The 70,889-nt window shown below is 44.8% G+C and overlaps 7 protein-coding genes and 1 pseudogene across 8 annotated transcripts; 5 read left to right on the top strand and 3 right to left on the bottom strand.

Annotated features, from left to right (window-relative positions):
* The first annotated feature begins 15,526 nt into the window (after positions 1-15,526).
* Positions 15,527-24,283, top strand: LOC103640683 (trigger factor-like protein TIG, Chloroplastic). Of its 2 annotated transcripts, XR_002265533.1 has the most exons (14): positions 15,527-15,879; positions 15,963-16,046; positions 16,631-16,759; positions 17,539-17,627; positions 17,769-17,952; positions 18,618-18,708; positions 19,047-19,201; positions 19,386-19,478; positions 19,861-19,953; positions 20,108-20,188; positions 20,271-20,420; positions 20,511-20,606; positions 20,707-20,919; positions 23,856-24,283. XR_002265533.1 is itself a non-coding variant. In XM_008664166.3 (13 exons), exons 1-13 carry the CDS (start codon positions 15,616-15,618, stop codon positions 20,782-20,784), a joined length of 1,587 nt encoding a protein of 528 aa, XP_008662388.1. In that variant the 5' UTR covers positions 15,527-15,615; the 3' UTR covers positions 20,785-21,139. The 2 variants fall into 2 exon arrangements, 1 of the variants encoding a protein (XP_008662388.1); XM_008664166.3 differs by lacking the exon at positions 23,856-24,283 and having other exon boundaries at positions 20,707-21,139.
* On the bottom strand, positions 21,109-21,905 carry LOC100284613 (40S ribosomal protein S16). The gene has a single exon (NM_001157508.2). The coding sequence runs from the start codon at positions 21,821-21,823 to the stop codon at positions 21,374-21,376; it is 450 nt and encodes a 149-aa protein (NP_001150980.1). The 5' UTR covers positions 21,824-21,905; the 3' UTR covers positions 21,109-21,373.
* LOC111590381 (uncharacterized) lies at positions 23,374-23,479 on the top strand (annotated as a pseudogene).
* A 642-nt stretch (positions 24,284-24,925) lies between the features above and the next one.
* Positions 24,926-28,241, bottom strand: LOC100285531 (uncharacterized). Its single transcript, NM_001372302.1, has 2 exons — positions 27,179-28,241; positions 24,926-25,744 (listed from the first exon to the last, which is right to left on the bottom strand). The coding sequence occupies exons 1-2, from the start codon at positions 28,118-28,120 to the stop codon at positions 25,232-25,234; spliced, it is 1,455 nt and encodes a 484-aa protein (NP_001359231.1). The 5' UTR covers positions 28,121-28,241; the 3' UTR covers positions 24,926-25,231.
* A 2,022-nt stretch (positions 28,242-30,263) lies between these two features.
* On the top strand, positions 30,264-31,498 carry LOC100282736 (GAST1 protein). The gene is given in 4 exon segments (NM_001369187.1): positions 30,264-30,498; positions 30,666-30,752; positions 30,874-30,916; positions 31,062-31,498. Coding segments are annotated over 4 exon segments (390 nt in total). The 5' UTR covers positions 30,264-30,420; the 3' UTR covers positions 31,244-31,498.
* A 9,655-nt stretch (positions 31,499-41,153) lies between these two features.
* LOC118473535 (mini zinc finger protein 1-like) lies at positions 41,154-42,323 on the top strand. Its single transcript, XM_035963286.1, has one exon. It carries the CDS (start codon positions 41,491-41,493, stop codon positions 41,785-41,787), a length of 297 nt encoding a protein of 98 aa, XP_035819179.1. The 5' UTR covers positions 41,154-41,490; the 3' UTR covers positions 41,788-42,323.
* A 1,965-nt stretch (positions 42,324-44,288) lies between these two features.
* On the bottom strand, positions 44,289-45,399 carry LOC103640681 (transcription factor MYB60). Its single transcript, XM_008664164.2, has one exon. The coding sequence runs from the start codon at positions 45,380-45,382 to the stop codon at positions 44,483-44,485; it is 900 nt and encodes a 299-aa protein (XP_008662386.1). The 5' UTR covers positions 45,383-45,399; the 3' UTR covers positions 44,289-44,482.
* A 2,077-nt stretch (positions 45,400-47,476) lies between these two features.
* LOC118473534 (mini zinc finger protein 1-like) lies at positions 47,477-48,656 on the top strand. Its single transcript, XM_035963285.1, has one exon. It carries the CDS (start codon positions 47,833-47,835, stop codon positions 48,127-48,129), a length of 297 nt encoding a protein of 98 aa, XP_035819178.1. The 5' UTR covers positions 47,477-47,832; the 3' UTR covers positions 48,130-48,656.
* The last annotated feature ends 22,233 nt before the right edge of the window (positions 48,657-70,889 follow it).

Raw genomic sequence — 70,889 nt, 5'->3', positions numbered from 1 at the left:
AACTCAACTTTGATCTCCCCGAGAAGTCCAACCAAATGACGACGGGCCATTAATCGTCGGCTACTACTAGCTTGTTCATAAATTCAACGTTGACAGACAGACGCGGGCCTGCCGAATTAGCTGAACCACGCGCGCGCTGGTACGGTGGACCAATGCCACGGCAAAACGTCGTCACCGGCCGGAGGAGCTTCATATCTACTGGCTGCAGGACACCGGAAAGACAACGACGGCGGCGGCGGCGGCGGGGGCCCACGCGCTGGCCGGCCGGTCGAATATGTCTACACCACTTGCTGGTTGCTTGTTTATTCTTGTGTTTGTAATATAAATATATGTATAGGATATAAGCATGCGTGCATGGTTGGTGGTGATATAGATGCATGGTCGTCGTCCACATGTGACGTGCACGTTTCATCAGTAGTGAGATAAGCACGCTTATTAGTTTGGTTGATCCTACTAGCTAGCTAGCTACCCCATTTGGTTAAGGAAGTCTCCTCATTGGAGACATCGGGTTTGTTTATGCCCAGCACTATAGCTAGCTAGCCTTTGTTCGAGCTCAGCTACATCTTTCAAACCATGCATCGTACCATGCGCCAAGAAGATAATGCTAGCTAGCTCTCTAATCCTCTAGACGAACCAAGAGCATGATAGCTTCTGAAGCGATCACACACACACACACACATGCGCCAAATTAAAGACATTATTTAAATAACTAAAGCATATGATGTCACATGCTGCATTCATTTATGTTAAGCCTAATTATGTACGTACGATTGGTACTTATTCCCTGCATTAGATCATGTGCCGGAGAGGATATCACTAGCTTAGTCTATGTATAAAATATATATACAAATTAATTAAGAGGTGATGACCGATGATATAGAGCTAGCTAGTAGATAAGAGAGGGATCAGAGCAAGTACGGATAAGAATAAGGGAGGAGCGTGGTAGAGGTCCGAATCCGTTTGCTTAAGTCACGCCTTAAGCATATCATAGATTATCTCTAATGATCGAGCATGCTTACGAAAAGCTATATTAAACTTATTTTTTATTTATTTTGGAGCTTACTAGGATCTCTCTGGAACGACCTAGCTACTAAATGTCAAAAGGCTAAATGCCTTTACGTTATCCACGATGACATGCACGGGCAGTTACGTTGATTCCTTTTTCTAGAAGATACACACCAGCTAATACTCCCTCCGTTTCTTTTTAGTTATCGCTGGATAGTTCAATTTTGCACTATCCAGCGACAACTAAAACGAAACGGAGGGAGTAATAAATACTATCTGCATTCTTTTTTATTGGTCGCGTTTAGTTCAAAAATAAACAAGTAGACGACAAATATTCGAGAACAGAGTAGTAGACAATACTTGTGCATTGCGTCAGCACATAAGAATAAATGTTACACTTTATCTTAGCTAAAAACTTTAAAAAGGTACTCCCTCCGTTTTTTTTATTTGTCGCTGGATAGTGTAAAATTACACTATCCAGCGACAAATAAAAAGAAACGGAGGAAGTATAAGTTAGCCTGGCCCATTTTATAACTCGCTCGGTCGCTCGTTCTTCTTCAACTAGCGGTGTCATATTATGTGAGAATGTTGCGCTGTGTGTAGCTTCATGTCGTATTGGGCTTGAGTGATTTCTCACGGCCCATCTGTGGGGTAACGACCCACTAATAAGGGTTTGGCTGATTTTTTCATGGCCTATATATATAGGTAACGGTCCAGTGATAGGGAAAGAGAAATAAGCATACCCTCTTCGCGCGTGACAAAGAATGACCGTCAAAACTGTAGAGCCAGGAAAACTGGTGGTTTAATATAGCAGAGAATTGCATCCAACGACGCATGGGCAACCTCTCAAGCAAGAATTGCGAATAAGGGGAAAAGGCTAAACCAGACACCTCGGAGAGGAGGCGCTCTCCACCGTGTCCAGTGTCGAGTCAGATTGAATCGGATCATGTCTCTTTGTTGGACATGTCAGGATGGATTTTTCGGATTGGATCGTTTTTTGGCTTTAGGTCAGGGTGGATCGGGTTTTGGGTCAATCCGTGTCTAGACCGTGTATTACTATGGGTCAAAAGCTACGACCCATGTCCACCCATTGCATTGGTCGGATCGGGTTGGACCAGTTTTTTTTTCATGCGGGTCAGGTAAGGTGTCTGTGCTCAGGTTTACCGACGAGCCAGATGTCGAAAATGCCCGTGAGGGAGTGTATGACGCCACCGTGGATCCATAGCTTTCTCCCTGAAAAGGGCCCACATGTCAATCTCTCATGGAGATAATGGAGACGTGGAGGGCCAATGGTGTAATAGGTGGCACCGTTTTGGCCATTGAAGGAGCGGAATCGGGTTTGTTGCGAGAGGAGGGATAGATCCAGAGGGATACATCAAGAATTAGGAATCCGCGTGAGAAAGATGACGAAATCCAAAACTACGGGGGATACCCATGGTCCATCTCTTACAAATATAAATCACGTGGGGCTCGGTTCCAGCAAAGGGAGAGAGAGAGTTCATTTTGGATTGTAAAGACCTGTTGAAGACGAATTCATTCGAGGCAGTTGTCTGCTATCTCATCAAAGAGAGGGACACATGATCTACGTCCGAGTTGTAAAATAGGCGATGGAGGGGAGTGGGAGGGGACCAACTATATATATGTGTTTAATTAGTATCACACGATCCATCCACAAAATGATCCAAAGTAATATTTGTGATGGCACATAGGACAAAACATATAATATTTAGACATATTTTGGTCGCCAAATAGTTGCACTTGTACCCTATGTTAAGCATGGGGTGGTTGATGCTTATATCGTGTATGTGTGAGTCTGTTTACCCAATCAAAGTAGATCAAGTTGAATGCTCTATGCTTAAATATTATTGGACCTGATCAGATTTGATGGGCCTCGATCTGATGCCTCTACAGACGGTCCCTAGCTACATTTATATATGTAGGGGATATAGTTACAAGTTGTTTATGAGCTATAAATATAATCGACTTATAATTGAGTAGTATCCTACTAGAGACCTTAGTCTATTGAAACTCTATTCTTTGCTTGTAAGGAATACAACATCTTACAATGTATCCCCTCTAGGATGTGAGGTGGTCCTCTAGTGATATGTTATCTTCCTGTACTTGTGGGATCTTGTGGTATATACTTCCTACATTCAATATGTGTAATACTCAAAATTGTATAAAAGGATCATATAGTGATATCCTTGTTTTATGTGTCATATTCGCATCATGAAAAGAGCATACATGTAATTAAGATGGATTAATCAAAACAAATGATTCTAAAATAAAATAAAGTGCATCTTGTTGGAGTTTTATGTGTTTGTGCATTACATAAATTAATAAGGATAAATCCAACACAAATCTTTGGACTAACTAGTTTGCCCAAGTGTATAGATTATACAGGTGTAAAAGGTTCACACTCAGCCAATAAAAAGACCAAGTTTTGGATTCAATAAAGGAGCAAAGGGGCAACCGAGGGCACCCCTGGTCTGGCGCACCGGACTGTCCGGTGTGCCACCGGACAGTGAACAGTACCTGTCCGGTGCACCAGGGGACTCAGACTCAAACTCTTCACCCTCGGGATTTCTCGGAAGCCGGCGCGCTATAATTCACCGGACTGTCCGGTGTGCACCGGACATGTCCGGTGCTCCAAGGAAGCGCGGCCTCCGGAACTCGCCAGCCTCGGTTTCGCGTGGCAGCCGCTCCGCTAAAATTCACCGGACTGTCCGGTGTGCACCGGACTGTCCGGTGTGCCAGCGGAGCAACGGCTCTCTTCGGCGCCAACGGCTCTCTGCGGTGCATTTAATGCGCGCGCAGCGCGCGCAGACGTCAGACTTGCCCATACCGGTGCACCGGACATCAAACAGTACATGTCCGGTGTGCACCGGACACCCAGGCGGGCCCACAAGTCAGAAGCTCCAACGGTCAGAATCCAACGGCAGTGATGACGTGGCAGGGGCACCGGACTGTCCGGTGTGCACCGGACTGTCCGGTGCGCCATCGAGCAGACGCCTCCAGCCAACGGTCAAGTTTGGTGGTTGGGGCTATAAATACCCCAACCACCCCACCATTCATTGCATCCAAGTTTTCCACTTCTCAACCACTTACAAGAGCTAGGCATTCAATTCTAGACACATTCAAAGAGATCAAATCCTCTCCAATTCCACACAAAACCCTAGTGACTAGTGAGAGTGATTTGCCGTGTTCATTTGAGCTCTTGCGCTTGGATTGCTTCTTTTCTTTCTCACTTGTTCTTGTGATCAAAACTCCATTGTAATCAAGGCAAGAGGCACCAATTGTGTGGTGGCCCTAGCGGGGAAGTTTTGTTCCCGGCTTTGATTTGAGAAGAGAAGCTCACTCGGTCCGAGGGACCGTTTGAGAGAGGGAAGGGTTGAAAGAGACCCGGCCTTTGTGGCCTCCTCAACGGGGAGTAGGTTTGAGAGAACCGAACCTCGGTAAAACAAATCCGTGTGTCACACTTCATTATTTGCTTGCGATTTGTTTTGCGCCCTCTCTCGCGGACTCGTTTATATTTCTAACGCTAACCCGGCTTGTAGTTGTGTTTGTATTTGTAAATTTCAGTTTCGCCCTATTCACCCCCCCCCTCTAGGCGACTTTCAATTGGTATCAGAGCCCGGTGCTTCATTAGAGCCTAACCGCTCGAAGTGATGTCGGGAGATCACGCCAAGAAGGAGATGGAGACCGGCGAAAAGCCCACTACAAGCCACGGGAGCACTTCATCGGAAGAGTCCCACACCAAAAGGAGGGAGAAGAAGAAGAGCTCCTCCAACAAAGGGAAGGAGAAGAAATCTTCTTCTCACCACAAAGAGAAGAAGGAAAAATCTTCTTCCCACAAGCCGCATCAGAAAGGCGACAAGCACAAGAGGATGAGGAAGGTGGTCTACTACGAGACCGACACTTCATCAACATCGACCTCCGACTCCGATGCGCCCTCCGTCACTTCTAAGCGCCAAGAGCGCAAGAAGTATAGTAAGATCCCCCTACGCTACCCTCGCATTTCCAAACATACACCTTTACTTTCCGTCCCATTAGGCAAACCACCAACTTTTGATGGTGAAGATTACGCTAGGTGGAGCGATTTAATGCGATTTCATCTAATCTCGCTCCACAAAAGCATATGGGATGTTGTTGAGTTTGGTGCGCAGGTACCATCCGTAGGGGATGAGAACTATGATGAGGATGAGGTAGCCCAAATCGAGCACTTCAACTCACAAGCCACAACAATTCTCCTCGCCTCACTAAGTAAAGAGGAATATAACAAAGTACAAGGGTTGAAGAACGCCAAGGAGGTTTGGGATGTACTCAAAACCGCGCACGAGGGAGACGAGCTCACCAAGATCACCAAGCGGGAAACGATCGAGGGGGAGCTCGGTCGGTTTCGGCTTCACAAAGGGGAGGAGCCACAACACATGTACAACTGGCTCAAGACTTTGGTGAACCAAGTGCGCAACCTCGGGAGCAAGAAGTGGGACGATCACGAAGTGGTAAATGTTATTTTGAGATCTCTCATTTTTCTAAATCCCACTCAAGTTCAATTAATTCGTGGTAATCCTAGATATACTAAAATGACCCCCGAGGAAGTTATCGGGCATTTTGTAAGTTTTGAGTGCATGATAGAAGGCTCGAGGAAAATCAACGAGCTTGGCGACACATCCGAAGCTCAACCCGTTGCATTCAAGGCGACGGAAGAAAAGAAGGAGGAGTCTACACCAAGTCGACAACCAATAGACGCCTCCAAGCTTGACAATGAGGAGATGGCGCTCGTCATCAAGAACTTCCGCCAAATCCTCAAACAAAGGAGGGGGAAAGACTACAAGTCCCGCTCCAAGAAGGTTTGCTACAAATGTGGTAAGCCCGGTCATTTTATTGCTAAATGTCCTATGTCTAGTGACAGTGACCGAGGCGACGACAAGAAGGGGAGAAGAAAGGAGAAGAAGAGGTACTACAGGAAGAAGGGCGGCGATGCCCATGTTTGTCGCGAGTGGGACTCCGACGAGAGCTCAAGCGACTCCTCCGACGACGAGGACGCCGCCAACATCGCCGTCACCAAGGGACTTCTCTTCCCCAACGTCGGCCACAAGTGCCTCATGGCAAAGGACGGCAAAAAGAAGAAGGTTAAATCCAACTCCTCCACTAAATATGAATCATCTAGTGATGATAATGCTAGTGATGAGGAGGATAATTTGCGTATTCTCTTTGCCAATCTTAACATGGAGCAAAAAGAAAAACTAAATGAATTGATTAGTGCTATTCATGAAAAGGATGACCTTTTGGACTCCCAAGAGGATTGTCTAATTAAAGAAAACAAGAAACATGTTAAGGTTAAAAAGGCTTATGCTCTAGAAATAGAAAAATGTGAAAAATTGTCTAGTGAGCTAAGCGCATGCCGTGAGATGATTGACAACCTTAGAAATGAAAGTGCTATTTTAAATGCTAAGGTTGATTCACATGTTTGTAATGTTTCAATTCCCAATCTTAGAGATGATAATATTGACTTGCTTGCTAAGATTGATGAATTGAATGTATCTCTTGCTTGCCTTAGATTAGAGAATGAAAATTTAATTGCTAAGGCTAAAGATCTTGATGTTTGCAAAGTTACAATTTCCAATCTTAAAGATAAAAATGATATTCTTCATGCTAAGATTGTGGAACTTGATTCTTGCAAATCCTCTACATCTACCATTGAGCATGTCACTATTTGTGCTAGATGTAGAGATATTGATGTTAATGCTATTCATGATCACATGACCTTAATTAAGCAACAAAATGATCATATAGCTAAACTTGATGCTAAAATTGCCGAGCACAACTTAGAAAATGAGAAATTTAAATTTGCTCGTAGCATGCTCTATAATGGGAGACGCCCGGGCATTAAGGATGGCATTGGCTTCCAAAGGGGAGACAATGTCAAAATTAGTGCCCCTCCTAAGAGATTGTCCAACTTTGTTAAGGGCAAGGCTCCCATGCCTCAGGATAACGAGGGTTACATTTTATACCCTGCCGGCTATCCTGAGAGCAAAATTAGGAAGATTCATTCTAGGAAGTCTCACTCTGGTCCTAATCATGCCTTTATGTATAAGGGTGAGACATCTAGTTCTAGGCAACCAACCCATGCTAAGTTGCCTAAGAAGAAAATTCCTAATGCATCAAATGATCATGCCATTTCATTTAAAACTTTTGATGCATCTTATGTGCTTACTAGCAAATCCGGCAAGGTAGTTGCCAAATTTGTTGGGGGCAAACACAAGGGTTCCAAAACTTGTGTTTGGGTACCCAAAGTTCTTGTGTCTAATGCCAAAGGACCCAAAACCGTTTGGGTACCTAAAGTCAAGAACTAAAATTGTTTTGTAGGTTTATGCATCCGGGGGCTCAAATTGGATACTCGACAGCGGGTGCACAAACCATATGACTGGGGAGAAAAGAATGTTCTCCTCATATGAGAAAAACCAAGATCCCCAACGAGCTATCACATTCGGGGATGGAAATCAAGGTTTGGTCAAAGGTCTTGGTAAAATTGCTATATCTCCTGACCATTCCATTTCCAATGTTTTTCTTGTAGATTCTTTAGATTACAACTTGCTTTCTGTTTCTCAATTATGTCAAATGGGCTACAACTGTCTTTTTACTGATGTAGGTGTCACTGTCTTTAGAAGAAGTGATGATTCAATAGCATTTAAGGGAGTGTTGGAGGGTCAGCTATACCTGGTAGATTTTGATAGAGCTGAACTCGACACTTGCTTAATTGCTAAGACTAACATGGGTTGGCTCTGGCACCGCCGACTAGCCCATGTTGGGATGAAGAATCTTCATAAGCTTCTAAAGGGAGAACACATTTTAGGATTAACAAATGTTCATTTTGAGAAAGACAGGATTTGTAGTGCATGTCAGGCGGGGAAGCAAGTTGGAGTCCATCATCCACACAAGAACATCATGACGACCGACAGGCCGCTTGAGCTACTCCACATGGATCTATTCGGCCCGATTGCTTACATAAGCATCGGCGGGAGTAAGTATTGTCTTGTAATAGTGGATGATTATTCTCGCTTCACTTGGGTATTCTTTTTGCAGGAAAAATCTCAAACCCAAGAGACCTTAAAGGGATTCTTGAGACGGGCTCAAAATGAGTTCGGCTTGAGGATCAAGAAAATTAGAAGCGACAACGGGACGGAGTTCAAGAACTCTCAAATTGAAGGCTTCCTTGAGGAGGAGGGCATCAAGCATGAGTTCTCTTCTCCCTACACTCCACAACAAAATGGTGTAGTGGAGAGGAAGAATCGAACTCTATTGGACATGGCAAGAACCATGCTTGATGAGTACAAGACACCGGACCGGTTTTGGGCCGAAGCAGTCAACACCGCCTGTTACGCCATCAACCGGTTATATCTTCACCGAATCCTCAAGAAGACATCATATGAACTCCTAACCGGTAAAAAGCCCAACATTTCATATTTTAGAGTTTTTGGTAGCAAATGCTTTATTCTTGTTAAAAGAGGTAGAAAATCTAAATTTGCTCCTAAAACTGTAGAAGGCTTTTTACTTGGTTATGACTCAAACACAAGGGCATATAGGGTCTTTAACAAGTCCACTGGACTAGTTGAAGTCTCATGTGACGTTGTGTTTGATGAAACTAACGGCTCTCAAGTAGAGCAAGTTGATCTTGATGAGATAGGTAATGAAGAGGCTCCATGCATCGCGCTAAGGAACATGTCCATTGGGGATGTGTGCCCTAAGGAATCCGAAGAGCCTCCAAATGCACAAGATCAACCATCCTCCTCCACGCAAGCATCTCCACCAACTCAAAATGAGGATGAGGCTCAAGTTGATGAAAGGCAAAATCAAGAAGATGAGCCACCTCAAGATGACGGCAATGATCAAGGGGGAGATGCAAATGATCAAGAAAAGGAGGATGAGGAAGAACCAAGACCGCCACACCCAAGAGTCCACCAAGCAATCCAACGAGATCACCCCGTCGACACCATCCTCGGCGATATTCATAAGGGGGTAACCACTAGATCTCGGGTTGCTCATTTTTGTGAACATTACTCTTTTGTTTCCTCTATTGAGCCACACAGGGTAGAGGAAGCACTTCAAGATTCGGATTGGGTGGTGGCAATGCAAGAAGAGCTCAACAATTTCACGAGGAACGAGGTATGGCATTTAGTTCCACGTCCTAACCAAAATGTTGTAGGAACCAAATGGGTCTTCCGCAACAAGCAAGATGAGCATGGTGTGGTGACAAGGAACAAAGCTCGACTCGTGGCCAAAGGGTATTCACAAGTCGAAGGTTTGGATTTCGGTGAAACCTATGCACCCGTAGCTAGGCTTGAGTCAATTCGCATATTATTGGCCTATGCTACTTACCATGGCTTTAAGCTCTATCAAATGGACGTGAAAAGTGCCTTCCTCAATGGACCAATCAAGGAAGAGGTCTATGTTGAGCAACCTCCCGGCTTTGAAGACAGTGAGTATCCTAACCATGTTTATAGGCTCTCTAAGGCGCTTTATGGGCTCAAGCAAGCCCCAAGAGCATGGTATGAATGCCTAAGAGATTTCCTTATTGCTAATGGCTTCAAAGTCGGCAAGGCCGATCCTACACTCTTTACTAAAACTCTTGAAAATGACTTGTTTGTATGCCAAATTTATGTTGATGATGTTATATTTGGGTCTACTAACGAGTCTACATGTGAAGAGTTTAGTAGGATCATGACACAGAAATTCGAGATGTCGATGATGGGGGAGTTGAAGTATTTTCTAGGATTCCAAGTCAAGCAACTCCAAGAGGGCACCTTCATTAGCCAAACGAAGTACACTCAAGACATTCTTGCTAAGTTTGGGATGAAGGATGCCAAACCCATCAAGACACCCATGGGAACTAATGGGCATCTCGACCTCGACACGGGAGGTAAGTCCGTGGATCAAAAGGTATACCGGTCGATGATTGGTTCATTGCTTTATTTATGTGCATCTCGACCGGACATTATGCTTTCCGTTTGCATGTGTGCAAGATTCCAATCCGACCCTAAGGAATCCCACCTTACGGCCGTAAAACGAATCTTGAGATATTTGGCTTATACACCTAAGTTTGGGCTTTGGTACCCTCGGGGATCCACATTTGATTTACTTGGTTATTCGGATGCCGATTGGGCGGGGTGCAAAATCAATAGGAAGAGCACATCGGGGACTTGCCAGTTCTTGGGAAGATCCTTGGTGTCTTGGGCTTCAAAGAAGCAAAATTCGGTCGCTCTTTCCACCGCCGAAGCCGAGTACATTGCCGCAGGACATTGTTGCGCGCAATTGCTTTGGATGAGGCAAACCCTGCGGGACTACGGTTACAAATTAACCAAAGTCCCTTTGCTATGTGATAATGAGAGTGCAATTAAAATGGCCGACAATCCCGTCGAGCATAGCCGCACTAAGCACATAGCCATTCGGTATCATTTTCTTAGGGATCACCAACAAAAGGGGGATATCGAGATTTCTTACATTAATACTAAAGATCAATTAGCCGATATCTTTACCAAGCCACTTGATGAACAATCTTTTACCAGACTTAGGCATGAGCTCAATATTCTTGATTCTAGAAATTTCTCTTGCTAAGCTTGCACACATAGCTCATTTGAATACCTTTGATCATATCTCTTCTATATGCTATGACTAATGTGTTTTCAAGTCTATTTCAAACCAAGTCATAGGTATATCGAAAGGGAATTGGAGTCTTCGGCGAAGAAAAAGGCTTCCACTCCGTAACTCATACTTCGCCACCACTCCGAGCAACTCTCTCTTCTTTGGGGGAGAAATGAGCATCAAGGAAAAGGACTTCATCCTTGGGGGAGAGAGTAAAAGCTCAAACGCAAAAGGACCGGATTTCGTCTTTGGTATAATCTTAACTCATTCATTTATGACCAAAGAGGAGGAACTTACTTCAAGGGCTCTAATGATTCCGTTTTTGGCGATTCATGCCAAAAAGGGGGAGAAATGAGCCCAAAGCAAAAGGACAGCACCACCACCACCAAATTCAAAAACTTAGTGCTTTCCAAAAGTCTTTATCATTTGGTATCCTATTGTGTTCAAAAGGGGGAGAAAGTAGTATTTCAAAAATGGTATATCAAAACCCTCTTGAACACTAAGAGGTGGATATCTTTTAGGGGGAGTTTTGTTTAGTCAAAGGAAAAGCATTTGATTCAGGGGGAGAAAATTTCAAATCCTAAAAATGCTTTGCAAACTCTTATTCATTTACCTTTGACTATTTGCAAAAGATCTTTGAAATGGATTTACAAAAGGACTTGCAAAAACAAAACATGTGGTGCAAACGTGGTCCAAAATGTTATATAAGAAAGAAACATTCCTTGCATATCTTGTAAGTAGTTATATTGGCTTAATTCCAAGTAACCTTTTCACTTACCTTTTACAAACTAGTTCAATTATGCACTTCTCTATTTGCTTTGGTTTGTGTTGGCATCAATCACCAAAAAGGGGGAGATTGAAAGGGAATTAGGCTTACACCTAGTTCCTAAATAATTTTGGTGGTTGAATTGCCCAACACAAATCTTTGGACTAACTAGTTTGCCCAAGTGTATAGATTATACAGGTGTAAAAGGTTCACACTCAGCCAATAAAAAGACCAAGTTTTGGATTCAATAAAGGAGCAAAGGGGCAACCGAGGGCACCCCTGGTCTGGCGCACCGGACTGTCCGGTGTGCCACCGGACAGTGAACAGTACCTGTCCGGTGCACCAGGGGACTCAGACTCAAACTCTTCACCCTCGGGATTTCTCGGAAGCCGGCGCGCTATAATTCACCGGACTGTCCGGTGTGCACCGGACATGTCCGGTGCTCCAAGGAAGCGCGGCCTCCGGAACTCGCCAGCCTCGGTTTCGCGTGGCAGCCGCTCCGCTAAAATTCACCGGACTGTCCGGTGTGCACCGGACTGTCCGGTGTGCACCGGACTGTCCGGTGTGCCAGCGGAGCAACGGCTCTCTTCGGCGCCAACGGCTCTCTGCGGTGCATTTAATGCGCGCGCAGCGCGCGCAGACGTCAGACTTGCCCATACCGGTGCACCGGACATCAAACAGTACATGTCCGGTGTGCACCGGACACCCAGGCGGGCCCACAAGTCAGAAGCTCCAACGGTCAGAATCCAACGGCAGTGATGACGTGGCAGGGGCACCGGACTGTCCGGTGTGCACCGGACTGTCCGGTGCGCCATCGAGCAGACGCCTCCAGCCAACGGTCAAGTTTGGTGGTTGGGGCTATAAATACCCCAACCACCCCACCATTCATTGCATCCAAGTTTTCCACTTCTCAACCACTTACAAGAGCTAGGCATTCAATTCTAGACACATTCAAAGAGATCAAATCCTCTCCAATTCCACACAAAACCCTAGTGACTAGTGAGAGTGATTTGCCGTGTTCATTTGAGCTCTTGCGCTTGGATTGCTTCTTTTCTTTCTCACTTGTTCTTGTGATCAAAACTCCATTGTAATCAAGGCAAGAGGCACCAATTGTGTGGTGGCCCTAGCGGGGAAGTTTTGTTCCCGGCTTTGATTTGAGAAGAGAAGCTCACTCGGTCCGAGGGACCGTTTGAGAGAGGGAAGGGTTGAAAGAGACCCGGCCTTTGTGGCCTCCTCAACGGGGAGTAGGTTTGAGAGAACCGAACCTCGGTAAAACAAATCCGTGTGTCACACTTCATTATTTGCTTGCGATTTGTTTTGCGCCCTCTCTCGCGGACTCGTTTATATTTCTAACGCTAACCCGGCTTGTAGTTGTGTTTGTATTTGTAAATTTCAGTTTCGCCCTATTCACCCCCCCCCCCCTCTAGGCGACTTTCATCCATCCATTGCATTGGTCGGATCGGGTTGGACCAGAATTTTTTTTCATGCGGATTGGGTAAGGTGCCTATGATCAGATTTATCGACGAGCCAGGTGTCGAAGACGCCCATGGGGGAGTGTACGACGCCACCGTGGATCCATAACATTCTCCCTGAAAAGGGTCCACATGTCAATCTCTCATGGAGATAATGGAGACGTGGAGAGCCAATGGTGTAATAGGTGGCACCGTTTTGGCCATTGAAGGAGCGGAATCGGGTTTGTTGCGAGAGGAGGGATAGATCCTGAGGGATACATCAAGAACTAGGAATCCGCATGAGAAAGATGACGAAATCCAAAACTACGGGGGACACCCATGGTCCATCTCTCCAAATCTAAATCACGTGGGGCTCAGTTCCAGCGAAGGGGAGAGAGAGAGAGAAAGAGAGTTCATTTTGGATTGTAAAGACCTGTTGAAGACCAATTCATTCGAGGAAGTTGTCTGCTAGCTATCCCATCAAAGAGAGGGACACATGATCTACGTCCGAGTTGTAAAATAGGCGATGGAGGGGAGTGGGAGGGGGGCAACTATATATATGTGTTTAATTAGTATCACACGATCCATCCACAAAATGATCCAAAGTATGATTTGTGATGGCACATAGGACAAAACATATAATATTTAGACATATTTTGGTCACCAAATAATTGCACTTGTACCCTATGTTAAGCATGGGGTGATTGATGCTTATATCGTGTATGTGTGAGTCTGTTTACTCAATCAAAGTAGATCAAGTTGAATGCTCGATGCTTAAATATTATTGGACCTGATCAGATTTGATGGGCCTCGATCTGATGCCTCTACAGACGGTCCCTAGCTACATTTATATATGTAGGGGATATAGTTACAAGTTATTTATGAGCTATAAATATAATCTACTTATAATTGAGTAGTATCCTACCAGAGACCTTAGTCTATTGAAACTCTATTCTTTGCTTGTAAGGAATACAACATCTTACAATGTATCCCCTGTAGGATGTGAGGTGGTCCTCTAGTGATATGTTATCTTCCTGTACTTGTGGGATCTTGTGGTATATACTTCCTACATTCAATAGGTATCTAACATGAGTTAGCATGTTTATAAATATTTTTCAAAGGGTTTTCACTTGCTTCTCACAATGGCACTATGTCTAATTCATATGCAATATATATACCTAGTCGAACTTACTTAACCAATTAGGTTGTACAGTTTCTCCCTCTTAGTATGACTATCCATCATAAACCTAATCAAGCACTATATTTGTTTTGACCAGCAAAGAAACAGCACTAACAAAACCAAACATAGGGCTTTCTCTCTATAGGGTTTTGTTTCTCTTTTTTTCAAAGTGTGAGATTGTTCTGATCTGATTGATCGTTCTTCATCTATCTCCAAATATTGTTCTTTCATCTTGGTGTGGACCTAACTTAGCTTAATCATAAACTTAGCAAAAGGTTAGTCCATGGATTATTTCAATTAAGAAAACCAAACATAGGACTTTGTATCAAAAGTTGTAATGGTAAATCTCACTCAAGAACAATATATTTCCATTTAGAGCATCTTCAACAAGGAGCTCTAAAATAGAGCCCTAAAATTTAAAATATGATCGTGTTTAGTACTTCAAGAAAAAATGTACTCCAACAATTAGACCTTAAATAATGCTATTTAGTAAAAAATTCATGTTTTTAGGAAATAAATAGTTGTAGATTAAGAAGAAAGGAGGATGGTGCTTTAACATATGGGGTACTATATTTAGGACACGAAAGACCAAGCTCTATACTCGTTTGATGATTTTTATAAAATAGGGCCACTATTGAGGGTGGTTTATGGTCTCAAGCCCTATATTTTAAAATACAGTCTTGGTTTGTTTAGCGTCTCTTTTGGAGATGGAGATGCTCTTAGGACTTAGATAATACTGGCATTTTCTTGTTAACTACATGTATTATAATATAGTGTTTCCTTCTACATGGAAAATTAAGGTATCACTGGAAATTAAAATCTTTCTCGGGTACCTTAAAAATGGATCACTGTTGGACCCACAATCTGATATTTGTGAAATTGCCATAGTCTAAACCTTGACTATTCCAATGATTATTATTTGGAACAATTGGATCTATACCATTAAAAGATCCAAACTTTAGATATATATACTATGGACCTCACATGTCATTGACTCATGTGGACCCACATGTAAGTGAGATATTAATGGTATGGATCCAAAGTGGTGATCTTTTAATGGTATGGATCCAAATTTCCCTTAGGTCCCGTTTGTTTCCTTTCATTTTGAGGAATTGGAATCTTACTAATGGAATAAGCTATTTCTTTTAGAATGTGACATTCCACCACTTTCCAAAGTTATCATATTAGCCTATCTCAAATTCATAAGGTGGGAGATAGAAATTGATTCTATAGATTTACATACTATTTTTCCGATGCACAACTTATAGCACACTCTTTTACTTGCTTCGATATAACATAAATATAGTATATAACTATCTCTCTCATATAATTTAGGATAATATTAAAATATATTACATATATAAATATATGAACTTAATTAGTTTTGTCTAAACTATAATTATTAAAATGGAATTCAATTCCAACGAAACAAACGGGCCCTTATTATTTTTGGATGACTATGAATTTCCAAAACGATTAGGTATGTCTCTTGTCTTATCCGCCACACACGACACGACACGCGCCGGCCACAGAAACAGCGCTTCACTCCCCTCCGCGCCGCGGCGACCATGGAGCTCGCCACCGTCGCCGCTGCAGTCGCCTCCGCCGCTGCGCGCCCGCACGGGCCTTTCTCCTCTCCCCGCGCAGTCTCTGCCTCCGTCTCGTGGACCAGTCTCTCGCTCGCCTACACCTCCCGCTGTCTCTCCTCCACGTCCTCGCGACGGCGGCTGCGCTGGCTCCCCGTCACCTCGGCCGCCGTGGAGCTCCGCGAGGCCACTGCCGGGGGCGGAGACTCGCTCCGTGTCACCAAGACGCCGCAGCCTGGATCCAGTGTGAGCCCCCGCCACCTCCGGCCTCCCCTTCCTTGTCTCGCTTTGATTTTTTACGGCCACCTCTGTGTGTCATTTCTTCGTAGGTTAAGTTCAGCGTGGAGGTGCCTACTTCCATCATTCACGAGTGCTACCAATCCACGCTACAGGAGTACGCCAAACGTGTTAAGGTATCAGTTTCTGCGCAAACTGGCTGCAAACACGTGGACGAGCACACCCATATGAAATTTCGAAACGCATTATTGGTTCCTTTATATGATAACGAGGTTGGGTATGTTGCAAACAATTTCCTGGCACAGCAATGCATTTTAAGCTGTCACTTCAAATCTAATGAGTGCATGCTTCTGTGATCATGTACCTATGAGGCTATCAGTGGGTCATGCTCTATGCATTGCTTAGCACACTGATAGTTTTGTGGGTGTGTGGCCAAGTGCCCAAGTGTATGCCCAACATTCTCATGAAAATTGGGCCTCATCCTTTTCGTGTATAATATAGCGCTTTGAAATTGGAGACAGTCAGCCGTGCTTGCAATTCCTGATTTTGCCTACTCGCACAGAAGTCAGTATCAATTTATCGTAGCCGTAAGTAGCTACACTAGACATCATTTAAAGAAATCAGAGTTCCAAAGTTGGGGCAGAGATATGCCTATACGATGTTTCTTCAAAGAAGGGTGCTGTCTGTCAGTTGTCACTTACCATGCGAGGCTGTATATTCTACAGTCTGTTCTGATGTCCGTGCTGTTTCTTCTTGTCAGGTTCCTGGATTTCGGCCTGGGAAGACCATTCCAGAAAACGTTCTTATAAACTATGTAGGACCGCAACATGTACAGGATGCCACGATTGAAGCTATCTTAAAACATACGCTTCCTCAAGCACTGTCCTCGGTAATGAACTCTTAGTACTATTTGGGGATGCATCTCTGACGTCTATCATGATAAGCTGTTGGTTTCAAAGCGCTCATGGAAACCAAAATGTAGTTTTGGTGGTCTATATTTTTGTTACATCATCACTCGTTCGAGTGATGGTGAAGATTATATGATGAATCTAGCAATTATTATATGATGTAGCCATGTCATCATGCTCGTACTGAACAGACAACATGGCAAGGTGATGTACAGGCAAAACTATCTACTAACAGCTATGCAGAAATTCCATGTGCACCCTCCAGATATCTCCAGTGATGGAATAAGTCTTGAGCATCTAGAGGACAACAGTCGCTTTTGACTGTCCTCTGTAGTCCTTTAGCATCTAGAGGACAGCTTGATTGTCCTCTGTAGTCTCTTTAGCATCTAGAGGACAGCAGTCGCTTTTGACTGTCCTCTGTAGTCTCTTTAGCATCTAGAGGACAATCCTGTTGTGTAGTGTGTGTGAGAAGGTATGGTAGTGCAACCTCTAGGGCTATAAATATGGGTCTCCAACCCTTAGATGGGTATGACATTGTGTAGTGTTTGAGGAAATAAACAGAAAATTGCCCCAACTCATAGTGTCATCCTCTTGATGAGAGTTAGAGTCCCTCTACTTACATCCAGATCACTTCAGCAGTCTGAAACTCTGAATCTTTTGTTGAACCAAGACTTCTCCTTCCTCCCTATTGACATATATTTTATGATATGCACTTACTACTACATGTATCCAGCTAATTCTTCTCTTTTTTTGGTGTAAGGTAGAGGAGAGGGCATTAGAAGATTCTGTTCGCATTCTGACTCAATTTGATGATATGAGAAATTCTTTCTCACTCGACAATGTGTTTAGGTAGACAGTTATGCCATATATATGACCTACTCATTTCTTTTTTTTAAGAAATTTGCCTGTTCTTAACAAATAAGTTCAATGCTAATATACTACTATGTGATCTTGAGGTCATATACTTTGTTGATGTCAAATTTTGGTCAGATATGATGTTGCTGTGGATGTTGCCCCTGAAGTCCGATGGTTATCTGAAGACAAATATAGGAACCTCAAAGTTGTCGTTGAAATAGATGAAGCTGTTGATGCGGAAAAGGCGGCAGAGAAAGAGCTTCAGCGTCGTCATAAAGCTCTAGGCTTACTTAGAATTGTGGCTGACAGAGGCCTCCAGGTAATTCTATAGTTACTCTAGTATGTAACAAACTAATGACAGCTTTAGTATCTGTTAGCTATTCTTGTAACGAAGCATGTCTGTTTTGAAGCAAATCCTGGGCCCACTGGTTTTACTTGAAATTAGGCACTTTCAACAACTATTGCATTATTCCCATATTGTTTGTGCTCATCCCATACATTTATATTCATTATTGCTTATTTTGTCTCAGCTCTGTTGAATTGACCTTAAATACGCATAGTACCCACCAGTGTAGGGCTGTAGGCAATACTGTTCACAACTGGTAGCCCTGGTTGCTCTGCCTCTAAGAAACAGATACTACCCCTCCCTGGCAATTCTCCATTGAATTGCTTCTATCTACAGTCAAATTTGCATTGTTACAGTACAGTCCTGATCTGATATTGGTGTCAGTACTCGTTTTATGGCATAATTCCATATGCTCAACAAATGGTTGTAACATTTATCTGTGCGAGATGCAACTGGAGTCTAGCTATTTGTTCCCTTTGCTCTTCAAATGTTTCTTTGTAATCAGCAAGCTTTATTTTTGAAAAGCCACTAGCTTTAACAAAGGTGGAATATTTAATTAAATATACTTTGATGGTTAGCATCAACCAAATATTGTGTATGTGTTATCTAACTGCATTCATTTTCTTGGACATACGTAGATTGGTGATCTGGTGGTGCTGGATATATTTGCGGAAAGCATTAACAATGATGGCTCTAGAGGTGAAAAAATTTCATCGGCTGAGAGTACAGGTTTGTCAATTTTCCACACATCTGGCTTACATGTTATTTTCATAGCTTCGCCTTTAAAATTTATTATGAGTTACCCCCTTATTATAAAAAAGGGATTCTAATGCTTTATATAAAAACTATTGCGCCTAAAAGAAATGCTGTCATGCTCATGCCACACGTTTATGTTTGGTGCATTTGTTTCGCTGCAATTGATGTGGTGACATAAGTATCTATTAAATATACTTGTCTGCTGAGTTTTCTTTGTGCACCAGTTAGTATGCTGACTAAGACAACTGCCTTGCATCTCTGGTTGTTTGGAATCACAGTGCTATACTATATACCCTACTATGATTTTCCAGGTTTCCACTTGGACACTGAGGAAAATAGTAACCTTGTTCCTGGATTTCTTGGTTCGTTGATTGGGATTCGTGCTGGTGAGACTAGATCATTTCCTATCCAGTTCCCCGAGTCATTTGAGCGAGAAAGTCTACGAGGTGTCCGTGCACAGTTTACTGTGAGTGCTATTTCTAAAACAGCACAGCTAAAGATTTGTGTCCATGCTTTTCACTAACTACTTCACTTTGTGCTTGCATCACACACATTACAAGATCAATTAGTATCAGCGCAGGGTGTTACACTCCCGTAGTTCTAATCACTTCAGCTGGAACTCACGCTCCCATTTTCAATGTATTCTGTAGGTTGTGTGTAAAGAGCTGTTCTACAGAGAGTTGCCAGTAATGGATGACTCACTTGCTGTAAAGCTTCTTCCAGGATGCACTACAATAGACGAGGTTTGTGTTCTGTTCCTGTAGTAACTTAAGGGGTGTTTGGTTTCTAGGGACTAATTTTTAGTCCCTACATTTTATTCCATTTTAGTTGCAAAATTGCTAAATATGGAAACTAAAACTCTATTTTAGTTTCTAAATTTGGCAATTTATAGTCTAGAATGGAATAAAATGATGGGACTAAACATTAGTCTCTACAAACCAAACACCCCCTTACTCTCAGCCTTCTTGGCCATGTGCCAGTAAACCTGTCTCTCTTTTTTTTGGAAGTTAGTGCCGTCTGATCCTAGTGCATCTATTCAATTATTATCTGTAAACTGTGAACAGCAGAGAATCGTTGGCTAATTATCTTTCCTGTCTTAGTGATCAGCCCTTCTGACTATCGCAGGTTCGAGAGCGTATTTTGAAAAGATGTAAAGAAGTGGAGAAGACGGCCATAGAACAAGCAACAGACAACGCGATCCTTGACCAGCTCGGGAAGGTACTGACCTTACTTCCGAGACAGCCTTTCAGTTCCCAAGTCTTAGCGCGGGGGCAGATGGTTCACACGATATGCTTTATTCAAACTCTCTTTGCACCTTCTCTCCAAGACCATTAAGATTTTGCACTAACCTAATATACCTCGGTCTGCTCAGTTGGTCGAGGTCGACGTCCCTCGTGCCTTGTTTCAAGAGCAAGGGCAGCAGCTTTATGGAGCCAAGCTTCTGCAGCTTCAGGTACTACGAGACAGCCTAACAGTCAACCGATTTTGAACCGATCCTTTCTGAAAAATGTGGATTCGTTAATCGATCCCTGCAGGCGGAAAGGAAGCTGGATAAAGACCAGCTAGCTTCGTTATCAACCAAGAGGTCAGTGCAGGCGTACCTAGAAGATGAGAAGGAGAACATTACAAGAATCATTAAACAGATGCTGGCCGTTGGCGATATTTTCAAATCCGAGAACTTACAGGTGACAACAAAACCCCCCCGGTTTCGCCTTTAGTTGAAGTACCCTTTTCTTTGTCAGCGTTTACTAACACGGCAACGAATCATCATGCAGTACTCGACTGATCAGCTCGTCAAGGAAGTTGAGAACTCCATAGCGGAGTTCAAACAGTACAACCAAGACTATGATGAGGACAACATCAGGCAGCAGGTCTGGCTGTTTCTGGTTGTGACCTCCTCCACTAAACTACAGCCTAGCTCTGTTCTCACACTCATGCGTATGTATTTCTACGCGCGATTCAATGATGCAGGTCCAGGATGTCCTAGAGGCGGCGAAGGTGCTTGAATGGCTCAAGGAGAACTGCTCGGTCGAGTATATCAGGCGATGAGTCCCACGATGCTGGGTCAAGGAAAGCTCCTCTGAACGTGAGAAAGATGGTGGCTGGTGTGGCGGTCGGCAGTTTTGCGAGTGGCCTTGGTCCTTGCCAATGCCAACCAGCCTAGAGCAGTGCAGTGATTAAGAGGTGTGGCTAACAAACATTTGTCTATTGACTCGGTTCATGATATAAATTCGGATTTGGAGCTTTAGTAACTAGCATGTTTTCGGTAGAGACAATCACATCGCATTAGAGGGCGTGTTTGTTTGTGTTTATAATCTCCCCAGATTATATAATCCAACATATTTATATTTTGAACTTTATAAATTCATACTGTGGCCGATTGGTCGATCTTGCGCAAGGATAATCATGGAATTAAGAACGCTATACGAAGTGCATAAATATAAAATACCAATCGGTGTATACTATAAGCTAAATTTGAGGCACCAGTATTGCACTTAAATAGGATAAACATAAACTAAAATAAAATAAAATAAAATAAAGCCTGAGAAGCCTACGAATCGCCAACCATGTTATTATCAGAGTTCTGTAAAGTCGTAGCTAAACGGAGCCACGACAGCGGTCCGGCAGGCGCTGGCGCTCAGCGGTAGGACTTCTGGAACCTGGCGCGGGCGCCGCGGCCGCCGAACTTCTTGGGCTCGCAGCGGCGGGGGTCGGCGACGAGGAGGGTGCGCTCGTAGCGCATGAAGATGTCCTTGATCTCCTTTTTCGCCGCCTCGTCGACGTACTTCTGGTAGTATGCCACGAGACCCTTGGCGACGGCCTGGCGGATGGCGTAGATCTGCGACGTCTTCCCGCCGCCGCGCACGCGGATCCGCATGTCGATGTCCTTGAACCTGGACCGCCCCGCCAGCAGCACGGGCTCCATGGCCTTGAGCCGCAGCATCTCGGGACGGAGCAGCTCGATCGGGACGCCGTTCACCTTGATCATCCCTCGGCCTGGCTTCGTGTAGGCCACGGCCACGGCCGTCTTCTTGCGCCCGAAACACTGCACTGTGCCCGGGGTCGGGCGCTTCAGCACGGGACCCATGGTTGCGGGTATAGCAGCAATGGAGGCGGCGGCGGCGGCTAGGGCTGCGAAGGTGAAGGTGGCGGCGCGCTAGGGCTGCGGTGGCTTGGAAACGTTGCTGCGGTGGAGGCTTTTATAGTACGGATGGATGGAAGCGGTTTCCGGGATCGCCGGCGCCGACGAATGACTTGTTGGGCCGGGCCTTAGAAGGAAGGAAACCCGGTGGCTGGTGAGGCCCAGGTATTCGTTGTGATAAAATGGCCACTGGTCAAGGGCGGAGAAGCTAGGGTTTCGGCCCTCACGAACACTACTTGATCTTATCCGAGCGCGCCGTCCGGCAGCACCGCGGGCGGCGGCCGGAGTCGCCTCCCCGTGCCCGCGTTGCCCCCGCCGGCCTGCAAGGGTTGGTGGGTTGGTGGCGCGGTTCGTCGGGAAGAGGCGGCGCTTGCGCCCGCGGTCGCTGCCGGCGACGAGCGATGACGACTGCCCGCGGTCGGAGCGCGCGCGATGATGGCCGCGCGGGTTCCCCAAACACACTACACGAGATACTTCGCGATGTTCTTTTCCTTTGACATGTTCTTTTCCTTTGACATGTTCTTTTTTCGAAAAATTTGAAGTATTCTTTATTAAAAAAAAAGGCTTTTTATGTGTGTTTAATCCCGCTTGTCTTCTGTTTGTGCTTAGTCGTTCTATTAGTGTGGTTTGATTTTGTATCACGCTCGTCATTGACAAAGTGATTCCGTTCCGGAATGATACTAACAAAGAATGTGCCTTCTACTCTGTTACCACGGGTGGTCTTGGGTCCTTACCCTTCAGATGTTCTTGTTAACGGTTCTTCTCTCTTCGTCCAGCACATTGAACTTTATAGTACACTTAGTATCATTACATTGGTCCTTTTAGGATGGAGGGTGAACTATTAGAGTTATTATTAAGATGGTGGATGTTAGCTACGCTTTCATGGTGGATGTTTACTATGTTTTGTCATGTAAACAACTGCATGTCTTTAAATTTGTCTATCAGTATAAATAGTCACTGCACATGCTTAATAAGGTTAGATTACAACATCTGGTGCAGTCCTCTCCATATCTGATATTTTTCTGTTGCATCGATAGCCCTCATGGTTATTAAAAAATGTACTTGTTTGCCATGTATGTTGCTCAATATATGATTTGTGACTCACCTTGCTTGACAAGTTGGTATGATTAAGCGTTTTTTGGATCATGAGGGTGAGATGATAAACAACCTTTGGTCCACATAATTGGATTAGTGAGGTGGAAGCTTCGGATATAGCGGTGGGCTTTACGGTTGCCCTAATAGTGAACAGGTCCAGCACATTTACTACCATATTTTTCCCTTCGTAATCTAATCACTAAGGAGGATCGAAATTTTTTCATGCATAGCTTTGGTTCCCTCTCAACTGATTATTCACTTCAACTGTTTTTTAAATTCGTTAAGATGGAATGAAATTGCTTATTTAACCACCTATGCTGCCAATTTGTCCATTAGGGTTTCAGTTTATCCTGACATTTCATATATTTGGGACTTTTAAGTTGCCCCTATGGCTTTTTGCTGTGCCTGTGGGATGAACATGTCCCAACATTTACTCCATTTATTCACTTTGTCAGCTAATAGCCATACATGTTTTATGTTTAGCTGATCATTAAGAATGGGAAATTTACACTTTCCATACTGTGTTATACATGTTATGTTTGCCTGCTTGAACACCCCTTGTTTTGAGGTATCGTTTGGGAGCAAAATAGGTGTTCTGGTGGCAACAGCAGTGCCGGTGAGATGAGCTTTTGTCCCAGTTTACCACCAAGTGTGTCACTTGGTTGTTAGTGTCCTATGGGTTCTTTGTAGCCTTCTGTTTTCCTACTTTGTATCTTGAATGTGATTTCATGGTCGCTGGTTTTTTATCAAGAGGAGCTGGGTTCAATCGCCACTTAGATCAGTGTTTTTTGTGATTCTCTAATGCAACAACAGCAACCTTGTGCTTGGCTAAAGCTACAATAAGGATAATATTCTGAACTTATTTGCCCTGGTGATGTTGTAGGTTTACAGAAGAGAGAAATTCTGGCAGATCCAATTGCTGTTGCCGTCATTCTGATACAACCTGACTTGATGACTCTCAATGAAGCTGAATGCTGAAAGGTGTTGCTGCCTTGCAGAATGAAGCTTTGAGTTCAATACATGGAATTCATATTTGGTGGTGGTGTTTTGGAACTTGTTTATCTGCTAGGTGTTGCTGCCTTGCAGAATGAAGCCGTCCACATTGTCCTTGTTTATCTGCAAGATGCATGCCTGCTCTATTTCTTGCTCTTCAGTCTTGACTGATGCCTACTGCCTGAGTGCAGATTCAGTGTGATAGTTAGATTCTGCTGATGTGTTAACATGTTCATTGTAAACAAATTTCTTGTTAAACATGTGTGATCTCTTCAAGACCATGTGTCTTTGACCTAATATATTGCGAAACATTCTTCAGTTGTGTGGTGTTATCGGTTTACATGTGAACAAATCAATTTTCATGATTACCCTCGTTGGTAGTAGCTCCATGCCCATCGACATAACTCCGCTAATGGTCCCGGCGTCCACTACACTGCGCAGTCGCTCACACCCTTGTACCCCACCACCTACCAGTCCACGCTAGATCAGGAATAATTCAGGCTGTAGTTAGTACTCGCTTGGAAGAATGCAGGCTTGCAGCAACCGGCAGTTAACTAGAACATTAGTTAGGCATGGTTTGGATCTAAGGAAATAAAAGTTAGATGTTACTCCTCTATCCTGAATTGTAAATCGTTCTTTCTAAAAGAGTTAAAGCATCTCGAATTTGACGAAGTTTATACAATAAAACAATAATATTTGTAATATTAAATAATTATTATCAGAGTTTGTTTGCCTGGTGCAACCATCACAAGCAAATTCTGAAATAAAAGAAGTCAAATGCTTTGGTTAACATTGCCTTCCTCTATCCTTGATTTCTTCGGGGCAGAGATAAAAATGATGGTTCCAGCATATGCCAGCAGTAAAATGGCAATAAATGATGAAAGGTAGCATTAAGATGGCAATAGAAACCGAATAAGCCAGAATACGCCAGGAGTAAGATGGCAATTGAGACTGAATAAATTAAAGGCAAAATAAAATCTGCTACGCCACAGAAGAATATGGTTTCATCCCACAATGTTCCAGAAACAGCAAAACCAAGTCTTTCTTTCATGATTACATTTAACATACCTTACAAAACAACCTTTGACTTGACAGTATATGCTTCAACTGAACCAACAAATCTTAAGGTACAAACCTTTCCTAAAGATAACCTGAGTATTACAATCTATCTATTTTGTGCAACTGGGAAAGGCTGAGAGCCTGTGTCAGTGAAATGTGTTACATTAGATTAGCCAATAGAGACAAGATAGACACACCCCTTTCTGTTTATTTTCCTCTGTTAGATCTTGAAAATCTATTAGATCTGTGAACCTTCAGCTTAATTGATGGCACCTTTCTAGACAATGCTTGCCAGATCATCTGGACTGCATCATCCTTCTGTGATGGATACTGATACTCAAAATGTTTATCCACCTCTTTGAGCCTATCCCACATCTTTGTCCATTGTTGCTTGCTTACACCACTGAGCAGTCTCATCAGGTAACCTTTCTTAACAGCATCAGACGAACGGACAAAGATGGAGAATTTTGAATAATCCAACACATCCTCATAAGGTAGCTCAATGTCGTCACTGATGATAACAGGGACACAGTGGGTAACTATCGCATCAAACAGACGATTGGAAGAAGGGGTGTCCCCAGCAATATTTAGGCAAAATTTTGATGAGTGCATTCCTTGGCTAGCTTTGCTGGCCCCATGGTCCTGGACACTTCCAAAGGAAAAGTAAACATCCTTTTCTTCTTTGAGCATATAATATAGCTCCTGTCGAATGCTCCCTCCCTGGGTATGGATGATGCAACATATTAAATTACAAAACGCCAATTGTCACTAAACGACAGAATCACTTAAATCTGTAGCAGGACAGTTCTTAAGTAAGAAAATAACAACTAGCTGGCAGCAATTAAAATAGGTTCACACAATCGTTTTTGGCATAATAGTTCATACACGGTACCATTTGTTAGTGTTACCACCACAAAGGGTTGAAACAGGGGGAAGATGTTAATTATCAATTAATCTCTGGAACACAAACCAAGTGTCTTTCTGACGAAGATAGAAGACTGAGAAAGCCTGTGTAAACCTCTGTGAAGATTATCAAATTACATAAAATTCATCCAGAGGTTCAAGCGTTTAAAACAAGGTGATGGATGCAGATTAATCAAGAAAGGGCCTTATGCATAGTTTAAGCACCTATTACCTACATAAGATTCTAAAAGCACAAACACCACAACATATATCTATTTTAGTTGACAAAAAAAATTTGTTGTATGGCTACATAATAAGTTTACTTTACTAGTAACTACTATCAGCGCACGTTAGCAAAAATTATGGCGCTTTCTAACAGTTGTAACCTGTGCTATCAAAACTCATCAACATTTGAACTCACAATTACATCAGGACTCAAGAACTTCAAAGAAATAGAACGACTATGTACTAACTACGATGAAAAAAATCAAGGTTTTTGTATATCTATTTAGCATACCAGATCAATGTGGACAGTTCCTTTTGGCAACAAGGAATCATGATCCATGTAAGCTAATTTCACAAAATTCCAAATTATGCTACTCTTATTGCATAACTTGCTAGTTCCTAATTTATATTTGACAAAGCTGATTTCACTGAGTTCTAGATTTATGCTACTCATATTGTGTAGCTTGCTGGTTCCTGATTTATATCAGGCAAGTTTTGCTACAAAAAATGAGTCTTTATTGCAAAAGACAACTTTTTCGGTGGTACATACTAGATTACTACTAGTGGAATGTTCAACGCTTGACAGTTTGATATTGGTTTAATCCACTATCAAACTGTTAAGCATTCAATGTTCAATGCTTCAGAAATTAGCTTAACAGGGTTAATGTTCAATGTTCTGAAGCTGTTAAGCATTAAAGACTCATTTTTCGTACCAATGAAAAGAATTCCACCAAAAGCATTCCACCAAAAGAATTAGCTGTTAAGTATGATATTGGTTCAATGTTCTGAAGCTGTTAAGCATTGAACGCTCTATGAGTTGTGTCCCTCATAATTTACTACTAATTTTGTTAAGCATTGAACGCTCTATGAGTTGTGTCCCTCATAGAGCGTTCAATGCTTAACAGCTTCAGAAAGATTAACTCACAGAACCAACTAGTAGAATGTTCAATGCTTCAGGGCTTCATACCAATGACATAACTCACAGAACCAGCAAAATTAGTTGCAAAATTCAGCGAGCCAAATTACCTCCTTCCTGTAAATTGCTCCACGGAAGTATAACAGGGTCGGCCGGTCATCGAACCCGGCCGAGTCATTGGCGTACGTCTTAGCCATGTGCTTGTAGGGCGCAATGACATCCTTCTCCAAGCTAGCTACCCTCGGAGGGTACCTCCCGAAGTCTGACAGCACGAACACGGCGGGGTGCAGCACCGCCCGGGCGTGCAGCAAGCTGTTGGGGTGGTGCGCGACGATGACGTGGTCGGCACCACCGTACCTCCTCCACTCCGGCCGCGCCGCGAGGTACCGCACCAGCTTCTCCTGGAGGACCCTGTCCCTGCTGACCTTCTCGGGCGGCACGGGCCGGTAGTGGCGATTGTAGCTGAGGGACGCGAAGAAGGGGACGAAGACGAGGTCGGCATCGCGGGAATCGGAGACCCGCACTGCGGAGTGACGGCCGCAGGGGGGCGAGGAGGAGAGGAGGTCGAGCGTGAGCCAGTACTCCACGCTGTGCTGCTGGTTGAGCCCCCCGGGGTAGCGCGGCGGCGGGGAGGCGGCGGTGACGTCTGGCCAGACGGAGTCAGGGGACGGCGGCGACCAGCCGAGGAGGCCGAAGTGGAACTCGGGCGGCATGTCGTACATGAATACCCTGACGGCGTCGCGGGGGTCACATCTGACGACACCAGCGGCCGGGGTGGCGCCGGAGGTGGAGCTGGATGCTGAGGCGGAGGAGGGGTCATCGGGGCGGCCGTTCTCGTCGAGAAAGGAGAGCTCCTTGCCGGCGGTGGCGTTGGAGTAAGAAGAAGCGGTCACGGCCGCGGGGACGGCCGTGGGGAAGGCGTGTGGCGGGACGGGGAGGTCGGTGTCGGCGGGCCGCCAGCGCGCACCGGCGGCGGCGAAGAGGAAGATGGTGGAAGCGACGAGGACGGTGGCCGCGGCGAGCGGGAGGAGGGTGCGGCCGCGGGGCGCCATGGGGCAGCGCGGGTCATGTCTGGACTGGAGGCGGCGACGGAGGGAGGAGCATAGCCGGGTGGGGTTGCGTGCCGTGCCGGATGGATCGATCTAGGAAGGGGAGAGGAGAGGACGCGTGAACAGCTTCTAGCCTTTTCGAATTCCGCACCAAACTCGTCAAAATGTAAAAAAAAAATCATTCTGGATTGTTTTTATTAGGTAAATCGTGCTGAATTGGTTGATTGGCCCACACAACGTAATGGTTTGGGCCGTCCGTAATGGACAAGGAAGGCCCAAACATCGAAAGTATTTTTAATTACCCGCCTGCTTTGCAAAAATAAATGGGCAAATGAAAGAACCTCTACATCTATTTTGTAATATATAAAATAATTAAATAAAGTTTGTATCTCTATCTAATTTGTACCGATTGTTGGGAAATTAAGTTGACGATCTATATTATAAAGATATAGAAGAAAGTTATTGAACATCACCTCAATGGAATAGCGAGGATCTCTTCTAACCAAATCGGTTTCATACCTAAAAGATCAACCATGAAAGTCATTTTTAATAAGACAAGTGATAGACCAGTATAGAGAACAAAAGGATGATCTACACATGTTTTTATTGATTTGATTAAGGTTTATGATAAAGTACCAAAAAATGTTATGAAATGGATTTGGACAAACATAAATTTTAATGAAATACATTGGGCTCATTAGAATATCTCCAATAAAGCCTTTAATCATTGTGTTGTTTTAAGATATTGGGTTCAACTCATAAAAACAGGTAATCCTGTTTTATAAATTTTTTAACAAAAAAACATAGGTTAGACAATAAAGTGATCCAGATATACTACACCCTAGATTAGTGTCCTATTTTTTCTACAATATACTGAACCTTTTGTTTTCTAATAATATACTTTATTTTCTAAAATACATGATATAGGGCTTAACTGGTGGAGTTCGATTTGTTTTTTTAGTACCCTAAACACTTTATGTTGTAGTATTTTAATTTTGGGAGCATTATTTTGAGGCACCTTCATGAAGATACTCCTAAGGACCAATGTTGTGACTAGTGTTCGAACAAGTAATATGGACATATACAACTTCACAATTAGGACAGTACTACATCAAAGATCAACTTTAAGCACTTACCTTTTCGCCTTTGTGATGAATAAGGTCACAGGGGGCGTAGAGGGGAAATCCCTTGGTGTATACCTTTTGTCGACGATGTAGTGCTAGTTGTTAAAAGTCGTACAATAGTAAATAGGGAAATAGAGTTACGGTAGAAGACTCTACGATTTAAAGATTTTATACTCAATAGAGGTAAAACGAAATATATGTGGTACTGCATATGAGAAAAGAGATGCTAGTTTGGAAGGTCAAGTATTGTCTCGAAAGGACACATTTAGGTATTTAGAATCAATGCTACAGATAAACAGAGATATTGATGAAGATGTTAACGACAGAACCAAAACAGTGCAGACAAAGTGGCATCTAAGTATCTAGCATTTTATACGACAAGATGATACCACAAAAGTTAAAAGACAAGTTTTATAGAACTGCGATTATACCTGCTATGTTGTATGTTGTAGAATGTTGATTTAGAAAAGGGTGAAATGTTCAAGAGATGAGTGTTGTGAAACTGCGTACCTGAGGTCATACAAGAAGCGGTCGAGTCTAGAATGATGATGTATGTGATTGACTACAGGTAGCACTAATGGTAGAAAATCTTATTTAATATTGATTGAGTTGATTTGGACATGTCCAACTTAACGAGTTTACACAGTGGAATTATGTGATAGCAAAACGATATGGACGTAGATATAGATATAGAGATGCAGATATTAAAATGCAGACGCAGATATATAGATGTAGATATAGATACAGATATAGAGATGCAGATATTAAACTCAGTAAAAGTTAAACTTAGATGCAAAAGCGAGGGATCGGCATTTCAGACTCATGCACTAGCTGCTGCATGTTCATTACAGTGGCATGGCATGCATCGCCATTCCAGATCTAGTTTAACGTTCTGAAGAACCAGTCCCCAGCCGTGCCGTTTGCATCGCAAGCAGTCAGCCAGTCGAAATATCTCTCAACTGAATCCATCTATTGTTAGCCATCGGATCTCCTATATATCTAGGAGCTTGCGTACGATCCATCTCGATCTCCACTCCACTCCACCTCCGACCTCTCTCCATTATTCCATCCCGGCGGCGGCGGCGGCGCGCGGCGTGCGTGTCACACTCACTGATCAGTATCCCCGCGGGCCGTACTCCTTCCCTTGTCCGTTCCGCTGCGCAGCAGACGGCGCACGGCATGGCCAGCAGGAACAAGGCGGCGGCGCTGCTCCTCTGCTTCCTGTTCCTGGCCGCGGTCGCCGCCTCCGCCGCCGAGGTGTGTGTATATATAATATATGCATGCTGCACTGGTTGTGAGTTGCAACAAGCGTTGGCGACGATGCATCGTTTTTATGATTTTATATATCTCTCTGCTTGCATGTTGCATGGCTCTGCTCTCGCGCCGATCTCCATTCCCAATGCGATCAACAACTACGAACGAAGATGATCGCCGGCAGTGGGATCGGCGACGGCGAAGGTGAAGAGCTGGACAAGGGCGGCGGCGGCGGCGGCGGCCACCACAAGCACGAGGTAAACGATACAGTCTGATGAGCTGACGACTGGATCGGATCGGATCGGATCGGAGGACGAGCACGAGAGATGGATGAGAACCTGGGAAATGATGAGCTGACACGCGTCTGCTGTTGTGCAGGGCTACAAGAACAAGGATGGCAAGGGAAACCTGAAGCCCTCTCGTAAGTCGTTCTTCGGCTTTCAGCTTTGTTCAGTTTTTCTTCTTCTTCTTCGCTGCAATCGCCCGAAACACGGGCATCGCGCTAGCTCGGCATTTTCGCGCGCGGTCATCGTTGACACGTGTCGTCTCGTCGTCTGCCGCTGCAGAGTGCGGCGGGGAGTGCCGGCGGCGGTGCTCCAAGACGCACCACAAGAAGCCGTGCCTCTTCTTCTGCAACAAGTGCTGCGCCAAGTGCCTGTGCGTGCCGCCTGGCACCTACGGCAACAAGGAGACCTGCCCCTGCTACAACAACTGGAAGACCAAGAAAGGAGGGCCCAAGTGCCCGTGAGTCGTGAGAAGATGGCGGCCCAATACGCGGTTTTCCCGGCGGCTACGCGGGCGGGCCGCCGGCCCATCGTAACCTACCACCGTAGTTGGAAGCGTCGTAGGATAGGTTAGGAATAAATAATAGCCTCTCTTTTTTTTTTTTGCCTTGTTTCGGTGTTTGTTTGGGCCGGGCCGGCTGCCGCTTCTCTGGTCTCTGGTCTAAAAAGTTCCCGAAAAATATTATATATTTAATAAGAAGAAGAAGGAGGGGAAAAAATCAGTGTGACCTTTTCGCTGGAACGAGGGATGAGATGGGGAAAAAATCAGTGTCACTGACCTGTAGCAGCAGCAGTAGCAGCGCCCACCAGCACCAGCGGCGCCCCGGCCGATTGGACGCGAACCAGAAACAGACACGACGGCGTGTCCATCGACCGATCTCCTCGCGCCAATGGCAGACACGCTGGCCCTGCCCACCAGGCCACCACCACCACCACCACCACCAATGGATCCAGAGCGATTTGACGGCAGCCGATCCGATCCTCAGCCTGTACCTGTACCTGTACGTGCGCACAGGCACAGCACACAAGTGGCGGCTGGCTGTGGCTGGCTGGAAAAGATCCACCCACAGGAGAGAGCAGAGCTAGCAGAAGAAGAGAAGGCAAGGCAACAGCTCCAAACTCCAACCAAGTTTGCGGCGCTGGGAGCCAATTCGCGCAGCTGGCCGCAAAGGAAAGCGGAGAGAGGGCTTCAATTGCACTGCACGCGGCTCCTCTTCCTCCTCCTCCGATCCCCGGCCCCTTCACATGCAGCAAGCTCTCACATCACATCCCAACCCGTCCGTCCGTCCGTCGCAAACGGTCACGCGCGCCAGCCAGCCAACTCCATCACCCGGGCGGTGGTGTGCGTGCATACGCATTCATCAACCACTGTTGCCCACACACCACACCCACAGGCCACATGAAAATGAATTGGAGCCAACGATTGGTAGGGGACCTCCGGGCCCTAGTACGTACCGGGTCTTGGCATCCATCTATCTATCAGCCCCCGCCTTCTTCTTCTTCCTTCTGATAGCTAGAATACCATTAGTAGCCAAGGTGATATTTTTTTTATACGCATGAGCATGACGATGAACTAGCTAAGCTGCAGAAGCTGAATGACTGATGGCATGCAACAGATATATAGATATATATACTGTACAGCACTGTGCGCATGATCTTGGATGGCAGTGGTCTGGAAATAAAACAGACATTCTGCTGGACAGTGGGGGGATTAATGCATGCTTGCATGATTTGATATGACAAAAAAATAATACAGGTGGAGCCCTGCCTGCCTGACTGCATAATATCACACATTATCCGCCAGCTTGCTAGTACGTACGCGAGTAGGGCCTCTCTCTCCACCTCCTTATCTTTTGCTCCTGCAACTCAATTCGTCAGGTCAAACAAATCGATCCCCCCATCTGGTGTACTTATATAAGTGTAGTACTAGCTAGTAGGAGTTCTACTCGTGCCAAATTAACTTCGATCCTAGTAAACACAAAAAAAAAAAGTGCTGTAGGCTGTAGCTACCCCTCCAGGAACAGGAATGCATGCGTTTGCACTTGCTGCCTGCATTCAAGTAAGCTTACTACATTACGACTCCATTAATTATTGACCAATGGTGACCTGATGAATTGGAACACATGCATGAGCAATAAATTGAAGGGATCGAACAGCTTTCAGCCGATCAGATCGACGTCAATCGGGAGAGAAAATAGAGGGAAGACGTGCATGATGCGCAGCGTGTTGTAATTTTAGAGAAATAAGTGACATGTTTCCTTCATATTTAAATATATTAAATATACTAATTCCGAATAAAACAAGCATATCACTCAGATAAATGCCATATGTAATTATAACAGCAATGAACAGTAGCAATTCTAGAACATGAAAACATGTAATATAGCTACTCAAATCCATTTGCAAATTAAACATGGCTTGTAGATAAAGAAGGCAGATCAAACATATAAACATGATTGTTTATATTAAAATATTGCTCTCAAAATAGCGGGTTGCTGCAATAGACAGCCCTCCAACGCTAAAGGTGATCAAAGATCCTCGACTAACGTGACAGTCCTCTCTTACCAAATCAGGGTTTTAGATCAAATTTTATGAGCCTAGAAATCAAGCATGAATATCAAGATCAAAACAGTGTGCGCAAAAATTAAGGAACAATAATGAACTTAAATAATCAGCTTGCACAATAGTAAGAATTAACTAGGCACAAATAATATCAATGCTGAAAATAACAACACACTAAAACCCAGACTGTCACGTCGTCTCACTACACCGCTATCATCATCGAGCACATAATCCGCCCACAAATTGTGCAATCACACCCAAGTAAATTATACTAGCAGATTGCACAAAATTATTCAATAAATAATGAGAGGCAACAGGTAACTCACAGCACGTAGATTGTCTACGTGGGAAGACCAGCTCAGCGAACACAAGGTTCTGTCCCAGAAAACCAATTCCGCCGCCCACGTCCGGACCTGCACGGCGGGAGGTTGACGGAGATACTGGAGCCGCTGCTGAGGCCGTGGGAGACGTCCACGGCACCAGCCCGAGAAGAGGAACACCGCGCAGCAGGGAGCCCAAGCACCAGGCCACGGTGGACAATAATCAGAGAAGAACCGCAGCACAAGAGACTCACGAGCACATTTCCTCTTCCTCTCTCCTTCAATCACTACCGGCTAGAATCGCCACAGAATCGCCACGGACGAACCACACGATCCAGCAATCACCGGAGTAGCGAACAGAGAGAGAGGAGAGGGAAAAATCGCGTCTCTGCGTGCGTTCGTATATACCAGACAGGGGATGCCTCACCCATTTTAAGGAGCCAAGCTGGAGGAGATAGCCCAGGGAAGATCGCAAATCACGACAGATCTTACCAGCATCGCGCACGAATTGGAGCGGAAAAACCGCCGCCGCCGAGCCATCTGCTCGCCCAAGGCACTGGCGTACCTTGCCTTGCCTCTGCGCCCAGCCGCACGATCGCAGGCCTCTGCGATGCCCTTGCGCACGCTCGCCCATGCCGGCAGCTAGCTGGGCTGCTCGGCCTTTAGGCCTTGAGCGGCCCAGTCGACTGCCTCATATTTTTTTTAATAAAGAAAATAAAGGGAAAAACCCTCAAATGAACAGCAATCCCCACCATTTTCACTCTTATTTTCTGATCAATGTCATTGAGCTCCCGTACTGTTTATATACTACTTTTCGGCAGAGGTACTTGTTAGGTTTGAACCAAAGCCTATCCCAGTGTACTCCAACCCTGCACGAGTAAGCGGAGGACTACGCCTTGATCCACAAACCCTAGTGTGAGAATCTTCGCACAAAAGGCACATAGTACTAGGCAGATTATCTGCTTCTCTTACGGGGCAGGGCGTTACGGTCATGCCCTTTAATATCTATTCATGAGCTCACTAGAGAGAAAACCCCATTCTCTCCTGGACTGCGACCCCACAGTCAGCTCATATAGGTGAAATCGTTAAGGAAATTCTGTAGGACAATTTCCCTGCTTATAGCATTGACTTCATTAAGAGCATATCGCTCAACCTGCCATACAGTCAGAGCACAGCAGCTCATGAGACTCTTTATCTTTTGTGCTCTTGGTTCCACAGTGCTTCGTTTCCTGGAGTCTGGATCTCGGGATCTCCGGTCACACAGGACAGTTATCCGCAGTTGAAACCGCTAACAGGGTACGAGTCCCATTCCCATACACGCTGCTTGGATTGGCTTTTGAGCCAGCCCTTTGGTGAAAGGATCAGCAAGGTTCCTTTCAGACTTGATGTAATCTACGGTTATTACACCCGTCTCTCTAGCATGCCGACATGAATCAAGTCGTCTTCTGATATGCCTCGAGGATTTTTGGTTGTCCTTTCTACTGTTCACTTTCAGCAACACAGAAGTGTTGTCACAGTATACTAGGACAGCCGGTATCGGCTTTGCTAGCATTGGAAGGTCTGACAATAGGTCTCTCAACCATTCAGCCTCCAATGCTGCTGAATCAAGTGCAACTAATTCAGCCTCCTTGGTGGAACGTGTCGACACTGATTGTTTAGACGATCTCCATGACACGGCCCCACCAGCTAAAGTGAACACATAGCCACTTGTAGATTTCATTTGATCCGAGTCAGAGATCCAGTTTGCATCACTGAATCCTTCAAGTACTGACGGAAATCCGGTATATTTAATACCAAGATTCATCGCTCCCTTCAAATACCGAAGCACTCTGTACAAGGCTACCCAGTGTCTATCTCCTGGACTGGCCGAATAACGAGCCAGTCTGCATACTGCATATGAGATATCTGGTCTAGTTGCACTGCTCAGGTACATGAGAGATCCGATGATCTGCGAATATAGTAGCTGGTTCACAGGCTCGCCTTCATATTTACTGAGCGTGTAGGATGGATCATAGGGCGTGGTGACTGGTTTACAGTCCATATGTCCAAAGCGAGTCAGGACCTTTTCCACATAATGGGATTGTGACAAAGTAATCCCATCCTCACCCTTTATCAGCTTGATGTTCAGTATAACATCAGCTTCACCCAAGTCCTTCATATCAAAGTTCTTGGAGAGGAATAATTTTGTCTCCATGATAGCCTCCAAATCGGTCCCAAATATCAATATGTCATCAACGTATAAACACATGATGACACCTTTGCCCCCAAAGAAGCGATAATACACACACTTGTCGGCTTCGTTTACACAAAACCCGGCAGTGGTCAGAGTATTATTAAACTTCTCATGCCATTGTCTGGGAGCTTGCTTAAGACCGTATAAGGATTTAATCAAGCGACACACTTTGCTCTCTTGTCCTTTAACCACAAATCCTTCTGGTTGCTGCATATAAATTTCCTCTTCCAGCTCTCCATTTAGGAATGCTGTCTTTACGTCCATTTGATGAACAAGAAGTTTATACGCAGCTGCCAGCGCTATAAGCACACGGATTGTGGGCAATCGAGCCACCGGAGAATAAGTATCAAAATAATCCTCCTCTTTCTTTTGAGTAAAACCCTTAGCCACAAGACGGGCCTTGTACTTTTCAATAGTACCATCAGGTCTCCTCTTCCTCCTAAAGATCCATTTACAGCCCACAGGCTTGCAACCAGCTGGGAGATCAGTTATCTCCCAAGTTCCGTTCGAGATGATTGAATCCATCTCGCTACGAACAGCCTCCCTCCAGTACTCTGCATCCGGAGATGTATATGCCTCTGTGAGGGAGCGTGGTTCTTCATCCACTAGATAGATAATATAATCATCACCCAGAGACTTTTCAGTCCTTTGTCTCTTACTCCTCCTTAACTCCAAATCTGGAGTCTGGTCATGGACACTCGAGGGCAGAGAATATGTCCGAGATGGACCATCTGGGGCTACTACTTCCTTATCCCGCATAGGGAAGATGCTCTCAAAGAATGTCACATCCCGAGACTCCATTATTACATTTACAGCGATTTCGCTTGTCTCGGAATGGACCACTAGAAATCTATAAGCTGCACTGTTATGTGCATAACCCAAGAAGACACAATCTACGGTCTTAGGGCCTAGCTTTCTCTTCTTCGGCAACGGGACATTCACCTTTGCAAGGCAGCCCCAAGTTCGAAGATGCGAAAGATCTGGCTTCCTTCCTTTAAATCCTTCATAGGGTGTGGCCTCACGGTTGCGAGGCGGCACCCTGTTCAGGACATAGCATACTGTGAGTACTGCCTCGCCCCACCATATGTCAGGCATCCCCGAACTTTGCAACAAAGCATTAGCTAAGTCACACACCGTTCGGTTCTTCCTTTCAGCTACCCCATTTGACTGAGGTGAATATGGAGCAGTGGTTTCATGAATGATTCCACACTCTTTGCAGTACTCATCAAAAAGGTTGGAAAGGTATTCACCTCCTCTATCAGACCGTAACCTTTTAATTTTCTTGTCTAGCTGGTTTTCAACTTCAGTCTTATAGATCTTAAAGTGTTCTAGCGCTTCATCTTTAGTTCTGAGTAAGTAAATATAACAGAACCTAGTAGCATCATCTATCAAGGTAAGAAAGTATCTTTTACCGCCTTTTGTGATTATATCATTCATCTCACAGATATCTGAGTGAATTAGTTCTAAAGGAGTGGTACTTCTGCCTTCAACCGTATGAAACGGTTTTCTGGGCTGCTTAGCTTGCACACAAATACCACATTTTACACCTTTAACATGTTTATATTCAGGAATTAAAGACATGTCACTTAATCTCTTAATGGCCTCACAATTCACATGACACAAACGGGAATGCCATATATTATTAATGGAATCGTTATTACAGACCACATTAACATGGTAAGAAGAATGATTGTTCAAAACAGAAAGACGGAACAAACCGCCTGACTCATATGACTTTCCAACAAAAGTACCAAACTTAGACAGGACCGCTTTATTAGACTCAAACACTAATTTGAGACCCTGTCGACATAGCAGCGACACTGAAATGAGGTTCCGACTCATCGATGGCACATAGAGTACGTCCTTCAGCACGGGCGTCTTTCCTGAAGTTAACTTCAGGTAGACCTGTCCAGTACCTCGAACTGCTGCCGGAACACCATTTCCCATCAAGACTGGTGCGCTGTTGAATCCCTGGAATGAAGAGAACATGGATCGATCAGCACAAATATGAACAGTAGCACCGGAATCCATCCACCAGTCATCTGATGGACTTGCCATAAAGGCCTGAAGTGCATACCCTGGGGTGGAGTTAACCACCACGTTCCCTTCTTTGCGCTGAGGTGGAGGACCTTTTCCCTTCCTAAGTTTGCACCTCCGAGCTGTATGCCCGGAGACACCACAAACGTAGCAGATAAAGTCCTCCTTTTTCTTCTTCATCTTTTTGGACTTAGGTTGGTTCATATTCTTCTGTGGAGAGTTCTTCTTCTTCTGGAATTTTCTATCTCCACCCTTCTCAACAACGTGAGCCTGAAGTTGCTGGGATGGCTTGTTACTGGACCTTGCACGCTCTTCCACATTTATCGCAGCTGACAACTCAGTGAGAGTCATTTGCTTCTTCATGTGGCGGCGTGAAGTCACAAAGTCTCGCCAAGAAGGCGGGAGCTTTGCCAGTATTGAATTCACCTGAAAACTGTCTGGTAGGACGCAGCCATATTGGACCAAGTCCCTAACAAGGAGTTGAATCTCCTGTAGCTGCTCCATAACAGACCTTCCCTCAACCATTTTATAGTTGAGGTAGTTTTCCGTTGTGAATGACTCATTGCCATTGTCAACTTCAGAGAACTCGTTCTCAAGTTCAGTCCATAGACCCTTGGCGGAGGTGAAACGAGAGTACACGTCAAATAAGCGGTTCGACAAGACGTTCAGCAGACGAGACAAGCATGCCTTATTGGCTTCATCCCACTTGGCCTTCTCCGCTAGTGCGGCGGCCTTCACTGCATCATCAGCATCATCTGATGCAGCCTGGGGAACAGCCGACGTCACTACCCAAAATAATTTTAGGTCAGTGAGCCACATGCGAGTCTTAATCTGCCAGCGTTTAAAGCTTGCGCCGTCGAACGCTTCAGGCTTAATGACATCAGAACTGGAGGCCATAATACGAATTGGTTTTCTGGATTGTTGTAATTTTAGAGAAATAAGTGACATGTTTCCTTCATATTTAAATATATTAAATATACTAATTCCGAATAAAACAAGCATATCACTCAGATAAATGCCATATGTAATTATAACAGCAATGAACAGTAGCAATTCTAGAACATGAAAACATGTAATATAGCTACTCAAATCCATTTGCAAATTAAACATGGCTTGTAGATAAAGAAGGCAGATCAAACATATAAACATGATTGTTTATATTAAAATATTGCTCTCAAAATAGCGGGTTGCTGCAATAGACAGCCCTCCAACGCTAAAGGTGATCAAAGATCCTCGACTAACGTGACAGTCCTCTCTTACCAAATCAGGGTTTTAGATCAAATTTTATGAGCCTAGAAATCAAGCATGAATATCAAGATCAAAACAGTGTGCGCAAAAATTAAGGAACAATAATGAACTTAAATAATCAGCTTGCACAATAGTAAGAATTAACTAGGCACAAATAATATCAATGCTGAAAATAACAACACACTAAAACCCAGACTGTCACGTCGTCTCACTACACCGCTATCATCATCGAGCACATAATCCGCCCACAAATTGTGCAATCACACCCAAGTAAATTATACTAGCAGATTGCACAAAATTATTCAATAAATAATGAGAGGCAACAGGTAACTCACAGCACGTAGATTGTCTACGTGGGAAGACCAGCTCAGCGAACACAAGGTTCTGTCCTAGAAAACCAATTCCGCCGCCCACGTCCGGACCTGCACGGCGGGAGGTTGACGGAGATACTGGAGCCGCTGCTGAGGCCGTGGGAGACGTCCACGGCACCAGCCCGAGAAAAGGAACACCACGCAGCAGGGAGCCCAAGCACCAGGCCACGGTGGACAATAATCAGAGAAGAACGGCAGCACAAGAGACTCACGAGCACAGTTCCTCTTCCTCTCTCCTTCAATCACTACCGGCTAGAATCGCCACAGAATCGCCACGGACGAACCACACGATCCAGCAATCACCGGAGTAGCGAACAGAGAGAGAGGAGAGGGAAAAATCGCGTCTCTGCGTGCGTTCGTATATACCAGACAGGGGATGCCTCACCCATTTTAAGGAGCCGAGCTGGAGGAGATAGCCCAGGGAAGATCGCAAATCACGGCAGATCTTACCAGCATCGCGCACGAATTGGAGCGGAAAAACCGCCGCCGCCGAGCCATCTGCTCGCCCAAGGCACTGGCGTACCTTGCCTTGCCTCTGCGCCCAGCCGCACGATCGCAGGCCTCTGCGATGCCCTTGCGCACGCTCGCCCATGCCGGCAGCTAGCTGGGCTGCTCGGCCTTTAGGCCTTGAGCGGCCCAGTCGACTGCCTCATATTTTTTTTTAATAAAGAAAATAAAGGGAAAAACCCTCAAATGAACAGCACAGCGTAGATGCCGGAGGGACGAAATGAATAAGAAGAAAGAAGAGTCCAGTCCAGTTGGAGTTGGAGACGAGTGCTTCTCTGTCCAACCTCGACTCGGAGTGGAATGCGCGTCCGAAGAAACCTCATGCCTCCGCCTGGTTTTTTCTTCTTTTGCTCTGTGCGCGGCTGTGCTCCCTGCAGCGCAATTCTCCGAATCGATCTCCCCGAATCTGACCGAATTTTGGATGCGCAGTTTCCGATTCTTTCCGTTCATGTTTCCCTTTTGCCAAGACGTCGGTGTCAGTGAACGGCAAACTTTCTCGGCAAATCTCAGCAGATATTGTGTATATATGTGTGTGAGTGTACATGTCAATCTACGTTCAGTCAAAGTCGTCAATTCACAGATCCAATCCTGTCCACTATTAATTGCTACAAATGCTGGTTAGTTAGTTGGCCATGCCGGTCTTTGACAGGTAATATACCCTAGCCATCAAACTGCCACCTTCAGTTGAGTGCTGCTGCGGTGCTGTTCGCTTGTGATAGCAAGACGCAACGAGAGAGCATATATATATGGCCTTTAGTCTTTTGTTACTTACGCCCTGTTTAGAACCTCTAAGACTAATAATTACCTATTTTATTGGATTCTAAACAGTCTCAACACGAATACCGTAGCTAATTGTTAGCTACCTAACAACTAACAATTAGTTTATTAATTAGTTCAACCCAACTAATAATTTATCAGCTAGCTAACTGTTAGTTGTAGAGGTTCTAAATAGGGCCTTAGCTGCTTAGTTGTTAGTGCAAATGGTCTAACAGAAATAACGACCAGCCTAGCAGCTAGTTCACCTGACACTGACAAGCTACAGCGCGAGAGAGTGTGGAAGCGACGCTACTGTTTCGGTAGGTCCTCCCTCTCCGGAGACAGATCAGACCGCGCGCGAGCAAGGACAGCCGGTCGCCACTCGCCACTGCTTTGAGAAGAAAAAGAAGGGCCGGTGGTTCTATCTTAACCCGTGTGAAGCGTGATCCTCTTCCTCTTCCTGCCTGCATCCCTATAAAGAAGTCCCACACACCATCCAACTCCAAGGCCGGCCGTGACTGCAACTGCAATACATCATCTAGACTAGATCTCTCTTTTTCTTGGGCGTATATATTCCTACATAAGTACGCTCTGATCTTCTTCCAGCTCGCTCGCTCGCTCGATCGATCGATCGCTCGGCGCGCGCCAGTAGATAAATTTATATATCTCTACACGTCATGGGGCCTCAGCAAGGCCGGCGGTCGAACGGCGGCGCGGCGGCGCGGAGCAAGCAGGAGGAGGAGGGGGGCGCGAAGGTGGTGCGGTACCGCGAGTGCCAGCGCAACCACGCGGCGTCCCTGGGCGGGCACGCCGTGGACGGGTGCCGCGAGTTCATGGCGGCGGGCGCGGACGGCACGGCGGCGGCGCTCGCGTGCGCCGCCTGCGGGTGCCACCGCAGCTTCCACAGGCGCGAGGTGGAGCAGCAGCCCGCCGCCGACTGCTGCGACTGCTCCTCCACCACCTCCGGCGCCTGAAGTGAACTCATATATATATCTACGATGAATCGCCGGCGGCTGGCCACGCCGCTTGAGTGAGCTGCTAGCTAGCAGGTGGGTGGATGGGTGCATGCATGGGGTGGGACCGACGATCATGGGGGCAGGGCAGGGCATTCATCAAACGGTGTGATTTGGCCGGTGTAGTCGATCGTAGGTGCATTATATTCATCAACCATTACCATATATGGACCGGTGGTTTTATTTTATTTTTTTTTACTTCCTCCTCTGCAGCTCTCTGCTCTCTCTCTTTTTCTTCTTTCTCTCCTCTCCATTTGTTCTTGGATATGGTTTTCAGTGAAGAATTCTGTACGTTGTGCGCGCGATGCATGTGACATAATCGTCCGTATATATGTATACATACTCCTATATATATATGGTGCTTGTACGTGCCTGTGCTGCTAGGCTGCTAGCTGTGTGTGTGCGTGCGTATAAAGTCCAGCGGTGTTTCCATGTTACTTTCCTGTATATATATAAAATGAACATGAATCTCTCGCATATGCATACTCTTAAATTTATCTACTATATATACATGTGCTCTGTGTTGTCTTCTTGTTTATATAATTTGTGTTGCTGAAGTGAAATGATGACTGAGACGACGAACGACAATTAATGCATGGGATTCTCGCTAAGCTTCCTTGCAAGTCTTCCTCCTCCGATCCCTGCTACATGTACTGAAAGGAAAGGAACAGGTCCACTTTGCTGTGTTTAACTGCTGGATCTGGATAGGATGGGATCTTTCTTCACAGGCTCCATTACACGGAGTAGTATATGTTATCGTCATGCTTGATCATTTAGCCTATTCGCTTAGCTTTAATCTATATCAAATTTTATTGCTTCTACAATGTTTTTATCTTTATAATAAATTACAGCTGCAGCAGTTCAAACAATCCGCTTTAATTCGAAGCGAACATCTCTACGTCTAGTCTAGAGTGTCCAGCTAGCTAGGACTCTTTATCCCCCCCCCCTTCATTTCTCTCCCTTGATTGATGAACAGAACCCAGTTGTCAGTCCGCTGTTGGTGCTAGCTAGCTGTGCTGTTAACGACCCAACGTTGCTGTCAAAGCCAAACGTGTCGACATTGCCGCCGTATCACCATGCATGTTCGCGTCCTTCTCACCGGCCCAGATGTGAGATGTTGCTGCCTGCCAGTGCCAAAAGTTCCACTACTAGTAAGCATTGTATTAGTTGTGATTGGTTCAGATCAAAGCAGGGCTGTTAATGGGCAGGCAGGTGGAGGATCTCCGATATGCGCAGTTTGTTACAGTTACAGTATGCATGCATGGTTCTGATCCTCGTCCTCCTGATCCGCAATTCCGCATAATGGATCCATCGGATGATTGCTGTGATATGATGTGCATGCATGCGCTCAGTAGTTGCCAACGCCGGCCAGCTAGCTAGACTGACTGGGGACCGTCGTCCGCCGCTGGTGCTGTCGTCGTCGTCGTCCATGGCCCGTGGATATGCATCTCTCTATCGACGCCGCCACACATCCAGCAGGTCTTGGAGCAGGGCGACGTATGTACCGTACGTACTACGCACGCGTGCATGGCGGATCCATGGACCATTTGCTTTGCTCGCTCGCCCACACCCACACTGCACACAGATCATGTTCATCGTAGGTAGATGTAGATCCACTCGTGCGTGGAATTCGTGTGGGGGCACCGACATTACACCCTTTCGGTCTGTACGTGTTGCTTGTTGGCGGACGGAGTCGCTCGCTAGTCCTGTGGTGAGTACATGTTGTAGAGCAAAGCAGCGGCGGCAGCCCAGCGTCATGTCTGTGTGTGTGTGTGGATCAGTTGCATGTTCAGAGCATGCATGAAGAGAGTGGAACTGAAACAGAACATGGAATTTTGAGTCACATTCAGAAATTAAACGTTTCCTTGGTTCCTCTCGCTACGACGATAAGAACATGCATATCTGGTGCGCATGGAAGTTTAGTGTACATGACATACATATTAAATTATCATCATACATCTAAGATCTAACGTCTCTGGTTGCTAGTTATATTTTATAAATACACATCTTTTACCACTACGATCCACCATTTTCAGATGATATTCTTTGCAAAATATAAGAGTAACTAAAGACGTACGTTACATAAGCGATGGTGATAATTTAATATATACATTATGTGCATCATCACTTTTATGTTCGCTAGATATGTTATGGTCTACCGGAGACTAGAACATGGGAGAAAAGAAAAGGAAGCAAGGTGAAGGAAAGGTATGAGGGCCAAATCAGCCCAGCCCAGCCCGGCGGCGGCCTGCTCCCCACTCCCCCCGCCTCCAGCGGCCCACCAGCATCCTCTCTGTTTCAGTGGCGACCAACCTGCTCTAGTGAATCCATGCGTGATTGAAATTAAAAAAAAGGTTTATTAAGTTATTCCAAACTGAGTACTCGCTTCTTGCACTATCCAGCGACTAATAAAAAGAAACGGAGGGAGTAATCATTTAGGGTGATGTGCTATAATCCTCAGTGTTTTTTTATTGTTATGGCAGATATACCGTTACAGTCCGTGAAGATTTATTAAGTTATTCCAGAATGAGTAATCATCACCCCTAGCTAGGGTCATGTGATGAATACTAGTCTTTATCCTGAAAATAACTCGCACATAGCTCACGTAGCTAACTAGCTATATCGTATACGTCATCTGTGTGCTTGTTTCTTCAATTTAGCTAAAACAGCATGGACAGTGAGCAGCAGCCGTCGGAGTCGGAGAGCTCGCCGTCATCTGCTGCTGGTGCTGCTGCTTGGGGAGGAATAACCAGTTCTCCATTATTGAGGACAGCTGCTGCTGGGGCGGCTCGTGGAAGAAACGCCCGCCGTGTCGTCCCTGTCCCGCCAACACCGGCTGCGGCACAACGTTGGAGATGGGTGGCAGCGGCGCCGTACTGCCGGACGTTTGGTCGAGTGAAAAGAAAGGACGACGGATACTACTACTACCATCCTGCGCCGGCGGGGATGATGACGATGCGCTCTTCATGCAACCTAATTTGACTTTGAGAGGCTTGGATACGTTGTCCATGGTACAGGGATAGGCTGCAGCTGGGCGCGCGTCGTAGTCGTAGCCATAGCTATCGTCCTTGGCGAGCAGGCGGGGACTACGACTGGTGGTGATGCCGCCGTCGTCGACGTGTCGTTTGGCTGCTGCTGCAGCCGCTCGCTGCTGTTCCTCGACGACGACCTTCTTCTTCTTGAGGTGGGTGTTCCAGTAGTTCTTGATGTCGTTGTCGGTGCGCTGGGGGAGATGCGACGCGATGGCCGCCCACCGGTTGCCCAGCAGGGAGTGGAGGTGGACGATGACGCGCTCCTCGCGCGCCGTGAAGTGGCCGCGCCGGATGCCCGGGCGGAGGTAGTTGGTCCAGCGGAGGCGGCAGCTCTTGCTGCAGCGCATGAGCCCCGTGCTCGCGGCCACGTGGCGCCACTTGCTGGGGCCGTGCTCGTGGATGTAGGAGACGAGGACGAGGTCCTCCTCCGGCATCCATGGCCCCTTCTTTATCGCCGTCGTCATCGTCGTCGTCGTCCCCGCCCTGTCGCACGCGCACCATGGCATTGGCGGCCTGCTCTCCATCTTCCTCCTCCGATCTGATCGTCCCCCCTGTTCCTTGAAGCTAGCGTGTGTGTGACGACGGTTATATATACACATGCTGACATGCATAGGAATAGGAACGAGAGATTAGCTTATGTGATTATTGACCATAATATCACTTCGATCTCTTAATTACCAACCAGATTGCTAGCAACTACCGCCGTGCAAATTTTTTAAGGCTACATGCTAGCTAGGGTTTATAGTCTTTTGAATAGCCATTCATGACAATCTATTCCACCGTGTGTGTACGGCTAGGATTATAGGAAAGATATCATCTAACTAGTAACCAACCTAGCTGATTACGGTTTATTCTTCACTCACACGGAGAAGCCACGAAATAACCATGAGCCCATGCGGACGCTGCGGTTTAGGGACTATTTGGTACAACTTTTTAGTGAAGGGATTTTTTGACAATTTGAATACATGAATAATCTGGCTGTCACGGGAAACTCATATATCGTGGTGGAGGAAGATGAAGAGATATGCACAACTTAGGATTTATGAAACAACAGATTTCTTCTATCCCGATGATTCAACGGATTTTCCATTCAATTCACGCTCACGTTGATTTAGGCAATTTTCACATAAACGATTCTCATGTAAGCACGCGGGTTCAGAAGCGAAGTGTTTAACTAAGAAGCCGATTCTGACGTCCAGAAGCAAAAACAAACATGTCCTTAAACGATTTCGGTGCTTCAAAGGTGGTTAGGCTATCTATAGTCCTCTATCTCATCCTTAATTTTAAACTATGCTCTGCAAACAGTATCAAAAAATGTCATCTATAATTTTGCGTCCTCTATTTTACCTTATCTGCTGGAGACAGTCTTAGAATCGCTTGAAGAGGATGTTGCACCTAACTTAATAGCCATGCCGCTAAAATTTCATTCGAAGTCTGTAGGATCATCATAAATCTATGTTGGGTCAGCCATCCTTTTGTTATCTTCAACATTTCACCCATACACATATCCATGTTCAAACTCTACCCCACAAAAAGTGCAGTGAAACAGCCTGCATTGCAAAACAATGTTTTTGGGTGACCATACGGGTGAACTGGCACACGTGGATTTAGGACATAACCTTACCTATAAAATAATGTAAAACTATACATTGCTTTAAGGTGTTTTTGGTTCTGCTTTTGAAACCTCCGAACCAAAAGGGTTTCCCACGGCTACTTTGGGAAAAATAACTTTTTTGTAGTGCAATTTCGAAAGCAACTTTGAAACATGCTTCTGCTTTAGAAAAAATAAACTGAACCAAAGAGGGTTTCTGCTTCTGTTTTAGAAAAAACAACTTTTGTGTAGTACAAATTTGAAAGCAGCTTGGATCATATCTTTTCTGCTTATTGAAGTTTGTTATATATATATATATAAAGGAATATAATAAATTAAAATTAAAATAGGATTAAAATAATTAAATGGTATAATAAATGAAATAAAGCTATTTTTTAATAAAAAACATTACAAATGGAATTAAAAGATTATTTATTTGTAAAAATTATTACGAACGCAGATGTGAAATCAATTTTTTAACTAAATATATCGATTTAGAGATATAGTTAAACATAATGCATATAGACAATATACAATTTGTTTACAATAAACAACTCATAGCAGTTTGAACCAAACAACTTTCAGATTTGTAATGTTGTTTGAACCAAACAACATTACAAATGCTGGTTAGTTAGTTGGCCATGCCGGTCTTTGACAGGTAGTATACCCTAGCTAGCCATCAAATTGCCACCTTCAGTTGAGTGCTGCTGCGGTGCTGTTCGCTTGTGATAGCAAGACGCAACGAGAGAGCATATGGCCTTTAGCCTTTTTGTCAGCTACTAATTTAGCCTTTAGCCAGTTGTGCTAACAGTTAGTTCATTAATTAGCTCAAACCAGCTAGCTAATAATTTATCAGCTAGCTAACTGTTAGTTGTAGAGGTTCTAAATAGGGTCTTAGCTTGTTAGTTGTTAGTGCAAATGGTCTAGCGAGCACCGCTAACAGAAATAACGACCAGGCTAGCAGCTAGTTCACCTGACACTGACAAGCTACAGCGCGAGAGAGTGTGGAAGCGACGCTACTGTTTCGGTAGGTCCTCCCTCTCCGGAGACAGATCAGACCGCGCGCGAGCAAGGACAGCCGGTCGCCACTCGCCACTGCTTTGAGAAGAAAAAGAAGGGCCGGTGGTTCTATCTTAACCCGTGTGAAGCGTGATCCTCTTCCTCTTCCTGCCTGCATCCCTATAAAGAAGTCCCACACACCATCCAACTCCAAGGCCGGCCGTGACTGCAACTGCAATACATCATCTAGACTAGATCTCTCTTTTTCTTGGGCGTATATATTCCTACATAAGTACGCTCTGATCTTCTTCCAGCTCGCTCGCTCGCTCGCTCGATCGATCGATCGCGCGCGCCTGTAGATAAATTTATATATCTATACACGTCATGGGGCCTCAGCAAGGCCGGCGGTCGAACGGCGGCGCGGCGGCGCGGAGCAAGCAGGAGGAGGAGGGGGGCGCGAAGGTGGTGCGGTACCGCGAGTGCCAGCGCAACCACGCGGCGTCCCTGGGCGGGCACGCGGTGGACGGGTGCCGCGAGTTCATGGCGGCGGGCGCGGACGGCACGGCGGCGGCGCTCGCGTGCGCCGCCTGCGGGTGCCACCGCAGCTTCCACAGGCGCGAGGTGGAGCAGCCCGCCGCCGACTGCGACTGCGACTGCTCCTCCACCACCTCCGGCGCCTGAAGTGAACTCATCTACGGTGTGAATCGCCTCGCCGGCGGCTGCTGGCCGGCCACGCCGCTTGAGTGAGCTGCTCCTGCTAGCAGGTGGGTGGGGTGGGTGGGTGCATGCATGGGGTGGGACCGACGATCATGGGGGCAGGGCAGGGCATTCATCAAACGGTGTGATTAGACCGGTATAGTCGATCGTAGGTGCATTATATTCATCAACCATTACCATATATGGACCGGTGGGTTTTTTTTTTACTTCCTCCTCTGCAGCTCTCTGCTCTATTTTTCTTCTTTCTCTCCTCTCCATTTGTTCTTGGATATGGTTTTCAGTGAAGAATTCTGTTGTGCGAAGCATGTGACATAATCGTCCGTATATATGTATACATATATATATGGTGCTTGTACGTGCCTGTGCTGCTAGGCTGCTAGCTGTGTGTGTGCGTGTGTATAAAGTCCAGCGGTGTTTCCATGTTACTTTCCTGTATATATATATATATAAAATGAACATGAATCTCTCGCATATGCATACTCTTAAATTTATTTACCATACATGTGCTCTGTGTTGTCTTCTTGTTTGTAATTTGTGTTGCTGAAGTGAAATGATGACTGAGACGACGAACGACAATTAATGCGTGGGATTTTGCTCTCTGGGGACGGGAGGGTGGTGATTCTCCACGTACAGCAGGCCTAGCTAGCTTTCTTTAATTTCTTCTCGCTACGCTTCCTTGCAAGTCTTCCTCCTCCGATCCCTGCTACATGTACTGAAAGGAAAGGAACAGGTCCACTTTGCTGTGTTTAACTGCTGGATCTGGATGGGATGGGATCTTTCTTCACAGGCTCCATTGCACGGAGTAGTTTATGTTATCGTCATGCTTGATCATTTAGCCTATTCGCTTAGCTTTAATCTATATCAACTTTTATTGCTTCTACAATGTTTTTATCTTTATAATAAATTACAGCTGCCGCAGTTCAAACAATCCGCTTTAATTCGAAGCGAACATCTGTACGTCTAGTCTAGAGTGTCCAGCTAGCTAGGACTCTTTATTTCCCCCCCTTCATTTCTCTCCCTTGATTGATGAACAGAACCCAGTTGTCAGTCCGCTGTTGGTGCTAGCTAGCTGTGCTGTTAACGACCCAACGTTGCTGTCAAAGCCAAACGTGTCGACATTGCCCCATGTTCGCGTCCTTCTCACCCAGATGTACGTTGCTGCCTGCCAGTGCCAGTGTCGTCAAAAGTTCCACTACTAGTAAGCATTGTATTAGTTCTGATTGGTTCAGATCAAAGCAGGGCTGTTAATGGGCAGGCAGGTGGATCGGAGGATCTCCGATATGCGCAGTTTGTTACAGTTACAGTATGCATGGTTCTGATCCGCCGCCCGCACTGCTCCATCGGATGATTGCTGTGATATGATGTGCATGCGCTCAGTAGTTGCCAACACCGGCCAGGCCAGCTAGCTAGACTGGGGACCGTCGTCCGCCGCTGGTGGTGCTGTCGTCGTCGTCCATGGCCGGCCCGTGTGGATGCATCTCTATCGACGCCGCCACACATCCAGCAGGTCTTGGAGCAGGCAGGGCGACGTACCGTACGTACTACGCACGCGTGCATGGCGGATCCATGGACCATTTGCTCTGCTCGCTCGCCCACACTGCACACAGATCATGATCATCGTCGGTAGATGTAGATCCACTCCACTCGTGCGTGCAAACCGTGTGGGGGCACCGACATTACACCCTTTTGGTCTGTACGTGTTGCTTGTTGGCGGACGGAGTATATTGACATACATATTAAATCGTCATCATACATCTAAGATCTAACGTGTCTCTCTGGTTGCTAGTTATATTTTATAAATAACATCTTTTACCACTGTGATCCACCACTTTCAGATGATATTCTTTGCAAAATATAAGAGTAACTAAAGACGTTACATCTAAGATGGATGATGATGATAATTTAATATATGTATTATGTGCATCATCCCTTTTATGTTCGCTAGATATGTTACGGTCTACCATGGGAGAGAAGAAAAAGAAATAAGCTGAAGTAAAGGTATGAGGGCTAAACCAGCCCAGCCTGGCCCGGCGCCGGCCTGCTCCCCCCGCCTCCAGCGGCCCACCAGCACCCTCTCTGTTTCAGTGGCGACCAACCTGCTCTAGCGAATCCATTCGTGATTGAAATTAAAAAAAAAGGTTTATTAAGTTATTCCAAACTGACTAATCATCAAGGGTGATGTGCTATAATCCCCAGAGATTTTTTATTATTATGGCAGATATACCGTTACAGTTCTTGAAGATTTATTAAATTATTCCAGAATGAGTAATCATCACCCCTAGCTAGGGTCATGTGATGAATATATACTAGCTAGTCCTTATCCTGAAAATTACTCGCACATAGCTCACGTAGCTAACAAGCTATTCCGCCATACGTCATCTGTGTGCTTGTTTCTTCAATTTAGCTAAAACAGCATGGACAGTGAGCAGCAGCCGTCGGAGTCGGAGAGCTCTGCGTCATCTGCTGCTGGTGCTGGTGCTTGGGGAGGAATAACCAGTTCTCCATTATTGAGGACAGCTGCTGCTGGGGCGGCTCGTGGAAGAAACGCCCGCCGTGTCGTCCCTGCCCCTGTCCCGCCAACACCGTACCGGCTAGCTGCGGCACCACGTTGGAGATGGGTGGCAGCGGCGCCGTACTGCGGGACGTTTGGTCGAGTGAAAAGAAAGGACGACGGATACTACTACCATCCTGCGCCGGCGGGGATGACGATGATGCGCTCTTCATGCAACCTGCTTTGACTTTGACAAGCTTGGATACGTTGTCCATGCTACAGGGATAGGCTGCAGCAGGGCGCGCGTCGTAGCCGTAGCCGTAGCTATCGTCCTTGGCGAGCAGGCGGGGACTACTACTGGTGGTGACGCCGTCGTCGTCGACGTGTCCTCTAGCGGCGGCGGCGACGATGGCTGCTGCCGCAGCCGCTCGGTGCTGTTCCTCGACGACGACCAGCTTCTTCTTGAGGTGGGTGTTCCAGTAGTTCTTGATGTCGTTGTCGGTGCGCTGCGGGAGATGCGACGCGATGGCCGCCCACCGGTTGCCCAGCAGGGAGTGGAGGTGGACGATGACGCGCTCCTCGCGCGGCGTGAAGTTGCCGCGCCGGATGCCCGGGCGGAGGTAGTTGGTCCAGCGGAGGCGGCAGCTCTTGCTGCAGCGCATCAGCCCCGTGCTCGCGGGCACGTGGCGCCACTTGGTGGGGCCGTGCTCGTGGATGTAGGAGACGAGGACGAGGTCCTCCTCCGGCATCCATGGCCCCTTCTTCATCGCCGCCGTATTCCCCGCCCTGTCGCACGCGCACCATGGCGGCCTGCTGCCCATCTTCCTCCGATGATCGTCCCCCTGTTCCATGAAGCTTAGCGTGTGTGACGACGGTTATATATACACATGCATAGGAATAGGACGCAGAGATTAGCTTATGTGATTATTGACCATAATATCACTTCGATCTCTTAATTACCAACCAGATTGCTAGCAACTACCTACTGTTGACAGACACCGCCGTGCAAAAAATTTTAAGGCTACAAGATAGCTAGGGTTTCTAGTCTTTTGAATAGCCATTCATGACAATTTATTCCACCGTGTGTATATGGCTAGGATTATAGGAAAGATATCATCTAACTAGTAACCAACCTAGCTGATACGGTTTATTCTTCACTCACACGGAGAAGCCACGAAATAACCATGAGTCCATGCGGACGCTGCGGTTTAGGGACTATTTGGTACAACTTTTTAGTGAAAGGATTTTTTGAGAATCCGAATACATGAATAATCTAGTTGTCACCAGAACTCATATACCGTGGTGGAGGAAGATGAATAGATATGCACAATTTAGGGTTTATGAAACGACAAATTTCTTCTGTCACGATGATTCAACGGATTTTCCATTCACGTTCACGTTGATTTAGACGATTTTCACAGAAACGATTCTCATAGAAGCAAACAGCCTGAGAAGCGAAGTGTTAAACTAACAGAAGCCGATTCTGACGTCCAAAAGCCAAAACAAACAAGTCTTTAAACGGTTTCGGTGCTTCATATGTCGTTAGGCTATCTCTAGTATATCTCCCATCTCATCTCCTATTCAAACTCCGCTCTACAAACAGTGTTAAACAATATCATCTATAGTTTTGCATCCTCTATTTTACCCTAACCACTGGAGACAGTCTTAGAGTCGCTTGAAGAGGATGTTGTACCTGACTTTATAGCCATGCCGCTGAAATTTCATTCGAACTCCGTAGGTTCATCATAAATCTATGTTGGTCAGCCATCCTTATGCTATCTCCAACATTTTACCTATACCCATACACATGTTCAAACTCTACCCCACGAACAATGCAGTAAAGCAGTCTATATTGCAAAACAATGTTTTAGATGACCATACGGGTGAACTGGTACACGCGGTATTAGGTGGATTTAGGACATAACCTTACCTATAAAATAACGTAAAAATATACATTGTTTAAGGTGTTTTTGGTTATGCTCTTGAAGCCTTTGAACCAAAGGGGTTTTCTGCAGCTACATTGAAAAAAAAACTTTTTTGTAGTACAAATTTGAAAGCAACTTTGAAACATGCTTCTGCTTTAGAAAAGTAGAAATTGAACCAAAGGGGGATTCTGCTTCTATTTTAGAAAAAAACAACTTTTCTGCAATACAAATTTGAAAGCAGCTTGGACCTTGCTTTTTATGCTTATCGAAGTTCGTTATATTAATAAACAAATATAATAAATTGAAATTTAAATAGGATTAAAATAATTAATTGTTATAATAAATAAAATAAAAATATTTTTTAATAAAAAATCATTACAAATTGAATTAAGCGATTATTTATTTGTAAAAATTATTAGGAAGACAAATGTGAAATCAATTTTTTAATTAAATATATCAATTTAGAGATATAGTTAAACATAATGCATATAGATAATATACAATTTGTTTGCAATAAACAACTCATAGCAGTTTGAACCAAACAACTTTCAGATTTTTTCTCACATCAGCTTTTTCATAGTAGACTACTCACAACAACTTTTTCATTGCTCACAGTTAAACCAAACACACCCTTAATCTATAGCCTCAAATTTAGGTGACAGCTGCTGGTGGATGCATAATGGTTAGAGTAAAAGTAATCCCCATTCACCTGAATGGATAGCCAAGACTAACTATTTTTTATCAATTGTTCTTTCTCTTTTATCGACTATCAATAAGATCTCGTGCCCACACAACAACAACCAAACTACAAAGTTATTTAATGAAAGTCGCCTAGAGGGCGTGAATAGGTGAAACCTAAAATTTATAAACTTAAACACACACTAAGGCCGGGGTTAGCGTTAGAATTAAATCCGAGGCGAAAGATTGTTTCTCTTGCCACGAGTTGCTCAAATGATGCGGATGACGTTTTGGGAGCAAACTCAAATCAATATCGGTAAGGAAACTTTAGAGATAGGAAAGGGAGCGAACAAATCAAGCGAGAATCAAAGCGAGTGAACACGGTGATTTTTTTACCGAGGTTCGGTTCCAAAGAACCTAGTCCCTGTTGAGGAGGTCACAAAGGCCGGGTCTATTCCAACCCTTTCCCTCTCTCAAACGGTCACTTAGACCGAGTGAGCCTTTTTCTTAATCAATCGGGTCACTAAGACCCCGCAAGGACCACCACACACTTAGGTGTCTCTTGCTTAGCTTTACAAAGCATTTAAGAATTAGAGTGGGAAGGAAGAAGGCAATCCAAGCAACAAGACCGCAAATGAACACAAAAACTCTCTCTCTCTCTCTCTCAAGCCAATAAGTGGTGGAGTTGATTTTGGGACTTGGAGAGGATTTTGATCTATTGAATGTGTCTTGGAGTGAAGTCTTTTGCTCTTGTATTGAATGTTGAATTCAGAACACTTGAATACCAATGAATGAGGTGGTTGGGGTATTTATAGCCCCCAACCACTTCCTAGCCGTTGGCAAAGTCTGCTAGCGATGGGCACACCGGACAGACCGGTGCGTGCCACGTCAGCGCGTCCGTTAGGATTTGGAGCAGTTGACCGTTGGCGTCTTCTGTCTTCAAGCGGCACCAGACTTCTGCGCGACACTATTTGCCACTATACACTTTTACATTCGACCGTTGGCGCGTAGGGAGCCGTTGCTCCGCTAGCTCACCGGACAATCCGGTGAATTATAGCGGAGGGTGCTCCTGGAATTCCCGAGAGTGGCTGGTTTGATTGTGTACGGGCTTGGTGCACCGGACACTGTCCCATGCGCCACTTTTCAGCACACTCTAAGTCTTTTGCTCCAATTTTGATTATGTCCCCAACTAGACTTCTTTCTTGGTTTATGTTGAACCTTATGCACATGAGATAAATAATATCTAGGCAAACTAGTTAGTCCACGTGGTTTATGTTGGACGTCAACCACTAAAATCGATTATAGGACATGATTAGGTGAAAGTTGCCTAGGGGGGTGAATAGGCGAAACCTGAAATTTATAAACTTAAGCACACACTACAAGCCGGGGTTAGTGTTAGAATTAAATTCAAGTCCAAGAGAGAGGGGGGAAACAAATCAAATGGGAATCAAGCGAATGAACACGATGATTTATTTTACCGAGGTTCGGTTCCAAAGAACCTAGTCCCCGTTGAGGTGGTCACAAATATCGGGTCTCTTTCAACCCTTTCCCTCTCTCAAACGGTCACTTAGACCGAGTGAGCCTTCTTCTTAATCAAACGGGTCACTGAGACCCCGCAAGAACCACCACACACTTAGGTGTTTCTTGCTTTGACTACAAGTCACTTGAGAATAAGAAAGAGAAAGAAGAAAGGCAATCCAAGCGACAAGAGCAACAAAAGAACACAAAACACCCTCTCTCAAGTCCCTAATGGAATTGAGTTGATTTGGTGGCTTGGAGAGGATTCAATCTATTTGATGTGTCTTAGAGTGGAGTCTTTTGCTCTCGTATTGAATGCAATGTTCAAAATACTTGGATGCTTGGAGTTATGGTGGTTGGGGGTATTTATAGCCCTCAACCACCAAAGAAGCTGTTGGGGAGGCTGCTGGCGAGGGGCGCACCGGACAGTCCGGTGCGCCACCGGACAGGTCCTGTTCATCGTCTGGTGCGCTGCCACGTCACCCAACTGTTAGGGTTCGGAGCGAAGTCGACCGTTGGAGCTTTGTCCTCTTGTGGCACCGAACAGTCCGGTGCCCCTCTAACTTTGCTGCTCTGACTTCTGTGTGATACTGTTGCTCACTGTAACTCCTATCAGAGTCGACCATTGCGCGAGTTATCCGTTGCTCCGCTGGCACATCGGACAGTCCGGTGAATTATAGCGGAGGGCGCCTTAGTTTTCCTGAGAGTGGCCGGTTCATCTTCGTACGGACATGGTGCACCGGACACTCCACAACACACTCAAGTCTTTGCTCCTTTTAATTTTAGTCCCTAACTTGAATCTTTTATTGGTTTGTGTTGAACCTTATGCACCTGTAATACATGAGTTCTAGAGCAAACTAGTTAGTCCATATATTTGTGTTGGACATTCAACCACCAAAATTAATTATTGGAAAAGGTTAACCCTATTTCCCTTTCAATCTCCCCCTTTTTGTTGATTGATGCCAACACAAACCAAAGCAAATATATAAAGTGCAGAAATGAACTAGTTTGCATATGGTAAGTGCATAGGTTACTTGGAATTAAACCAATTGATAATCTTACTAGATATGAATGGATTGCTTTCTTTTATTTGACATTTTGGACCACATTTGCACCACATGTTTTGTTTTTGCAAACCTTTTCAAAGTCTTTTCAAAATCCTTTTGCAAATAGTCAAAGGTATATGAATAAGATTGCGAGAAGCATTTTTAAGATTTGAAATTTCTCCCCCTGTTTCAAATGCTTTTCCTTTGACTACATAAAAGCTCCCCCTGAATGAAATTCTCCTCTTAGCTTTCAAGAGGGTTTTTTTAAATGGATACCAATTTTGAAATCTTAATTTCATAAGCATAGACACCAATTGAAAAACAAACATTTGTGAAAACCAATTAAATCTTCATTTTGAAATTTTTTGAAATGGTGGTGCGATCCTTTTACTTTGGGCTTAATATTTTCTCCCCTTTGGCATTAATCACCAAAAATGGAGAACTTTGGAGCCCTATACACTTTCTCCCCCTTTGGGGCCTAACATTACCCCCCAAATGGTAAAATAAATAAGTGTGAGGAGTCATACCATTAAGAGCTTGCGAAATACCGGCAAAGGATAGATAATACCATTAGAGTTGAGTGGAAGCGTTGTCTTTGCCGAATACTCCATTTCCCTTTCAATCTACGAATTAGTATAGAAATACACTTGAAAACAGATTAGTCGTAGTTTTGGCACAAGAAAATAAGAAATATGCAATTGTACCAAAAGAAAGAGATATGATCAAAGGTATATAAATGAGCTATGTGTGCAATGTTTCAATCAAAATTCCGAGAATCAAGTATATTTAGCTCATTCCTAAGTTTGCTAAAGGTTTTCTCATCTAGTGGCTTGGTAAAGATATCGGCTAATTGATTCTTGGTGTTTACATAAGCTATTTCGATATCCCCCTTTTGTTGGTGATCCCTCATAAAGTGATACCGAATGTCTATGTGCTTAGTGCGGATGTGTTCAATGGGATTATCCGCCATGCAGATTGCACTCTCATTATCACATAGGAGAGAGACTTTGCTCAATTTGTAGCCATAGTCCCTGAGGGTTTGCCTCATCTAAAGTAATTGCACACAACAATGGCCTGCGGCAATATACTCGGCTTCGGCGGTAGAAAGAGCTACGGAGTTTTGTTTCTTTGAAGCCCAAGACACCAGGGATCTCCCCAGAAACTGACAAGTCCCCGATATGCTCTTCCTATCAATTTTATACCCTGCCCAATCGGCATCAGAATATCCTATTAAATCAAAAGAGGATCTCTTAGGATTCCAAAGCCCAAACTTAGGAGTGTAGACTAAGTATCTCATGATTCTCTTCACGGCCCTAAGGTGAACTTCCTTAGGATTGGCCTAAAATCTTGCACACATGCATACAGAAAGCATAATATCTGGTCGAGATGCACATAAATAGAGTAAAGATCCTATCATCGATCGGTATACCTTTTGATCTACGGATTTACCTCCCGTGTCGAGGTCGAGATGCCCATTGGTTCCCATGGGTGTCTTGATGGGTTTGTGTCACACCCGGGTTTCAGGGGTCCAAATCCCGGGCGCGAACATAATCACCAGGTGTGCTGGGACCAAGTCTCACACATATGATGAATCATGGCACATGATCGAATGTCACATCTTTACTATATAACAAGAATTCTATACAAAATAAATAATTACATTATAAGGAGACAACGGTCCAGCAACCCAAAGTTGACTGGGAGACGACAGCCTAGATCTCTCACGAACACATCACATCATCCTTCAAGCGCCTCATCTTGTGGTACCTGTTCTTGACCTGTGGGGGGGTGTGAGACAGCAAGAGTGAGCTCACATACGTTCATAGCTCAACAAGTTGTGGGGAATAATGTGCATGAACTCGCCAAAGGTGGGAGCTCACGTGTAGTGTAAGGCTTACCAAAGAGGATGATTAAAGCTGAGCATTGCTTTTAAAGTTGATCAAAATTTTATTAGCAGTTACTAAGTATAAGTAAATACCAACCCAATTAAATAGTAGAACAAAAGTAATAACATCACCTGCGATGCAATGCATATGACAAATTGAATTTAGTTCCATAAATTAATCATGTGAGGGTCCGAGCTGCTCATGACCGTGAGCACGGCTGATATACAAGTTTTACACTCTGCAGAGGTTGCGCATCTTTACCCACAAGTCATGTTACCCATCTGCCAAGGGATCGCGACTTTCCATACACCTCTACCGAGGAGGCGAGACAGGGTAACACTACGAGGCCTTTACAAAGTTCCACTAGCTTCAGAAAACCCGCCATAGTTTATAGGAAGCTCCAATGCAGGGATCCCTCGCATGATCGCCATCGCAGCAAAATCATCCTAAGGACCTCCCTACACTGACCACTCCCCTACTGCCCTTGCCCCTTTTGGGTAAGGTAGTCTTCCACTAGCTTTCCTAATTAATCAGCCAAGGGCGTCCCATTAAACCCTTGTGGTAGCACTTTTTTCCCGGGTGGTCGCTCCATGTTCCAATTAACATAATGATCTTATCATGAACAGTAATAATAAACAGATAATAAAAGTGTGATCATGAATAATGTATCTTCATACCCAAAACCACATAAAGCACTAGCAAGTACTACCCAAAAAGTTCAGTGGTAAACAAGGTATAAAGATAGACAAACTAGGGTAACCTATTGGGTCCCATCAAAATTAACCTATGCAGATCATTATGATTAATCAGAACATGGCTGGGTAAAAAGAAGTGATCAAGGGCACAACTTGCCTGGCACTTGAGAAGGTACCAACTTGCTCTTCAGATGACACGTGACCTCAATGCTAGTCGTAGCAATACAAACAAACATGTATAGGCAAAATTAACATCACACCAAACATAAGAATAAACTACATAATAATAATCTATGCGCTGCTACGAGATCGTGGGAACAAGAATTACTAAATTCGGAGATACAGTTAGAAAGTTATGATTTTATGGAGTTATTTAGTGCTTAGAATAGATTAATCCTATTTAACAATTTTAATTCAAGTTTCATGGCTAAACAGTGTTACTAGTTGATGAAGAATATTAAAACAAAATTAATGTCTCTGGAATGACACAATTTGGAGTTAAAATGAATTTAATATGAATTATACAAGTTTCTAGAATTATTTTTGTATTAAAAATCAATTTCTATAATTATTTCACTAATTTTACTACTCTCTAGACTGGGCGCCAATTTCTGGAAAATGCAGGGGTTCTGGCGCAATTATTACTAAGACTCAGGCGAACCCATTACGGACGGCGGGTTGATAATCAATAATGTCAGGGGTTCTTTTACAAAACAGGCTCGACGAAGGGGTACGGGCCGATCTCGGCCGTCCGATTAAACAACAAGCGCCCAGATCAGATTTTACTTAAAACGAACCGGTATTCTACAGGAGTCCTTGGATTAGGATCCTACGGCCAGAACATCACGTTACTCCAAAACTGTCCGATCGCTGGTTGACGTCCAGGATTTAATGCATTGAATGGGTATGCGCCAGCTACTCCCAGCCGCACGCGCACGGATCAACGACTTAGGCGTCAAACGTACGAGATCTATTCCTAGCCGTCCACATGGGAATCAACAGCCAACGAGTCGTCCTCCTCCCTCCCAGACCGAGCCACGGCGGCGCACCCACATACTACGGCGGAGCTCCGCCGGAGCACACCGCACGCGCACAAACCAGGCCCCGTAGCCAAATTCACCCGGTGCTATGCGTAGAGAAGCGTAAAGCGAACTAGATGGATGGGTTCTCACCTCGATTCAGGCACTGGACGAACCGCCCCACGGAGTTTGGCGGACGCGCAGCGGAGTTTGCACCACGGCGACGAAATTCGAGGGCTCCGGCCGCCAATCCTCAGCAGGGAGCTCCCCGGTTCAATCCCTGACGCACGGCGAGACTCACAGGACCGAAATCGTGGACGCGATGGTGGTGGACACGAAACTGGGCTGGTGGCGGCGCTGCCTTCTCTCTCTGCGCTCGGTAATGGAGGACGCCACAGATGCAAAAGGGGACGGCTCGGTTTTATACGGCTACGAGGTTCCGAGTCCAGGGAATCGCGGGATCCGTGGTGAGGCGGACGGGAACGCTGACCACGCGAGAATGGCAGATTCCGTTGAGATGCGCACGGAGGAATCGCTCCATCAGTTCGGCGTGCTACGAGCGGATCACACGGGGAAGAAGGCACTGCTCGATCGGGCCCACTGGTCAGGCGCAGGAAGCGGCGCCCTGCTGGGCTGGCCGGACTGCCGTGCGGCCCCACCTACCAGTGTCGCAACCAATCTCCACTTGCGCACACGGCGTGAGACTGGACATTGGGTCCCACCAGTCGGCACGCACGGTCACAAGTTGGGCTGCGCGGTGGTAGTGTGGTAATGGGCCAGATTGGTGGCGACCGGCCCATTCAGTGCACAGTTCTGTTTTTTTTTATTTTCTCTTCCTTTTTCCTTTCCTTCTTTTTCCAAATTCAAATTTAAATTCTAGTTTAAGTTCAAACTTGTGACAAATTTATCCTTATTTTATATTATGTCATGACAAGTTTCAATTTGGAGCTATATATATTATTTATATTTTTATATCACACAATATTTGTTTGCTTTTCTTCTCTAAATTCTAAAATCTCTTTTAGGTTTTGAGTTCCACTTTGGACCTTTTACTATTCCTTGTCACAAAATGCACACACAAAAACAATATCCAGCATGACGCATAATTTAGTGGTATATATATTCTTATTAATTTTCTTTAAGTATGGTGTTCACATGTGATGATAAACATTGATAACACATATAGATATAAAGTACTATAATTTCTCTTTTTATACTTTTCTTACAAAGTGGGTATTACAAATCCTACCCCCTTAAAAAAAGAATCTCGTCCTCGAGATTTGTAAGAGAAAGGATATACGTACTCATATTGTTGTGGGAACATATGCACAAACAAAGAAATCTTGGCATGATGCGTAACTTATTAGCAAAACAAAGGGTCAAATCGACCTTATTATTATTCCTAAAATAGTAAAATACGAACTATTGGCCAAACTAATATTTAGGTCTTACAAATAGTAATATATATATGTATCTATATTTATGTTTATCTCTATTCTTGTTGTTCGTTGACTTCTTCACCGACTACTTCTTCTTCAACTAGCTCTTCTTCTTGAATTTCAAGTTCACCCGGCTCAGCTTCTACTTCTGCATGATGGGCTTGTCCCCGGTTGACGGATAGGGGCTGACTCTTTCATGCCGAAGCCTTACCTTGTTTTATTGGAGCTGGTGTAGTGTAGGCAGCTCTATTGGGACGGTAGTTGGCGTAGTGTCCCGGTTGTCCACACTTGAAGCATGCCCTGTTGGTGGGTTTGTTAGGAGCAACGGGTCCTGATGGGGTGCTTACTTGCGGAGGAGCAGTTGGTGCCCGTTGAGTTTGTTGCCCGGGACTGCCACTAGCTGGTGTACTTGGAGTGGTAGTGTAGCGAGGACGGGAACTACTTCCAGCCTGCCCTTGGTTGGTCGCCCTTCTTTTCTCTCCAAATATACTCCTCTTGTTTTCTACAGCAATAGCTTTGTCAAGTAGCCCTTGGAAGGATGGGAATGTGTGTGATACCAGTTGATATTGCAAGGGTCCAATCAAACCATCCAGAAAAAGCTCCTGTTTTTGCTCATCATCCTCAACATCTCTAGGAGCATATCGAGATAACTGGATGAATTTGTCCCTATATTCACTCACGGACATACTTCCTTGCTTGAGGGATAGAAACTCCTTTCTCTTAATCTTCATGAGCCCAGCAAGAATATGGTAATTCCTGAATTGAGTGGAGAATTCTGCCCAGGTAATTGTATCGACAGCAGCATGAGCAGCGCAGTACGCATCCCACCAATCCGCAGCGGGACCAGCAAGACGGCCTGATGCATAGAGTACTTTCTCTCTATCCGAGCACTGAGCTATGTTGAGCATCTTCTCTATGGACTTTAACCAGTCATCTGCTTGCAGCGGATCTGCGGAGTTGGAGAAGGTTGGTGGTTTGTGGCTCATGAATTCCCGGTGCTTGTCCCGGGGTGGAACTGGTGGAGGAGGTGGAGGCAGTGGCGCTTGTTGCTGTTGCTGTTGCGCCCTTCTTTCTTGACATATCTCCTCTCGCTCTTGGCGCATCTCCCGACGTGCATCTTCTCTTTCCTGGCGCATTTCCTGGCGTTCTTGCTGCATCTCAGCGCGCATATCTGCCATAGTGTCCGCCATTTGCTGCATCATCCTCATCTGAGCTGCAATCAGTGGGTCAACTCCGCCTGGTGGAGGATTAGGAGGATTCATCTCTGCTGGCTGTGACTGGGGTTGTCTATATATCCACCGAGTGTGTCGATTAGGAGGTAAATCAATTCCACCACCCCGCCTGGTATTGACCATCTGAGTTAGATACATATGGTAAGAGAATAGTAGACAAGGCAGGTATTTACAATTCAGGTTACTTTTGGGGATTTATTAGCTAAGCAGATTAATGTTTTACCTACCATAGCTAATTCAATACCTTATGGTGGTACATGCTAAGATGTCCATATATAATATCTCAATCAGTCAAAGAAGCAAATCAGGCATTTATCATCAGAACAATCAACCAACATTTTTTTAGAGAAAATAGTTTTAAATTTTTGTCTTAGGTCCTCTAACTCAAAAAAAATCATATTGGTAGGATTCCAAGGTGTGAAATCCAGATTTATCTGTAGAAGGAAAAGGTAAGAATGATCAGAGTAAAGCGGAAATAGATGAGAAAAGATTGAGATAAGTTTAGAAAAGAATCAGAGTAAGATAAGTATTTAATGGTTGTCCAGTTCTATCTAGGTTTCGTCCTACAGTCAACATTCCTCTAATACCACTTCTGTCACACCCGGGTTTCAGGGGTCCAAATCCCGGGCGCGAACATAATCACCAGGTGTGCTGGGACCATGTCTCACACATATGATGAATCATGGCACATGATCGAATGCCACATCTTTACTATATAACAGGAATTCTATACAAAATAAATAATTACATTATAAGGAGACAACGGTCCAGCAACCCAAAGTTGACTGGGAGACGACGACCTAGATCTCTCACGAACACATCACAGCATCCTTCAAGCGCCTCATCCTGTGGTACCTGTTCTTGACCTGTGGGGGGTGTGAGATAGCAAGAGTGAGCTCACATACGTTCATAGCTCAACAAGTTGTGGGGAATAATGTGCATGAACTCGCCAAAGGTGGGAGCTCACGTGTAGTGTAAGGCTTACCAAAGAGGATGGTTAAAGCTGAGCATTGCTTTTAAAGTTGATCAAAATTTTATTAGCAGTTACTAAGTATAAGTAAATACCAACCCAATTAAATAGTAGAACAAAAGTAATAACATCACCTGCGATGCAATGCATATGACAAATTGAATTTAGTTCCATAAATTAATCATGTGAGGGTCCGACTGCTCATGACCGTGAGCACGACTGATATACCAGTTTTACACTCTGCAGAGGTTGCACATCTTTACCCACAAGTCATGTTACCCATCTGCCAAAGGATCGTGACTTCCCATACACCTCTACCGAGGAGGCGAGGCAGGGTAACACTACGAGGCCTTTACAAAGTTCCACTAGCTTCAGAAAACCCGCCACAGTTTATAGGAAGCTCCAATGCAGGGATCCCTCGCATGATCGCCATCGCAGCAAAATCATCCCAAGGACCTCCCTACACTGACCACTCCCCTACTGCCCTTGCCCCTTTCGGGTAAGGTAGTCTTCCACTAGCTTTCCTAATTAATCAACCAAGGGCGTCCCATTAAACCCTTGTGGTAGCACTTTTTTTCCTAGGTGGTCGCTCCATGTTCCAATTAACATAATGATCTTATCATGAACAGTAATAATAAACAGATAATAAAAGTGTGATCATGAATAATGTATCTTCATACCCAAAACCACATAAAGCACTAGCAAGTACTACCCAAAAAGTTCAGTGGTAAACAAGATATAAAGATAGACAAACTAGGGTAACCTATTGGGTCCCATCAAAATTAACCTATGCAGATCATTATGATTAATCAGAACATGGCTGGGTAAAAAGAAGTGATCAAGGGCACAACTTGCCTGGCACTTGAGAAGGTACCAACTTGCTCTTCAGATGACACGTGACCTCACTGCTAGTCGTAGCAATACAAACAAACATGTATAGGCAAAATTAACATCACACCAAACATAAGAATAAACTACATAATAATAATCTATGCGCTGCTACGAGATCGTGGGAACAAGAATTACTAAATTCGGAGATACAGTTAGAAAGTTATGATTTTATGGAGTTATTTAGTGCTTAGAATAGATTAATCCTATTTAACAATTTTAATTCAAGTTTCATGGCTAAACAGTGTTACTAGTTGATGAAGAATATTAAAACAAAATTAATGTCTCTGGAATGACACAATTTGGAGTTAAAATGAATTTAATATGAATTATACAAGTTTCTAGAATTATTTTTGTATTAAAAATCAATTTCTATAATTATTTCACTATTTTTACTACTCTCTAGACTGGGCGCCAATTTCTAGAAAATGCAGGGGTTCTGGCGCAATTATTACTAAGACTCAGGCGAACCCATTACGGACGGCGGGTTGATAATCAATAATGTCAGGGGTTCTTTTACAAAACAGGCTCGACGAAGGGGTACGGGGCGATCTCGGCCGTCCGATTAAACAACAAGCGCCCAGATCAGATTTTACTTAAAACGAACCGGTATTCTACAGGAGTCCTTGGATCAGGATCCTACGGCTAGAACATCACGTTACTCCAAAACTGTCCGATCGCTGGTTGACGTCCAGGATTTAATGCATTGAATGGGTATGCGCCAGCTACTCCCAGCCGCACGCGCACGGATCAACGGCTTAGGCGTCAAACGTACGAGATCTATTCCTAGCCGTCCACATGGGAATCAACAGCCAACGAGTCGTCCTCCTCCCTCCCAGACCGAGCCACGGCGGCGCACCCACATACTACGGCGGAGCTCCGCCGGAGCACACCGCACGCGCACAAACCAGGCCCCGTAGCCAAATTCACCAGGTGCTATGCGTAGAGAAGCGTAAAGCGAACTAGATGGATGGGTTCTCACCTCGATTCAGGCACTGGACGAACCGCCCCACAGAGTTTGGCGGACGCGCGGCGGAGTTCGCACCACGGCGACGAAATTCGAGGGCTCCGGCCACCAATCCTCAGCAGGGAGCTCCCCGGTTCAATCCCCGACGCACGGCGAGACTCACAGGGCCGAAATCGTGGACGCGATGGTGGTGGACACGAAACTGGGCCGGTGGCGGCGCTGCCTTCTCTCTCTGTGCTCGGTAATGGAGGACGCCACGGATGCAAAAGGGGACGGCTCGGTTTTATACGGCTACGAGGTTCCGAGTCCAGGGAATCGCGGGATCCGTGGTGAGGCGGACAGGAACGCTGACCACGCGAGAATGGCGGATTCCGTTGAGATGCGCGCGGAGGAATCGCTCCATCAGTTCGGCGTGCTACGAGCGGATCACACGGGGAAGAAGGCACTGCTCGATCGGGCCCACTGGTCAGGCGCAGGAAGAGGCGCCCTGCTGGGCTGGCCGGACTGCCGTGCGGCCCCACCTACTAGTGTCGCAACCAATCTCCACTTGCGCACACGGCGTGAGACTAGACATTGGGTCCCACCAGTCGGCACGCACGGTCACAAGTTGGGCTGCGCGGTGGTAGTGTGGTAATGGGCCAGATTGGTGGCGGCCGGCCCATTCAGTGCACAGTTCTGTTTTTTTATTTTCTCTTCCTTTTTCCTTTCCTTCTTTTTCCAAATTCAAATTTAAATTCTAGTTTAAGTTCAAACTTGTGACAAATTTATCCTTATTTTATATTATGTCATGAAAAGTTTCAATTTGGAGCTATATATATTATTTATATTTTTATATCACGCAATATTTGTTTGCTTTTCTTCTCTAAATTCTAAAATCTCTTTTAGGTTTTGAGTTTCACTTTGGACCTTTTACTATATTCCTTGTCACAAAATGCACACACAAAAACAATATCCAGCATGATGCATAATTTAGTGGTATATATATTCTTATTAATTTTCTTTAAGTATGGTGTTCACATGTGATGATAAACATTGATAACACATATAGATATAAAGTACTATAATTTCTCTTTTTATACTTTTCTTAGAAAGTGGGTATTACAGTTTGCCATCCTTCATTCCAAACTTCTTAAGTATATCTTGAATGTATTTTGTTTGGCTGATGAAGGTGCCCTCTTGGAGTTGCTTGATTTGAAATCCTAGGAAATATCTCAACTCCCCCATCATAGACATCTCGAATTTCTGTACCATGATCCTACTAAACTCTTCACAAGTAGACTTGTTAGTAGACCCAAATATGATATCATCAACATAAATTTGGCATATAAATAAGTCTTTTTCAATAGTTTTAGTGAAGGCTTTACCGACTTTGAAGCCACTAGTGATTAGAAAATCTCGCAGGCATTCATACCATGCTCTTGGGGCTTGCTTGAGCCCATAAAGTGCCTTTGAGAGTTTGTAAACATGGTTAGGGTACTCACTATCTTCAAAGCTGGGAGGTTGCTCAACATAGACCTCTTCCTTGATGGGTCCATTGAGGAAGGCACTTTTCACGTCCATTTGATAAAGCTTGAAGCCATGGTAAGTAGCATAGTCAAGTAATATACGAATTGACTCAAGCCTAGCTACAGGTGCATAAGTTTCATCAAAGTCCAAACCTTTGACTTGTGAATAACCTTTGGCCACAAGTCGGGCTTTGTTCCTTATTACCACACCATGCTCATCTTGCTTGTTGTGGAATACCCATTTGGTATCTACAACATCTTGGTTAGGACGTGGAGCTAAATGCTATACCTCATTCCTCGTGAAGTTGTTGAGCTCCTCTTGCATAGCCACCACCCAATCTGTATCTCTTAATGCATCCTCTACCCTGTATGGCTCAATAGAGGAAACAAAAGAGTAATGTTCACAGAAATGAGCAACTTGAGATCTAGTGGTTACCCCCTTATGAATGTCACCAAGGATGGAGTTGACGGGGTGATCTCGTTGAATTGCTTGGTGGACTCTTGGGTGTGGCGGTCTTTGACCCTGAACTTCTTACTCATCTTCCTTGTCTTAATTATTTTCATCTCCCCCTTGATCATTGACCTCTTCTTGAGGTGGCTCATCCTCTTGATCTTCATCTTCATTATCTTGAGCCTGATTCTCATCTTGAGTGGGTGGAGAAGCTTGATTGGAAGATGACAGTTGATCTTGTGCTTGTGTGGGCTCTTCGGATTCCTTAGGACACACATCCCCAATGGACATGTTCCTTAGCGCGACGCACGGAGCCTCTTCATCATCTAGTTCATCAAGTTCAACTTGCTCCACTTGGGAGCCATTAGTCTCATCAAACACAATGTCACAAGAAACTTCAACTAATCCAGTGGATTTGTTGAAGATTATATATGCCCTTGTGTTTGAGTCATAACCAAATAAAAAGCCTTCTATAGCCTTAGGAGCAAATTTAGATTTTCTACCTCTTTTAACAAGTATAAAGCATTTACTCCCAAAGACTCTAAAATATGAAACATTGGGCTTTTTACCGATGAGGAGTTCATATGATGTCTTCTTGAGGATTATATTCCTTTATATATATGTGTGTTGTCTAAAAGGAGAAATTATATTCCTTTATATATATGTGTGTTGTCCCTATTTATTATCTCATGTGAACACCTCATTAAAAAACAAATACTTAATAAAGGACATGCCATTAAATTGTGCATCATGATGAATTTTGTTTTTTTGTGCACTTAATAAGAATAACAATAATACGAATTAAAATATAATAATAATGAGAAGAGGATTTGAAGTAAAACCTAAATTTAGATTTGGGTTGAAAATGTAGAAGGAAATAAAAGAATATTATACAACACCAAAATAAAATTATAAATAAACAAATTCATCCCATTTTGGGTATGTTCAAATTGCACCTTTGATTTAGGGGCAAACTCGACACAAGATGGGAATTTAAATTTGAAGTGGAAATTGAATTGGGAAAGAAGAAAAAGGAGAAATGAAAAAAAAGAAAAGAATAAGAAAAAGAAAAGGGAAACTATGTGTGTGGGCCAACTTGTTTCCTTTCGGCCCAGTAGCCAAACCCTACCGCGCAGCCCACCCTCCGTAGCAGGCGCCGACAACTAGGGCCCAGTTGTGAGAGTCTATTCTTGCGCACACTCGTGTACGTCCCTGTCACTGCAGCGCGGGGCCCACGGTTCGGTCCTTCACCGTGTCGTGTCTATCTCTCTCGTGCGCCCTCCTTCACGCTTCGCTTACCTGTGGGACCCACACCATCAGCCTGATTCTCCCACGCGCACCACTTCCGCCCGGGACCCGCCTGGTTAGCAGTCTCTCCTTCCCAGCGGCAAACGGCGGACCGGCTTCAACCAAACATCGTGAATCACTGGGGCGTGGACTCAGACGTTTCCCTAGGATATAATGGGATTGCTCTCGACCCCTGTGCAACCTAGGGCACCCCTAGCCGAGATCCTGTGTGCCGCCATTAGCGCAGAGAGGAAAATCATAGCCGCCGCCGACGTTACCCATGCCACAGCGAATGATTCACACGTTGGTGGTTGTCAGGTCCCTGATGAGTGGCTGGGGATGCTCGCTTGTGTTACCCACACGTCTCCATGTTCCTTTCGGGAGAGGATGTCCTCCGGGGGTGGACTAATTGCTCACCGGAGCAATACTCGGCCGCAGATTTTCAGCTCACCGTGGACTGTTCCCACCACTACACCCTTGCCGATAACACTACCTCCTTGTCACCTGCCTTGCCCTTCTCAATGTGTAGCACCGTTCTAATTGGGGGTTAGGGTGTTGCGCACCGGGATGGCCGTCTCCGGCCATGGCCGTCGCCGTGGGGCAAGGCTCCGTCGCTCGGCGCGGTGGGTAAGGTGCCGATGCACGACCATCGTTGGATCGATCACGGGCGGATAGGATTAGAACCATGGTCAGCGCTTCGGTTCATTAAATCCGGGGCGTTCAGAACTGATCGGGTGGATAGGATTTAGTCAAACGCGTGGATGTCCCGTGTGCCAAGGATCTCTGACCCAAGGGCCTGGATGGGATACCGGTTCACTTAAAAGTAGGTCAGATCCGTGCCCTTGGTTTCTAATCCAATGGCCAGAATGCCTCCATACCCCTTTGACCCATCGCTTTTGCTAAAGAGACCTTGTCCTTTTCTCGAATTAACCCGCCGTCCATCATAATTCGAAAAGCATTACAACTAGGCCCTGAATTTTACATATTGAACCCCGAACTCTCTGATTATTGTACGCGCAGTCCAAAGATCTGAGAAAATAGGAAAATGAATTTAGGAAATAGATTTTCTAATATAAAAATAATTCCAGAAATTATTTAATTCATAGAAAATCCATTCTAACTCTGAATTGATCCATTCTAGTGGCATTAGTTTTATTTTAATACTGTTTATCACCTAGTAACTCTGTTTAGGCATGAAACATAGAATAAAATTGTCTACTTAATTTATTCCATGCCAAGCACTTAATTATTCGGAAAATCGTAACTCGATAACCGTAACTCCGATTGGGTCCGTTCAAGTCGCGTTAGCTTCATATGAATATTTACTATGCAATAACAACATTTATTGTACCATATTCCATTCTTTTATAATTAGATCTTTAATTAACTTATGTTGGATAGTCTTGTTAATCTACTTACCATTATAATATACTAAAATATGAACTAAGGTCAATTTATAATTTGGATTAAAGTGTAGATAGTTATTTAGAGAATAACCTCTCATATGATTTATATTAACCAATTTATAATATAGTTTAACATTTTAATCACATAAATTCTCCATGAAATCATAACTCCTTAATCGTAACTCCGATCTTAGTGGCTCTCGATCCCGCGATCTTATAGCTTAGCATAGATCATTATTATGTAGTATGTTCTTATGTTTGGTGTGATGTTAATTTTGTCTATACCATGTCTGTTTGTATTGCTACGACTAGCAGTGTGGTCACGAGGATTTGAAGAATCATCCTAGTAACTGGAATCTCAAGTGCCAGGCAAGTTGTGCACTTGATCACTTTTGTTTACCCAATAATATTATTTATTATCATTATTCAATGCTTAGGTTTAATTTTGATGGGACCCAATAGGTCACCCTAGTCTGTTTATCCTATTTACCTTGTTTACCCCTGAATTCACTTGGGTAGTTTTTGCTATTGCTCTATATGGTTTTGGGGTTAATATTTCATTATATCCATGTTCCAGTTATTTTGTTATTCTATTTATGTTCATGTCAAGATCATCTTTAATGTTAATTGGAACATGGAGCTTAACTTGAGAAACACGTGCCACCACAAGGGAGGAATGGGACCCCTTGGCTAACTAATTATTAAAGCTAGTGGAAGACTACCTTACCCGAAAGGGGCAAGGGCAGTAGGGGAGTTGCATGCAAGGAGGTTCTCGGGTTGATTTTGCTGCGATGGCGGTCAGACGGGAGATTCTTGCAAGTGCTCTTCCCATAAACTGTAGCGGGTTTTTGGAAGCTAGTGGAACTTTGTAAAGGCCTCGTAGTGTTGCCCTGCCTCACTTCCTAGGTAGAGGTGTATGGGAGTCACGATCCCTTGGCAGATGGGTAACATGACTTGTGGGTAAAGGGTACAACCTCTGTAGAGTGTAAAACTGGTATACTAGCCGAGCTCATGATCATGAGCAGCTCAGGACTCTCTGATGATTAATTTATGGAACTTAAATTCAATTTGTCATTTGCATATGCATGGGATTATTTATTAATTTTGTTCTATACTTTTATTTAAGGTTTGGTATTTACTTACATCTAGTAACTGCTAATAAATTTTTGGCCAACTAATTAAAAGTAATGCTCAGCTTTAACCATTCTCTTTAGTAAGCCTTACACTTTACATGATCTCCCACTTTTGGTTAGTTCATGTCACATTATTCCCCACAACTTGTTGAGCGATGAACATGTGTGAGCTCGCCCTTGCTGTCTCA

This window comes from Zea mays, chromosome 10, assembly GCF_902167145.1.
Source record: "Zea mays cultivar B73 chromosome 10, Zm-B73-REFERENCE-NAM-5.0, whole genome shotgun sequence".
In the NCBI taxonomy this organism is placed as follows: domain Eukaryota; kingdom Viridiplantae; phylum Streptophyta; class Magnoliopsida; order Poales; family Poaceae; genus Zea; species Zea mays.
This window is presented reverse-complemented; position numbering and strand designations above follow the sequence as displayed.

Coding starts and splice junctions, on each gene's coding strand:
- LOC103640683 (XM_008664166.3), top strand. CDS start 15,616: ATGGAGCTCGCCACCGTCGCCGCTGCAGTCGCCTCCGCCGCTGCGCGC. Junction 15,880..15,962: donor CGCCGCAGCCTGGATCCAGT/GTGAGCCCCCGC, acceptor ATTTCTTCGTAG/GTTAAGTTCAGCGTGGAGGT. Junction 20,189..20,270: donor CCAAGCTTCTGCAGCTTCAG/GTACTACGAGAC, acceptor CGATCCCTGCAG/GCGGAAAGGAAGCTGGATAA.
- LOC100284613 (NM_001157508.2), bottom strand. CDS start 21,823: ATGGGTCCCGTGCTGAAGCGCCCGACCCCGGGCACAGTGCAGTGTTTC.
- LOC100285531 (NM_001372302.1), bottom strand. CDS start 28,120: ATGGCGCCCCGCGGCCGCACCCTCCTCCCGCTCGCCGCGGCCACCGTC. Junction 25,745..27,178: donor GAGCAATTTACAGGAAGGAG/GTAATTTGGCTC, acceptor ATCCATACCCAG/GGAGGGAGCATTCGACAGGA.
- LOC118473535 (XM_035963286.1), top strand. CDS start 41,491: ATGGGGCCTCAGCAAGGCCGGCGGTCGAACGGCGGCGCGGCGGCGCGG.
- LOC103640681 (XM_008664164.2), bottom strand. CDS start 45,382: ATGGAGAGCAGGCCGCCAATGCCATGGTGCGCGTGCGACAGGGCGGGG.
- LOC118473534 (XM_035963285.1), top strand. CDS start 47,833: ATGGGGCCTCAGCAAGGCCGGCGGTCGAACGGCGGCGCGGCGGCGCGG.